At 49.1% G+C, this 58,249-nt stretch overlaps 1 protein-coding gene across 1 annotated transcript; it reads left to right on the forward strand.

The window, feature by feature from the left end:
• Positions 1 to 15,647: 15,647 nt before the first annotated feature.
• Positions 15,648 to 57,267, forward strand: ST14 (ST14 transmembrane serine protease matriptase). Its single transcript, XM_039240270.1, is given in 19 exon segments — positions 15,648 to 15,965; positions 38,014 to 38,173; positions 38,565 to 38,692; positions 38,899 to 38,969; positions 40,288 to 40,445; positions 40,663 to 40,698; positions 40,926 to 41,166; positions 43,248 to 43,387; positions 43,715 to 43,812; positions 44,864 to 44,973; positions 45,063 to 45,193; positions 46,388 to 46,492; positions 46,820 to 46,930; positions 47,046 to 47,159; positions 47,461 to 47,583; positions 48,384 to 48,570; positions 55,261 to 55,535; positions 56,352 to 56,488; positions 56,577 to 57,267. Coding segments are annotated over 19 exon segments (2,568 nt in total). The 5' UTR covers positions 15,648 to 15,884; the 3' UTR covers positions 56,739 to 57,267.
• The last annotated feature ends 982 nt before the right edge of the window (positions 57,268 to 58,249 follow it).

Consider the following 58,249-nt stretch of genomic DNA (forward strand, 5'->3'; position numbering starts at 1 on the left):
CCCCCCCCCCCTTTTTTTTAATTCTGAAGGTTCTGGTAACCTGTGGGGTATTTTTTTCTATTTCCCTGTGGCTTTTTTTCTTCTCTTCCTCTCCTTCACCTGATCCATGTGTCTTTCCACTATGCATAGATAAAGTTCACCCACAAACTCTTTAATCTGATCTCTGGAGAATGTACAGTTTAAACACATCAATAAATACTTTAACTTCCACCACGACTCCTTGTTTCATTGGCCCGGTGTCAGTCTGTTATGACGGCTTTAACCCTTCTGCTTTCCAGACTCAGGACGTCTTCCTTCCCTAGGGGGCTGCCAGGTGCACGCAGGGGCAGGAATTCCTCTGCTCCAGCAAGTTGGGCTCCTAGGCTTCAATTCCAGTTTCATTTAAAAACTCAGGGAGCCCAGCTGGCTCAGTCAGTAGAACATGTGGCTCTTGATCTTGGGGTTGTAACTTCGAGCCCCATATTGGGTGTAGAGATGACTTTAAAAAAATAAAATCTTTTAAAAAAACTAAGGGACAATGCCTTCAATCTGAAGGCAGGTATCTTTGATTTTCTCCACTGTATTTTGTTTTCTCAAATGCTAATTTGGTTAAACCTTGTACTTCTTGATGGCTTCCTGTTTGTTTGTTTATTTTTAAGAGAGAGCAGGAGTCAGGGAGAGGGCCAGAGAGAGTTGTAAGCAGGCCTCAGACAGCATGGAGCCTTTGCGGGGCTGAATCCCAAGACCCTGGCATCGTGACCTGAGCCGAAACCAGAGTCTGACATTCAACCAGCAGAGCCACCCAGGTGCCCCGATTGCTTCCTCTTTTTTAAAAAAATTCTGTTTATGTAGTTTTAGTCTATAATCTGGGTGATTGCTTTATCTTACAGCCTTGTGAATTTTTTAAGTTTAAAATTTCATAGGAGCTGCTTTATTTTATTCTTTGACATCCCTTTTCATGATGCCAAATCGTACATCAGAATTTTAAATTTTCTTTAAGTTACATTTTCCTTTTGAGCTATTCATTTCCTGTAAGTGTGTAGCAATCATTTATTTGATCGTGGTCTGTTAAAAAAAAAAAGTGTGAGGCACCTGTGTGGCTCAGTCAGTTGAGCATCTGACTCTTGATTTTGACTCAGGTCATGATCCCAGATGTGGGATCGAGCCCTGTGTCGTGCTCTGCACTATGGGGCTCCTGCTTGAGATTCTCTCTCTTCTCCCTTTGCTTTCTCTAACCCTCTTACTCATGTACACGTTCTCTTTCTAGTAGTAAAAAAATAATAAGAGGGAAAGTTAGTTGAGAGTTATGTACAGCAAAATTTAATTTGAGCTAATATTTATTAATATGAGGCTTTTCTTTTTGGAATTAGAAAGAATGAGTGGGGCTTGTGTCTGGATTTTCAGAGAAGTATTTCCAGCCCTGATTTCTGTTTCTTTAATGATGTACCACTAGGAGGTGCTGTTTTCTCATTGAAGGAGGTTTGTTTACCTGCTGTCTGCTTATGGCACTTTGTGCCTGGGGGTGGTTTTCACTAGTGATTTAAGTATTTTTAATGTCTAGCTTCATGTATAAGAGTAAATTCAGGGGCTAATCTTAGTGTCCTCACCACAGCTGATTGTAATGCCGGTTTACATACATGGTGCAGTTGAGGTAACATTGCATATGTCTGTATGTAAATGTACATGTATGTACAATGCATGAATCTTGCTTACGGTACTAGAATATAATGAATGTGCACGTTATGAACCTGTGGCCAGGAAACACCACGGAGCAAACCAGTTGAACAGGCTGGTTCTTTGTAACCGTCAGCACTTCCCCATCTGCCTCTTCCTCCTGTGTTGGCCATCATATGGCTACCAGGAAAGCGTGGGGAGGAGAAAGGAAACTTTTAATTTTTAAAGCCAGTTTCTGCTAGAGTGGTCTTGAAAGTGTTGTCACTTGACCTTGTGCCATATCAGCTGGAAAGTGTAGTTTGAGCATTCCTTATCTGGTTCCAAATCGAACAGCCCAGCTCCATTTATTTTAGTGCCTGCCATCTGCTAGCTGCTCTACATGCAGCGTCTCATTTAATTGTCTTAACCTTTACAGCATGGGTGTTCTTATCTTAGAGAAAGCAGAGGTCTTTCGACTGGTAAGTGATGGAGCAGAGATCCAGGCTCAGAGCTGTTCCAGTAGTTCCCTTGTTTGCCATACCTCCGTCCTGGGGGTCACCTCACAGCTGGTACCTGTCAACTAGGACCCATCCAACTGGTCAGCTACTAGGACCTTTATCCATTACCAGCATTCCAGTCAATGGGCCCCAGAGGAGTTTGGGGCTGGTGAAATTGCACTGTTTCCAGTCACCATCCGTGAACCCATACAGGTTCAGTACAGAGGCAGCGAACATGCTGGCAACTGGGCTCACAGGCCTCCCTCACCCTGGATTGGTCTAGATCTGCAGATACGGTAGTTCTAAAGAGTATTTTTTTCATCTTGAGAGGGAACGCCCACAGCGATGAGGTGTGTGTCCGGCAAGGACTTCCCAGCAGGCCTCACCCTAGACCAGCTCCACTCTGCTCCCTGGTGGCACCGTCCCCTCTTTGGAGACTGAGAGAAACTTACTCATCTCCTGGTATCTGCCTTGGTGACTCAGCTTTGCCTTCTGGGGAATGTGGCCCTGCCCACCTTGCCGTCAGCATTAGGTGCCAGGGCTCTGAGCTGACTGGCGCAAGGCCCTCCTACTTCCCTGTCTGCTCTCAGTTACAAATCGGAGCCCAGCAGCTGAGGTCGGAGCCAGCCCAGGTGACCTGACAATCTCTTTTGGTTTCACTTGCTGTCACACTGATACTCTTTGCTAGGAGACGTGAATTGGGAGGTCACGAGTCCCTCAGATTTGCATGAAGCCCAGGGGTTCACTCTAAAGGAACGTACTGTCTTACCCTTACTCCTTAGAAGTGATGGACATGGAGAAAATGAAGAGAAGGAAGTAGAAGGGCCCTCATGGCTTCTCTCCTTTCACGGTTGAAACATGGCCACAAGGTCACATGCCAATCAGCGTAGAGCCAAAGTCTGTGGTATGTGCAACAGGTTCTTTATTCTGGGACAAAAGGTAGAGTGGTTCTTCTAAAACAAGATTATCTTGCCTTTATTACTGACGAAAATGGGGTACTTCCAGCTGGGGGTACTTCTGTCTAGCACTCCTTAACTGCAGGCTGTTAGTATGAAACCGCCATGGAGAAACGCAGGTGTCCAGAGGGGACAGGACAAGAGACAGAATTCACAGGTATTTATTTCAGTATCCTTGAAATGGATGGGACATCACTTGAGAAGTCTTCAATAGTTGCATGGCCAAGCTTGCCTAGCTCCAACAACTTCAGATACGGAAGTCAGTGGCTCTTTCTGACCTCCATCAATAAAACATTTTTAGAGGTGCCTGGGTGGCTCAGTCAGTTGGGCATCGTGATCTCATGATCCATAGGTTTGAGTCCCACGTCGGGTTCTGTGCTGACAGCTCAGAGCCTGGAGCCTACTTTGGACTCTGTGTCTGTCTCTCTGCCCCTCCCCGCCTCATGCTCGCTCTCTCTCAAAAATAAACATTAAAAAAAAATAAAACATCTTTAGTATGTGCCCTGTAAGTATAATTATTTGAAAATTATATATATATATATATATATATATATATAAAATAGAAACCTGGAAAGTATAAACAAGATGAAATTACTTTTTTGAATGTTATTTAATAAAGCCTTTGGGTCCAGTAAAACATTACTAGCTTTAGTGCGAGCAAAGTGATTGCTTTCATTCTCTCAACCAAATTCCAGAGTTGATTCAGGTTTCCTTAGTTTTTATCTGATGTCCTTTTTCTGTCTGAGGGTACCACCTTATATTTAGTTGTCTTGTTTTTTTAACATTTATTTATTTTTGAATGACCGAGAAAGGCAGAGGACGAGCAGGGGAGGGGGAGAGTGAGGGAGACACAGAATCCGAAGCAGTCTCCAGGCTCTGAGCTGTTTGTTAGCACAGATCCCAACCCAGGGCTTGAATCCATGAACTACAAAACCATGACCTGAGCTGAAGTCGCACGCTCAGCCAGCTGAGCCACCCAGGTGCCCCATAGTTGTGTCTTTTTAAGCTCCTCCTTAACAGGACAGTTTCTCTGACTTCCCTTGTTTTTGAGGGTTTTGACAATTTCAGGGAGTACTGCTCAGGTATTTTGTAGGATGCTCCTCTATTGGGATTTGTCTGATGTTTTTCTCCTAAGGCCCTGGGGTTACATGTTACTAGGGAGGAAGACCACAGTGCCATGCCCATCACACCATACCAAGGGTGTGTTCTGTCGCTGTGACTTAATCACTGTTGCTGGCATTGCTCACCTGGCTGAGGCGGGGTCTGGCAGTGTCGGTCCTATGAGGATACTCTCACCAACTCCCCCTTCTGTTCTAACCAAGGCAGCCAGTCTGATGACATTACATTTTCTGAGATTTTTCACAATACATTCTTTTTCATAAAATACAGATTAAATGTAAGAGGGAGCTATAATGTTACAAGTGGGAATTTGAAGCCAAACTGGCTAGTCCCTTTTCCGAATTTGGCCACCTACAAGGTAGGAGACCTTGAGAAAGTTATCTAACTGCTCTGTGCCTTGGTTTCCCCATCTGAAAAAATGGGATTATTGACAGTACTTAACAGCATTGGGTTAGGAGTGAGTGACTGCAGGTAAGTCTCCAAAACTTGGACCAGTGCCCAGTGTAAAGCAAGTAAATGCTCAATGTTAGGTTTTTTTTTTTTTTTAAGTATAAGAGCTGTTCTTTTTAAGTTTATTTTTCTTAGTAATCTCTATACCCAACATGAGGCTCAAATTCATGACCCCGAAATCAAGAGTCACATGCACTTCCAACTGAGCCAGCCAGGTGCCCCAGGTGTTATTATTTTATTTATTTTTTTTAATGTTTTATTATTTCTGAGAAAGAGAGAGACAGCATGAACAGGGGAGGGGCAGAGAGAGAGGGAGATACAGAATCTGAAACAGGCTCCAGGCTCTGAGCTAGTTGTCAGCACAGAGCCTGACACGGGGCTCGAATCCACAACCATGAGATCATGACCTGTGCTGAAGTCGGATGCCTAACCGACTGAGCCACCCAGGCGCCCCGGTATTCTTATTTTAAACTGTTGAAAACATATCTTCTCTGGTACATAGGACTCAATAAAGAAACAGTACTTGGTCTTGATGATTTATAACTTTTTTTTTTTTTTAAAGTAGGCTCCATGTTCAACATGGAGCCCAATGCAGGGCTCAAACTCATGACCCTGAGATCAAGAGTTGGACGTTTAACCAACTGAGCCACCCAGGCACTCCAATGATTTAGAACTTTTTAACCAACTTCTTAATCAGATAATAATTACTGTAACCTCATATTGTGGCCATTGAAGTTTGTACTAGGAGTAGCAATGTCATTGTCGAGGCACCTGGGTGGCTCAGTAGGTTAAGCATCGACTTTGGCTCAGGTCATGATCTCACAGATCATGAGTTTGAGCCCCGCGTTGGGGCTGTCAGCACAGAGCCTGCTTTATCCTCTGTCTCCCTCTCTCCCTGCCCCTCCCCTGCTTTCTCTCTCTCTCTCTTTCAAAAATAAACATTAAAAAAAATGGGGGCGGGCGCCTGGGTGGCTCAGTCGCTTAAGCGTCCTACTTCGGCTCAGGTCATGATCTCACAGTTCATGGGTTTGAGTCACGCGTTGGGCTCTGGGCTGACAGCTAGCTCAGAGCCTGGAGACTGTTGCAGATTCTGTGTCTCCCTCTCTCTCTGACCCTCCCCTGCTCCTGCTGCCTCTATCTCTCTCTCAGAAATAAATAAACCATTAAAAAAGAATTTTAAAGTGGGGGGGATCTGGGTGGCTGAGTTGGTTGAGCGGCCAACTTTGGCTTAGGTCATGATCTAATTGTTTGTGGGATTGAACCCTGCATCGGGCTCTGTGCTGACAGCTCAGAGCCTGAAGCCTGCCTTGGGTTCTGTGTCTTCCTCTCTGCCCCTCCCCTGCTCACACTATGTCTCTGTCTCTCAAAAAAAATGAATAAACATTAAAATTTTTTTTAAAAATACAAAGTTTTGAAGCAAACCTGAGTTTGAATTCTGGGTCTATACTCAACAAAAATAAATAAACATCATTGTGGACATATTCTTGTTCTGTGCTTGAAGTACTGGTAATATCTACTTAATTGCAATGAAGATAATATTTTGCAAAAAATCTTGTAAAACCATATACACATGTTATTTGATTGAAACTTAAGTTCCTTTAACTAGGTACATGAGCACTGAACTCAGAATGTAAGCAAATGAGTCAGGGTACTTTGACTTTTTTAAGTTTATTTACTTATTTAGAGAGAGGGGAAGAGGAGCAGAGAGGGAGAGAGAGAAAGAAAATCCCTAATAGTGCAGAGCTTAATGTGGGGCTCAAACTCACAAGCCACGAGATCATGGCCTGATCTGAAGTCAGATGCTTAACTGACTAAGCCACCCAGGGGCCCCAAGTTACTCTGATTTTTTAGAAAGCACATGTAGGCCCCATGCAGCACTTTGGGGCTGGGAGTAGGCTGGGGCATACACAAATCAGATGGAAAAAAGGGGTGATCTTGGACGTGTGGGTGATACGGTTAGGGGAGGGGAAGTCAGACAAAAGGAAGTGCTCAGTGATGCTGTCTAGACAGAGCATCAAATAAGGAGTAGCTTGGGGTAAATAAAATGCCTTTTAGGGGTGCCTGGTGGCTCAGTCAGCTCAGGTCATGATCTCATGGTTCACGAGTTTGAGCCCTGTGTTAGGCTCTGTGCTGACAGCTCAGAGCCCGGAGCCTGCTTCAGATTCTGTGTTTCTGTCTCTCTCTGCCCCTCCCCTGCTCATGCTCTGTCTCCCTTTCTCACTCAAAAATAAACAAACATTAAAAAAATGCCTGAGAAAGGCTCTAAGAACACACTCTAGAGTACTAGCTCAGAGCACCTGTAGTTGCCTAGTTTACAGAAGCCAGGGTACCTTTTGAGCAGCCCTCTTCAATCTGGAAGATTTCCATGTTAGGAGTCCTGCCTACCCAAGGCAGGAAACAGAACTCGACTTCTCAACTGGCTCATAGGTAGGGCACAGACCTAACTCAGGATCAGCAATGAGATGCACTCACAGGAGACTTATTCAGGAGGGAACAAAGAAAGGACACAGGTCAGTCTCTGGCTAGAGTAACAGTAGAGGCAGGCAGCTGTGGGGAACAGGGTCAGTCTCACAGGGATGAGCGGGACAGGAGCCGCGGGGCGCTTCCCAAGCAGCCCTGAGCTGTGGCTGGCTGTGCTCCTGGCTGTGTTTCCTCCTCCTCTTGCCTCTCTGGCCTTCCCAGAGACTATGAACTTCCTAAGAATCTTTTAGTAATTTCTTTTAAATGTTCTCTTTTCCCCCCTCAAATTAACTAGAGCATTCTGTTTTTTTGTAAACTGGCAAGTTGATAAAAACTCCATTAAAATCAAAGCCACTGAACTCCAATGGGAAAACTGTACCTGTGACCTTCATTTAACAAGAAGAAAACAAAACAAAACAAAAAAAGTGAAATGAGAACAAGGACTCTCAGCGTCGGGGAAAAATACAAATAAAGTTCTGTCAGTTCCCTGTGGTACTAAATTTGAATTGGAAACATCAATATAAATTCCTTAGCTATTTTATGTCTTTAAAAAATTCCTGGCTTTGTCCACCAGCTGGCCCGGAAGCAATGATCAACTCAGTAGTAATAAATATCCCTTGTATCCAGGAGATTGTCTTGAAATATCATTTCTTACTAAAAAAGACACAGGATGGGGCGCCTGGGTGGCTTAGTCGGTTGAGCGTCCGACTTTCGCTTAGGTCATGATCTCGCGGTTCGTGGGTTCGAGCCCCGCGTCGGGCTCTGTGCTGACTGCCAGCTCAGAGCCTGGAGCCTGTTTCAGTCTGTGACTCCCTCTCTCTCTGACCCTCCCCTGCTCACGCTGTCTCTCTCTCTCTCTCCTAGAAATAAAACATTTAAAAAAATTTTTTAAAAATAAATAAATAAAAAAAATAAAAAAGACGCAGGATGTCTTCAAGAAATGGCTGATTGCATGTCTGGGGAGGGAACGAATGAATGTATAAGAAGAATCTGGAACATCTTACCAGAAAGCAAATAAATGATCAAAGATGATTAGAACTGGGCCAAAAGTTAGAGCCAATTAGAAGAGGCTCCCCCTTGTCAAAGAGGGGACAATTTCAGCATCACTAAGCATAAAAATGACAAGGAGCCAAAACACAGCGAATATGTTTAAAAATCCAAGAATTCATAATAACACAAAAGCAAGCAAACATATTCCAATTGGTCCTTTTGGAGGATGTTAGAGATTTAACTATTTTGAAAACTGGTAAAAAAAAAAAAAAAAAAAAAAAGGAGGGGCGCCTGGGTGGCTTAGTCGGTTAAGCGTCCGACTTTCACTTAGGTCATGATCTCGCGGTTCGTGGGTTCGAGCCCCGCGTTGGGCTCTGTGCTGACTGCCGGCTCAGAGCCTGGAGCCTGTTTCAGTCTGTGTCTCCCTCTCTCTCTGACCCTCCCCTGCTCACACGGTCTCTCTCTCTCTCTCCTAGAAATAAATAAAACATTAAAAAAAATAAGGAATACTAGGCCTTTATCCTTCCTTTCTAATACAAACATTATCAGTGGTTGATTGTATAGATGGGAAGTTTTGCTTTATAGAGGTATTTCAGCCAATAAATAAGGAATGATGAACTGAAAAGTTACTGTTCACATTTCTTGAATTTGGAATCTAAACATGAAGCTGGAAATATAAGAGTGGCCGACAGTGCCCCATAGTGAAGAACATACCACCACATATAAAGTAACCTTCCCTTCCCTTCCCCCCACAAAATTTCATACTTAAAGAAAAAAAAAAGATAATGGTTAGGGCTGCCTGACTGGCTCATTCTGTAGAGCATTCTTTGACTCTTGACTCTTGATTTTGAGGCCATGAGTTCAAGCCTCTAAGTTGGGTGTGGAGCCTACTTAACAACAACAAAAAAAATCAAACCCTTATCTGATTAAGCCTCTAGCTACTACAATTCCCAGGAAATACAAAGGGCAAGGGAACTCACTAAATAGACGACACTTTGAGACTACAATCAGCAAAATCCCGGGTGTGGGAAGTCTGCAGAACAAATGACCTGATTTCTTCAGTAAACAAATTGTAAAGGGAGAAAACAACAAGAAGTGGGAAGCTCTAGATTAAGGGACCTCAAAAACACATTTAAAATGAGAGAGACAGGGTGCCTGGGTGGCTCAGTACATTATGTGACACTTGAGTTTGGCACAAGTCATGATCTCACGGTTCTTGGGATTGAGCCCCGAGTTGGGCTCTACAATGATAGTGTAGAGCCTGCTTGGATTCTGTCTCCCTCTCGCTCTGCTCCTTCCCCACTCCTGCACATGTGCACTCTCTCTCTCCCTCTCTCCCTCAAAAAAAATAAACTTTAAAAAAATAATAAAACAAAAGAGACAAGGAACAGGCCAAAGCTAAACTATAGTGTGTAGTGATTCAGGCCTGGATGATAGAGCCATAGAAAGAAAAATCAGAAAATAATCACCTCGGATGTTAACAGAGTGGCCGCCCCTAGTGGGAGACCCAGGGGTTGTTTCCGGGACAGGCACATGGAGGGCCTGGGGGCGGGTTGTGTTGACAGCTTCCGATTCCTCTCACAGGTGGTGATGACTAGGGTGTTGCTGTAGAATAATCCAGTAAGCTGTGTATTTGATTTATGCCATTTAAGTGCTAACAGAAAACCAGAAATATTTACTTACATTTTCACTGATTCATTTAGGCTTTAAATATTTTAACAAACACTTTTGTGAAATGGGGAAGTCAATAGACACCACTCCTTGCCTTCAGGAGCTTTGTGTCCTGAGAGCGGAGTGATGTGGCTGATGTGGCGCCGGGATCTCACACTGTAATCACAGGGCATTGGATCAGAGAGGAGCAGAGCCGGAGAAGGCAGGGCTTCAGGAGGCGGCGGTTCGGGTGTGGTACAGGGAGGAAGTGATGGTGGCTTGGAAGAAGGTCACAGCACTGAAAAAGAAGGTAGATAGATTTCAAATATACTTTGGAGGTAGGGCTGTCCAAGGACACGAGAGCCGGGCACAAAGCCAGCGGGAGCAGATCGTACTGGACTGGATTTGTTTGTTCCTTGCTGTTTGTGAGTGGGATAAGGGAAAAGAAGTCAGTGATGTTTTTCGAATTGTTTTGACCAAGCGGATGATGAAGCCATTGACTAAGATGGCTGGATCCACAGTAACATAAGTGAGATAGGACTCAGGGAATTAAAGCCTGCTGGAGGTAGACCATGCGACTCTTGATCTCAGGGTCGTGAGCTCAAGTCCCATGCTGGGCCTAGGGCTTACCTACAAAAATAAACAAAATACAACCTGCTGTCCTGCTGGGAAAGAAGGGCTCCTAGAGCATTGACTTTTATCTTAGGGAGCTAAGAAATGCCTTGCACCCGGGAGGCACTCAGTGCTAATCTCTGAATGCAACACACCTGGAGTGCATTTAACGCGATTCCAGATCAAGAGGAAGCAATGTAGGCCAAGACCGTTGTCTATGATCAATCACCGTGTCAGGTCAACATCTGAGTGTGCGCTGTACATAACGGAGGAAGAAATGTAACTATACATCGTTACATTAAACCCATTTGGTTTAATTCTTATAAAATTAGGATGCATAAGCTAAATACTTTCATTCCTAAACTATAAATGGAGAAACCCAAGAGCAGAAGCCTGAGCAGGGGATTGATATACTGATATTCTCATCAGCTTCATAGGCTGTCCTTACTCGTTCTTTCTTGCAACAATATTTTTTTCTTTTTTTTTTTAAAGTGTTTTCTTGGGGCGCCTGGGTGGCTTAGTCGGTTAAGCGTCCGACTTTCGCTTGGGTCATGATCTCGCGGTTCGTGGGTTCGAGCCCCGCGTTGGGCTCTGTGCTGACTGCCGGCTCAGAGCCTGGAGCCTGTTTCAGTCTGTGACTCCCTCTCTCTCTGACCCTCCCCTGCTCACGCTCTCTCTCTCCTAGAAATAAATAAAAACATTAAAAAAACAAATAAAAAATATAAGTGTTTTAATGTTTTATTTATTTCTGAGAGAGAGAAAGAGAGCGTGAGCAGGGAAGGGTCAGAGAGAGAGGGAGATACAGAATCTGAAGCAGGCTCCAGGCTCTGAGCTAGCTGTCAGCACACAGCCTGACGCGGGGCTCGAACCCATGAACCGTGAGATCATGACTTGAGCCGAAGTTGGACACTCAACCGACTGAGCCACCCGGGCGCCCCATTTTTTCTTTTTTTTTAAAGCATATTTGTTTGTTTTGAGAGGGAGAGAGTGAGCGAGCAGGGGAAGGGGGAGGGAGAGAGAGAGAGAGAGAGAGAGAGAGAGAGAGGGAGGGAGGGAGAGAATCCCAAGCAGACTTCATGCTGCCTTGCAGACCCTGACGTGGGGCTCAGTCGCGTGGATGGTGAGATGATGACGTGAGCCAGAATCAAGAGTCAAATGCTTACCCAGCTGAGCCACACAGGTGCCCCTCTTGCAACAACATTTAAAGGGCGCTTATGTGGATCAGGAAAGTCAAATGCCCTGTAATGTGAGCTCTGATTGAGGAGCATACCAATTTCTGGGAGCACCGAGGAAGAAGAGATTAATATGGCTGGAGAAAGTTCCACTAAGTGATATTTTAGTTGAATTTGGATTTCTGCAGGACAAGGAGAAAACGTGGGGTAGGGTGAAGTAATCATCAGAAGGCTGAATCACTTGGGGCTACCAAACAACTGGTTTATACCTTGCATTTTTACCTTGACCGGGAAGTGCTAGATAGAGCAGCAGCAGCACAAAAGCAAAAGTGCAGCTACTGCCAACACCATAAACCCCTTTGTTCCAGAAGGTGTGGATACATTCACAGATGTATTCGTCTGTATCCGTAACTGGTTCACTCTGCTCCACCCCGTTCATTCCAATCCTTCCCCCCACCCCCCCCCCCCCCCCCCCCCGTTCTCACCATCTTACACAGCGACAGAGCTCTGGGATTTTTTTTTTTAAATATTTTTATTTATTTCTAGGAGAGAGAGAGAGACAGTGTGAGCAGGGGAGGGTCAAAGAGAGAGGGAGACACAGACTCTGAAATAGGCTCCAGGCTCTGAGCTGGCAGGCAGCACAGAGCCCGACGCGGGGCTCGAACCCACGAACCGCGAGATCATGACCTAAGCGCAAGTTGGACGCTTAACCGACTAAGCCACCCAGGTGCCCCAGAGCCCTGGGATTTTAAACTGGGGCTAGGTCTACCCGAAGTGGTTCCCCCCCCCCCCCCATTATCACCAGCTGAAGTCTGCTTTTTGGCCTATGGTCAGGTCCACACCTGTGCAAGCTCTAAGCGGCTCTGGCCCCAAGGACATTGGGCTAACTGGGGAGGCCTTCGGAGGGCATCCCAGGAACATAGATCTGCCCTCCCCAGTAGAGTTCTGCAGTCAGGGTGAGAAAGGCTTACCCAGGAGATGGCTCACAGCTTTGGAGTGGAAGCGTTTGGGTCAAGCAGGGGACGACGGAGCCTGTGTGAGTGGGTCTTTGCAGCCAAGAAATGACTCAGGCCTCATACTGAAATTTGGGTTTGAGTCTGGGCTTTACCCCTTAAGACTGTGAGAACCTGGCTACATCCTTCAGGGTGCCTGCCCTTGGCTTTCTTCACTTATAATTTAGGAATAAAAGCACTTAATACAATTTTGAGAATTAAACCAAATTGGTTTAACGTAAATGGGCCTGACCCAGTGATCGTAGAGAAGGGTCTCATCTGCATTGCATCCTCTTAATCTGGAATCACGGTAAATGCCCTGCGTATGAATTGTGTCCAATAGCACCCAGTGCCTTCTGCATGCAAGGCAGTTATTAGCTCCGTGAGATCAGAGATGATGCTCTCGGAACATGGAGGATGATAGGAGACTCTCCTTTTGCAGCAGAATCAGCAGGTTTTCGTGCCCCGAGTCCCATTCATCGATGTTACCTTGGGTTTGGCTCACTTTCAATCACCCACACTAACTGAAGGGTATCATGTCATTGGTAACCACACTGTCTACAATGTACCGTCAGTGACTTTGTCCTACGGTGCAGAAAATTATTTTTGGTAGCTTCTCTTTAGCTTTGGAATGCTTTCTATAGGCAGTGGCAGACTTATTTTCCTTTATTAAATTGACACGAGTTATTGTGCCAGTGTTCTAGGCTCTGAGGACTCAAAGTCGAGTGAGGCCCTGGCAGAAATGCAAAGAAAAGGTGACAAATTTCATGATAAAGGCATAAGCAGACCTGGTTCTGGTTTAGAGGGAAAGAAAATCTCCCGGAGGAGGTAATGTATCAGGAGGGGCCAGGTTTGCCGCAATGTGGAATGACCGTCGACTCTCTGGCTTCACATCCCCAGAGCTGGCTTCTCACTCATGCTCCATAGCCAGGGCACGTTGGCTGCAGCCACTTAGGACCCCCGGGGGATGGAGGTTTCATCCCTGCAAGAGGGCATGGGAGTGCAATCCTTGCCTGTGCCTAGAAGGCAGGATGCTAAAAACACTCAGTGAACAATGACCACACACTCATGACTACCGTGGGGACTTTGTCCCAATGTGCGGAGACGAGTGTGAAGGAGAAGGGCTTTTCAGTGCACGAGGGGCTTGAGGAAAGGTGTTCATGTCAGAAAGTCTGGTTACAGGGACAGGGTCCAAACAGGAATGCTGGGGAGCAAGTTTGCGGAGGCAGACAGGTCATATTGTGAAAGCCGTGGTAAGAGACTGGATTTGATCCAGAAGACACGGAAGGTTTTGTGGAAGCTGTGGCTTAGGAAGAGTAACTTCAGGGGCACCTGGGTGGTTCAGCTGGTTAAGCGTCTGACTCTAGATTTTGGCTCATGTCATGATCTCACGGTACATGAGTTCAAGTGCTATGCTTGGCACTATGCTGGCGGTGCGGAGCCTGCTTGGGGTTCTCTCTCTTTCTTTCTCTCTCTCCCCCCGCCCCTCCCCAGCTCTCTCTGTCTCAAAGTAAAGAAATTAGACTTAAAAAAAAAAAGGAAGAGTAACTTGATTACTGTGACAGGAGGGATCAGAGAATGGCAAACTGGAGACAGGAGATCCAGAAAAAGGATGATAAGGGTGTGTATTCAAGGGGCGGGGGGGGAGGGGGGGCAGGGAGAAAAGAGCTATACATATCAGCTACTTGAGAGAAAGGCTTGACCAGATTTGGAACTAATTACATACAAGGCATAAGAGGGTGGAGAGTCAGATAATTCCACGATTTTGAGCCTAAGAGACTACTGTTCTAGCTAGAAAAAAAGAGTGGAAGATGGTCAAGTCTGGGAAGCAAGTTTGGGGCTTGTTAGTTGCAAAGCAGGAATTTTTATTTTATTTTTGTCTCCCAGCACCTACAACAGTGTTAAGCATATAATATGTGCTCAGTTATATTTGACTATGTAATACCAGTAGAACACAAATGAAGGTTTCCAAGCAATTATTATTTTTAAAGTCTTTTAAGAAAGTTTATTCATTTATTATTTCTGAGAGAGAGACAGAGAGAGGGAGCACAAGCAGGGAAGGGGCAGAGAGAGGGGTGGGGGGGAGACACAGAATCTGAAGCAGCCTCCAGGCTCTGAGCTGTCAGCACAGAGTCTGCTGCAGGGCTCGAACTCACGGAGATCATGACCTGAGCTGAAGTCAGAGGCTTAACTGACCGAGCCACCCAAGTGCCCCCACCACCAGCAATTATTAATGCAGAACCCGGACTCCTTCATGATGTCAATACAAGGAAGGCAGATTTACCTATTTGAAGCCATAAGATGAAATGCGTTGTCAAAAAAAAAAAACCAAAAAAACAGTGAACAGAAAAAAAGGGGTGAGGCTGAAGAGATTACTTTGGGAACCTTGACATTTAGGGGCCAGAAAGTAGGACCGGAATCCAGGGAAGGCAAGGATTTGAGGATGGGATCAATCAGCACTGGCTGCTGCAAACAGGTGCACGATGCTGGGAACAGGTAAGATGGCGTTCGGTGAAGCCGTTGGAGTCTCTGGTCACCCACCCAGGGAAAGCTGGACACGGGCCGCAGCAGGGGCCTCCTAGCAGCGGGGAACGGGTAGCAACAAGCCACAGGGAGGGAGGCCAGTGTTGCAGGGGGAGGCTGGGTCAAGGGGCGGTTCTGGTTTTTGTCTGGGTTTGGAGGGGGGGTTATAATTGAGACCTGGTCGTGTAGCAAGGTGGAGAGAGATTGAAGACACAAGAGGAAGGGAAAGAAACAAGGGTTGGCATCTAGGAGGCGGATGGAAGGTTTGTCTCCGAGCGCAAAGGGCCCCCTCTAGGAGAGGAAGAGAGCGGGGTGGATTCACTTCTGTTGCTGTTCGGTACTCACAGAGGGCCCATTACGTGCGGGGCACACAGTTCATGCTCATGGCCACCACCCGCAGGTCGCCGGGTTTTACTTGTCCCTCACCTTCCCGCCCGTAGCCTTGTGTTTCCCTTCGCCCCGAGGGGAGGGGGCAGCGCGGAGCTCTGCGCAGGGCGGGAGCCGGCGAGGGGGCGGCGGGGCCTGGGAAAGGTGCGCCGACGAGGCGGCGGGGCGGGCCCCGGGGAGGCCACACCCTGAAACTACCTGGCCGGGACAGGAAGAGTGAGGGCGAGAGCGACCGCCGGCGGCCAGCGCGCCGGGCTGCGACCGGAACTCGGAGCGCCCCGCGCCCCCCGCGCCCCCCGCGCCCCCCGCGCCGCCCTCGCCCCTGGCGCCTCCGTGCGCTCCCGCGCGCCCCGCGCCCTTCGCGCCCCTCGCGGCCCGGCGGCGATGGGAGCCAGCCGCCCGTGGGGACCACGCCTCTGAGACCCGCGACCGACCGCCGGGACCATGAAGAGCAATCGGGCCCGCAAGGGCGAAAGGGGTTCCAAGGACCTCGGCGCAGGACTCAAGTACAACACGCGGCCTCAGGTTGGCGAGGGGCGCGGCGGGCTTTGAGGGCGCCGTCGGGAAGCCACCCGTGTGGCCGGGAGCTGGGCGACCGAGCGGGCGCCGCGGGCCCCGGCGCTGCAACGCCGCGCTTTGTCTTGGCAAAGGGAACCGCTCCATTGCCCATTTGTGGCCCGGGCGCTGGCCGGCCCGACAGGTGGAATTTCCTGTTTGACGAGTGCCTGGAGGACCTTTGGTACCGGACGAGCCGAGCGCCAGCCAGCCCAGGTGGAGGCGGCGACCCTCGGGTCCTTGGAGACGCCCAATCGCTCCTCCAGCTTTCCTGCCCACTCGGTCCTTTCCCTGACCCGAAGAAAGGGCTCCATCTCGGTCCCTCCATTAACTCCGCACTCTTCGTGCACATCAGGAAAGAACCAGGGGCGGAGGCTCGGAGTGGGGTGATCTGGGCTGATCCAGGGGAGGTTTCCAGGGGGCTTTGAAGTCATTAGCCATCCTTGGGCTCTGCGGGAGTTTGTTGTTTTCCTTCCTGGTCAGAGGGCACTTTGCGACCTTTGCCGAGGGCAACTGGGAGACCAGAGCTCTGGTTGCCATAGAGCCTGGCGCTGAGGACCCCAGGGTTGGACTTGCCTGGCCTTCTCTAAGAGGGGATGGGGCCCTTTGGGAGGGCGATTTTGTGGGAAGGGATGTAAGAACATGTGTCTTGAGCCTTTCGGAAGATGCCCAACCAGGAAGCTCTTGTTTGGCAGACAAAATCATGAGAGACCTTAAACCTTGTTGTAAAGAGTTGGGGATGGGTTGCCGCTTTATTGATGGGCACACCTAGTGGCAGTGACCAGGCAGGACTAGCAGCCAGGCCTCTGCCTCTGTCTAGATGGGACCCCGGGTTTCCTTGAAATGCCAGCGAAGCCCAGCTTGGGACAGGAGCTGGATGGGTGCCGAGAGGCAGGGGCCGTTTTGTGAGGGAGTTTTCCCTGCAGACGAGCGGTAGCTTTGCGCGGCAGGCGCTCACTTTTTCTCCTCTCCTGGTCCAGTAACATCTGCCGCCCCACGTTGCACCATTGCTCCACGTCAGGCCAGGTTTTGTTGCTCTCTGAAATAAATTCCTTTTCTCCAAGTGGCATCTTAGGGAGTTTGCGGACGACGGGATTTGGGGGCTGCTGTGGCTAACTGGACAGCAGATAGCAGCTGGGCCTGGGCACTCTTGTTTTCTCCGCTTTTCACTTCCTGTGTGGAAGGAAGCATGGACAGGGACAGCCAGCCTGGAGGCCCGGGCCTGTGTTCCTACGGAGCCTCCGGGCTTGAGGCAGGTTCGCCCAGGTGTATGCCTTCTATTTTCCTTTCTGTAACTGCCGTGCTTACGAATCCTTGATAATTGCCTGTTGGGGCTCTAGACTTCTGTCTCCTCAGCAGAGGGCCTGCTGTTTGATATCTGTTATTTCATAAGGGCTGGATTCCCCCCTCCCCTCAACTTCCCTTTGTTGGATTCTGCAGTCTTCTTCCGCCCACACCCTCTCCCCACACTGGCCTTAGGCCCATCCCCACTCTCCTATCTGAGCCACCACAGCCAGCTTTCTCTTGTCCCCAGCAAGCCCTTGCTCATTTTCTCATCTTCTGTGAAGCTCACGCATTCTCTGTTCCATTGGGTTCGTCCTTCCGCCTCTGATTCTGTGATTTGCCTTCACAAGGATCACTGCCGAGCTCCATTGAACCACCTCTGTACCTACTTCCGGGCCGGGCACTAGGAGGGAGGGAGGGTTCTCAAAGACAAATAAGATATGATTCTTCCCCTAAGGAAATTACAGTCTTGAGAGCCATTGCTAAGAGATTTGTGCAAAACTTAGATGTGGTGCAGGGTGTCCTGAAGAAAGCAGCCTGCAGTGCCCAATGCTCATTTCCCTTTCTCCAGGAAGTCTTCAAATATTCCTTCCCAATCCAGGCCTTAGCAGAAATCTCACTCCCTGGATCACCCTGCGGTGTTTGCAGTCAGGGTCTGCAGACTGTGCCTTGACCTGGTCCCTGACCAGGAGGTGCAGCTGCTGCCCCGCCCCACCCGGGGGTTTGCCGGTGTGTTGGTGGAGCCTGGCTGGGTCATGCTGGAGCCCAACGGGGGTGGGGGTGGGGGTGGGGTTCTGTTTCTGGGTCCTATGTTCTGGCATTCTCATTCCTGAGTGGATGGAGAAAGGGTCTGTCTTAAAGTTCTTGTAAATGGCTTCATCCTTCCCAGGGCTGAGGCCTCTGGCCCCTGCCCTACCCCAGCCTGTTCCCAGTAAGCAGGGAGTGGCCACCTCAGTGTTCCCTACTGGGGCCCTGATGTGCACATAGTGTTTGGGGATCGTGTGAACCCTCCCTCCATGAGAGCAGGTGTACAGATGTGGATTATTATGGCCACCAGTGAGAGAACTGGGAAGCCTGCCTCACTGAGTGGGCCCTTGTTGAATATTTGATGGGCCTATAAAAGTGCTTTGAGCTCTATTGGTTCCTTCTCAAGTCAAGATTGCCCTGCGTAGGATTCCGTATTCCCCCGGCTTATGGAGACCAGGATGGGGAAATCAGGTGTGGGGGCTATTCTGAGTCATCTCTTTGGTAACTGGTCAAACATTCACTCATCCATGTACCAGATATTTATTAGATACCCACCTACTGAACATGTGCCAGGGACTGGACCGTGACACTTGAGAAAGACCCCAGTCCTATAGTCCCTGCCTTTAAGGAGTACCCAGTATAGTGTGGAATATGGGAATTAAGTTCTATGTTGTATGATAAGTCTAGATTCCAGAGAAGCCCAGGGTGGGCAATTAGGAGGCAGCTAACCCAGGCTTGAAGGGTCAGGGTGGGGGACCTGGAGGCTGAGGCCACCTGTGAGTTCTGGACTGTCCACTGTGGAGCTAAGACCCGGTTCCTCCCCTTTCCTGACAGGTGATCTCAGAGGTGTTACCTAACCAGAGCCTCAGTTTCTGCAGCTATAAAATGGGGATGACATATGTGTTCCAGGTTTGTTGCAAGGATTAAAAGCGATACTTTTCATGAAAGCCCTTTGTAAGTTGCAGCCTGGTGTACAGATCACACAGTTTGGATTTCTGAGTTGGAAATGGCCTGGAGACAAACAGGAAGGTGATGCAGTGGTAGGAGGCGAGTGCAGAGGCCAAGAACCCAGGTGTCAGCGGGGCTCTGGCCTCCCAGAAGTGCTGGCTTGTCCTGCTGAACACAGGGAATCTCTTTGAGGAGAGTTGGGAAATGAGACTGCCCTTTATACAGCTTCTAGGAGAAAGAAAGCTTTTCTACGGAAGAGAAAGGTGGGCCTATGACCTGTGACTGACGGACTCCTCATCCCCATCTCCCTTCCTCCCTCCCATACAGAATGAAACTTTAAAAAACTTCCTTCTTTCTCGGTTCTCTTGAGCAGGCTGTCTGGGGTGTCTGGGGTCCCCACGTGCCATGACAGTGTGTGTAGTCGGTGAGGGCAGAGCAGGGGAGGTGGGCTGTTCTTCAGGTGGGGATTCACCTCCCAGGTGCTGTGAGTGAGCTACTCCAGGGCGCCTCCCTGCACCTCAGTCCTGGGAAGACCTGGACCTTCATGGCCTCATTTAGGGGGTAAGACAACTCTAGCTCGATAGCTGTCCTGTCTGAAGCCCAAGTTGTGTAAACCTGTGGGGACCGTCCATGGGTGCATCTGCCCAGAGCCGGCTGTTGGTGGTGACGCCGCCATGTCATCAGAGCCTCCCCAACCTGGGCCTGTCATGCTGCGCCCCAGGGGGTGTGGCTGCCTGCACTGTGGCCGGTGGCCACTGTGGCGCTGGAGTTCCCTTGGTGTCACTTCCTTCTTGGGCCTCTGATTCTGATCAGACAGTTGCCTCATTTCTCTCCTAAGAGAGAAAGTCTGTTCTTCGAAGAAGATAGTGTGAAGAGCCCCTCGGCCCAGAGCCTAAAGATGTTGCTTCTGACATTGTGCCTATGCTACTGGAGTGTTGAGATCATTGTAGCATTTGTTGAGCATATACCGTGTATTCTGTCTCTCAGTATTATTATTACCCTTTTTTATAGGTGAGGAAAATGAAGCACAGAGAGGCTAAGCAACTTGCCTAAGGTCACAGAGTGAAACAGTAGTGGGACTGGAATTTGAAGCCAGGTAGCCTGGCTCTGCTATACTCTACTTGGACCATCAGAGTGTCAGACAGCTGTCAGTCTAGTGTGCTCAGGGTGGGATGGATTACTAAGAGTGAGAAGGAGTTTGGTTTGGATTAGAAACTGGATTTCTCTTCTTAGGATGTTTCTGAAGTGCTGGGGGCTTACCAAAATTATAGTGGCTGATTAGTAGATGGGAATGGGAACTTCTGGGCTTCTCCAAGAATTCTCTCTGGCTGGCAGTGGGGAGAAGGTACTTGGGGTTTGTTCAGAGTTCATGGACAGCAATTGCCTCTTTTTCTTTGTTAAGAAGTGTTCTAGACACAGGTCTCTACTAAAGTCACCACTTGGAATCTCATGTTTTCTGAGTTTGCTTATTCTGTCCAGGCTTGGCAACAGAATCTTTAGAATTCTTGTGATAGGTGGGCAAACTAGTCTAAATCTTAGATCCCTGGTTTCTCTGAGATAATGAGGGTCGTGAAAAGGTAAAGAATAGGATCACAACCATTCCTACCCATCACTAAATATGTGTATTTCAGTTCATTATCTTTCTCTATCCACACAGCAACTCTGTGAAAAAAAAAATGCCCGGTGTAAAGCCAAGAATACTGAGGCTCAAAAGGTTTGCATAATAACCCAAAGGCAATTAGAGATAGAACAAGGGTTCAAACCTAGATCTGTGTGACTTCAAAGCCTAGATCTTAACCGCAAAGCCATTATGCGGTTGTATTCCAAAGATGATGGTGATTGATGCATATCCCCAGCAAAATACTGGGACACGTCATTAAACAGAATGGTGAGCATCAGGCGCCAGCACAGATCCACGGAAACCTCTCACACCAAACTTGTCTGGTTTCCCCTTTTGATGAGGTTACTCATCTGGTAGACCAGGAGACTGGCTGGAGATGTGATTTCAATAAGGCTTGGAACAAAATGTAGCTTTATTTGTTACACACATGATTAAAAATCATAAAGGTGATTTTGGAATGAAAAAAGGACAGATTCACCTACCCAAGCCCACAAATGGGGTTGTTTACATTTTTCACGCTTCTTTCCATGCCTTACCTTACGCATATGTTTTATCTAGTTCCTTGTGTACATACAGTTTGTGTCCTCCTGAGGAATTGCTTTTATCTGCTTGGCGTGGCGGAGGCCTGAGGGCTGGTGGACAGTGGGGTCCGGTAGCTTGGTCGACTGTGCCTAAGAGGGTTCATTCATGGATCTGTGTCACTCCCTGCAGCGGTCTGGGGGTTCCTCCTAACTCCCTCCTTGGTTCTGTGCTATTTCTTGTTTACTAACAACTCTGTTGAGGTCTGGAAGCATTTGCTTATCAGTTTTGTAAATGACACTCTCCTGGGAGGGGAAGGCCGATACCTCAGATGACTTAATTCTGAGTCAGAGGGACCTGGACAGTCTGCATGATGGGGTGCCAGGAACAGAATTATGTCCATCTGTGTTAGGAGCAAGTGCTGTACTTAGTGACAACCCTAACAATGGAAACAGAAACTACCTCCCTCCCACAGTTCAGACGTGAGGAGACTGAGGAGGAACAAGCAGGGCACCAAAATAGAACCAATCTTTTGAGTCAGTGGGAAGCTCAGTAAAACCCAGCGTGTTCTGTGGCTCCCTAAAATATAAATTCCTCCTTCCCCATATTTTTATTTGGTTATACCTTTAAAAATTACTTTCTTAAATGGTTTTCTCAACGTTTGTTTATTTTTGAGAGAAAGAGACAGAGTGTCAGTGGGAAAGAGGCTGAGAGAAAGGGAGACACAGAATCCGAAGCAGGCTCCAGGCTCTGAGCTGTTAGCGCAGATCCCTACGCGGGACTCGAACTCACGAGCTATTAGGTCATGACCTGAGCTGAAGTCGGACACTCAACCGACTGAGCCACCCAGGTGCCCCATACCTTTTTAAATTATTATTTAAAAAGCTAATATATACATATTTCAAGAATTGAAAAATGAGGGAAAGTACCTTAGAGAGGTATTTTAATACTTTGGTATTGCCTATGCATCTTTCTAAAAAAAAAGTTGCTTTTTTCCTAAATACAAAAGTTGGGAAGGTTTTTTTTTTTTAATTTTTGTTTTTGTTTTAATCAAGCAATACCAAAATATGCAAAGTAGAAAATGAAAATCCTCTGAAATTCTTTCCCCTGGGTTTTATAACCCCTGTAAATAGTTTGGCTTATATTCTCTTACAGTCTTTTATGCATAGATTAATACTAATGTGGCTGTTAATAAATATCTGACACATATTCTCCCCAGAGTGGAATCATAATGTAATTCCAGTTCTTTAGCTAAAGCCATGGTTGTAATCAGTTAATGCACCGAACATCTATTAACCCATGTTGGGATTGTGGAGCAAGGCAGCCCCATTCCCCCATCCTTAAAGAGCAGGCGGTTGACCTTGAGATGGTGCAAGGCCAGGCCTGGAGGCTGCATGGGGTGCTGGCAAGCCTTGGGACTGGGTTTAGTCACCTGACTAAAACCAACCGAGGGGGAGAGGGGGAGAACCTCTCCTTGGGAGTCTCTCAGAGAGATACCTGAGTTGAATTTACAGGGATGGGAAGTACCTATGTACGTTTTGACTTTTTTTTTTTCATATAACATTGTATCTTAGAGGTTTTTCATGGTACTACCTACTCTTTGAAAATCCATTTTTCATTGCTGCATAAGCTTTCATTAAGTGAATGTATCATGTGTTTATTATTATTTGTATGTACGAATTGAACACATTAATGGAAATAGAGCCGTCAGGATAAGGGAGGTCGCTGACAAACAGCCCCTGTGGAGACCATGCTGGTCCGCATTTGGATTACGCCGTTGCATTCTGGGCACCGCTGTCTTAATGGGGATATTGCGAAGTGTGAGGTTGAATGAGATAGCCAGAGGTTTAGAAGACACATTGTTCGAATAATTGAGTGGAACACGGTTCCCCAGATTAGGAGCAGACTCCAAGAACACCATTGCTGATTGGCGATTTGGATTATTTCTAGTATTTTTGAGTATTTTGGGAGCTGCCCTGAGCCCAGCTCTAGTGCAATGCTAAAGTGTAGGGGTTATTGTGATGCTGATCACACCGGTGTGGTGGGAGCACTTCCTAAGGCTGGCACTAAAGGGTGGGAGATGGATTGACGTCTACAGTTTGGCCCAGCTCTAGGAATGTGATTCCAAGGACTCCGTTTCCCAAGTTTTCACCTCTTTCCTATCCTTCTGCTTATACCCCTGGAATTCTGGTTCCTGAGTGTGGATTAGGGCCTCCAGGTGCCTTCCCCTCGGGCTGTGCTTTCCTGTTTGCTTATCCAGGCCTTTCATCCACACTGATCCTTAGGTTTATGGCTCTGTTAACATGACTGAGCAGAGGCTTTGGGGGATCTAGTCAGTTCCAGGAAGCGGGTGAGCTTGGGCTTTCCCACTAACTCCTGAAGATCCTCGCAGGGGTAATGGAAAAGCAGTCAAACAGACTGTTGTGCCTGCGTGCCATGGAATACTACTCAGCAATAAAAAGCACACGCTCTCGATGCATGCAGTGACTCAAATGCTTCTCCAGGGAAGGTTGCTGAGTGAAAGAAGCCAGCAGTCTTAAAAGATTATATACTGGGTGATTCATTTATATAACATTTTTGAAAGGGCAATTTTAGAACAGGGATAGATCGGTGGGGAGGGGGCAGGGAGGAGGTGGGGATGGTTACAAAAGAGCAGCGGGAGGGATCTTTGTGTTGGAAACCGAACTGGCCATCATGTTGACTGTGCAGGTTGATATAGGTCCCTACGCCGCGCCGCAGGTGATCAGTTATGTGGAACTTAATATGCACACGAATGAGTAGTGAAATGAGAAATCTAGATCAGTTGTGGCATTATAATGGAATTTCACAAGATGTTACCATTGGGGGAAACTGAGCGAAGCGTACCCGGGATCTCTCCACGTTACTTACAACTGCATGTGAGCCCAGTTATCTCCATAAAAAAATGCAGTCAATGAAAAAGCACCAGCCTGTGAAATCAGCCTTGAAATCAGCTTGTTTCTCTTGTTTAGTTTCGGGTGTAATCTCGGGTTGTGCTGTTGCCATCGGCAGATGCATCTGCTCCCTGAATCCCGTGACTGGGGCCGGAAGAGGATCTCAGGAGAATAAGGATGGAGCCCCGGGGAAAATTCTGGAGGAACGAAGAGCCCAGGGAGGGGTGGGGGCTGCTGTTGGAGATCTTTCCCACGGTGATCTGGAAGCAGAGTTGGTATTTTCAGGTTGGAATTACAAAGATGTTGAGTCCTGGGGGGAATATGTACTTGAAAGCTAGGAGACAAAGAGCCTGGGAGAGTCGAAACTTAGGTGGGGCTGCCTGTAGCAGGTGGCCAGGCCAGGGCTGACCCCAGGGTGCTTGCGGGGCAGGGGGATTGTGTGTGGCTGGAGGTAGTGCTGTCGGCAGAGCCCTGGGATGTGGACTGGGAGCATTCGCATGTGGATTCTCGTGTGGATGGAGGTACTTTGGGGATACAAGTCTGGAAACTGTACTGGGCCCCGATACCTGGGATATTAGCCCGACTTGCCCTGGGTAGGCTACCCAAGTGTGGCTATGGAAAGAGAAGTTTCTCAGTCAACCTACCAATCAAGTGCTACCTCTGGGCAGGTTCACAGTGAGGGTTGGAAAGAGAAGCAGAGTGAAGGAGACACTGGGTTACCCTGTTGCCCTAGGACTGCCTGGTCTGCTTAGCGTGGCAGTAGGGTATCATTGATGCCAAGTGGGTGGTGCAGGTCTTAAGGGCGGTGCTGTGAATTAAGGTGGTCCATGAAAGTTTCCTGGAGGGGCACAGCCTTGAGCTGCGTTCTGAAGGGCGGGTGGGTTTGGTAAGCGGTAAAGGAGAGCAGAGCAGTAAAGGTGACCTGAGTGTGCAGGATGAAAGTTGGAGGCCTCCTGGCTGGGGGCAAGGTCGGGACGGGGGAGGCAGCACCCCTAGATCAGTGTTGGAGGGGTAGGAATCCGTAGGCCGTGTCTGTCAAGCCCTCCTGCCTCTCGGGGCCCGGAAGCACATTGTGTCATAGGTAGAGTTTTATAGAATGTTCTTTAAGGCAGTTACTCTCTCAACTTCAGTGTGCTTGTCCGCCACTCTGTGCGAGAAGGGGTGATAGCTGATCCCCTGAGAGGCAGCAGATGTTCCTGAGAACACTGGCTTTGGAGCCTGGAATTCTGCCTGCCACTTTATAGCTATCTGGGGTTTTGATGTGACCCTCCTTTATGCATGTCCTCATCTGGAAATGAAACCTAGTTATAGGCATCAGAGATAATCTGTATTAAAAATGCACAACGGTGGGGCACCTGGGTGGCTTGGTCAGTTTAGCGTCTGACTTCAGCTCAGGTCATGATCTCACGGTTCGTGGGTTCGAGCCCCGCATCGGGCCCTGTGCTGACAGCTCAGAGCCTGGAGCCTGCTTCAGATTCTGTATCTCCCTCTCTCTGACCCTCCCCTGTTCATGCTGTCTCTCTCTTTCTCTCTCAGAAATAAATAAAACATAAAAAAAATTTTTTTTAAATGCACAAAGGTGCACAGAAATCACGAATATGTTTCTGGTGGCCTCTCTGTCCCTCCCTGAGCTGTGAGGCAGGGAGACGATGAGGGTGAGAGCCCTGGGAACAGTCGGGGCATCCCCAGAGCCTCTGTGGGCTTTGGCCCCTTTCCGACAGCCACCCAGGAAGACTGTGGTTTGGAAACCTGTCACAGTCCTTGAGAGCAGTGTTTCAAGGATAGTCTGGACACCCTCTGGGTCCTGAGGCTACTTCAGCCAGTCTGTTTATTGTTTCGTTATTTTGAGGTTCTGCAAAACATTGTATTTGAAATGGATTTTAACATTTTAAAACATGTTTTGGAAATGACCAGAAACATGGAGTATAGACGAGGCCTAGAATGTAAGAAGAAGGCGGACTCCATGGCTTTGGTAGGTGAGTTGCCTCTGGGCTGTGAGCAGGTGCAGAGGTCCCTGGGAGGGATTTCTTCTCTCCCCCAGGCCAGTCCCTGCCTTCCCCAGAAGAGGGGAAGGGAAGGGAAGGGAAGGGAAGGGAAGGGAAGGGAAGGGAAGGGAAGGGAGGGACAGGGCCCCAGTCAGGAGCAGGAGGCCCTCCTAGTGCTGTTGGTTAGGGGAGAGTGTCGAGAGGGCAGGGCACCTGGGCTACCTTTGAGGCTACACAGTAGACTTGTACTGTCCAGGCGTTTTGGATTCATTTTAACGCTTGAACTTGAACTCAGCTGTTCCACCATCTCAGAGGGAAGAATGGGCCTTGATCGCTTTAAGCAGGTAGCTGGACGGTGGGTGGAGAAATGAAAATTGTAGGTAGGCCTCTGTCATTAGCAGGGATCAGCTAATTATATTTTGTAACACCTCTACTTAGAAGGCTGTAAAGGGGAACTTTCTAGAGGGGGAAACTGAGGCACAGTGAGAAAAATTTGCCCCAGTAGTCCAGGGTTCTCAGGCCTGACCCCTAACCTAGATGATACTCACCCAACCCCTCAGAAAGGAAAGAAGGAATTCGTATGTGGTGGTCCTGTCCCCAGTCTGTTTTCTGTGCCCTCACTGGATCCTGTCGTAGACGTGTGTACTCCCAGGCCCACGGCTGTTGTCGGGGCAGGGTCCGGGGGTTGCAGGGAGCTGGGAAAGGGACGTGGCGTGGAATTGCAGTAGCTCGATACTGGCTGTTAGAGACCTACTGAGTTTCTGTGCTGACAGAGTGCCCACGGTGGCTGAGTCAGCCCCCTGGGGACTTTCCTTTCTGCTCTGACCAGGTGTGCAGAGTTGTGATTTACTTCCTTCAGTACAAATTGTTGGTGCGTGTCAGCTGTCTGCTCCTCTAGTTGGCTTGGGGGTCACAGACCCACAGGTTATTCTGGACCCACCTTAGGGCCCCGAAGCCCCACCCATTTCCCAGCAGCTGCTTCTGGTGGGGCAGCTGAAGACAGGGACAGGGTCAAAGGGCAAGGGAGTGAGGGTTGGGCACCAAAACAGTGGAAGGGTTTAGGGGGTCCACTGCCAGCTGGCCAGGCCTCGGCTGGGAGTGTGTGTCTTTGAGGAGCTCTGGTGGCAGTCTCGGGGACTTTGGGGCGATGCTTATATCCTATCATGCGAGGGTCCCAGGGCGAGAAGCAAAGTGCAACCCCGCACAGCAGGCTCCTTGCATCCAGGTGGTTGCTTAAAATAGGATGGGTGGAACTAAACCTAGCTGGTTCCTCTCCCAGCAATGGGAAGTGGGCGAGCCAGGCAGGCAGCCTCTGGGAAATGGTAGTGGCGGTTCTCCGGCAGGCAGGTTAGTGAGATTAACTGGAGGGTCCCGTTAAACTTCCAGGTCCCAGGGCCCTGCCCCTGACATACAGTATCAGAATCTCCAGGGTGAGAAGCTTGGGAATCTAGATGCTGAGCAAGCATTGTGTTTGTTTTATCTTATTCTTTTATACTTTTTCACGACCTGACAAATCTGGGAAATACTGGGGTGGTATGATCACGGGAACTGTAGCTTCTTGTGGGTTTCTTGAGACTCTGGCTTCCGTGGGATCCATTACCCCAGGTTGGTGAGTGGGTGGAGGATTCCGATGTGGGCTTTCTTTCCCTTCTCATTGTCCCTTTAGTCATCCTGTGATAAACAAATCAGGTGGCTTCTCTGTGCTGGTCACTGTGCGTGGCACATGAAGCCAGCCACCCTTGTTCTTATCTCGGGTTTAAGTCAAACGCCTGTGTCTCCAGCTGGTGAGGTCACCTCTGCCCCTTGATCTGGATCTTCAAGGGCAGAAGCAGGTTACCAGTTGTTGTGCGATGCCATCCCAAGGTTCTGAGTGCCTTCTTCAGTGTTCAGTTTCATCCCCTGCTTTCTCATCAGGTCACACCCGGCCATAGCCAGATGAGGAACAATCTTAAAAAAAAAAAAAAAAAAAAAAAAGTCTGGCATGAAGATTGACTTTTTTCTCATCTGCTCTGATTAAAATCTTGTGTAGTCGTTTGCATAGTCAATAATATTTTTGCTGTTTATAAATGTAAACACTTACCAGTTGCTTTTCTCTAGTGAAGACCACATTCTGAGCTACCAATGACAAATTCTGGCTTTGGGTTTGCTGGTCCTTGGAGTCAACGGAAGGGGTCCCTGGAGATTTGGAGTTGGTGACAAGCGACCCAGGAGAGGGTTTCTTTCAAGTGGAAGGAGTATTTTGGTTGACTTGGACACCAAGTTTTGCTTGCTTACCAATTTCGCTTTCAGTTCTGGTGAGTTTTTTACTTGATGGTAACCCGGTGACTGCAAGAGTCTTTCAAATATCATTAAATAGTGTCTAGAAGTCATTGTTTTTGGACAGTCACTGGCCTTGGGGAGAATATGTATCACTGGACTTGTGTGCTTAAAACAACAGAAAGTAGATAGTCTCCAGGGCTTATACCGGAGATGTATGTAAGATCCTCCTGGATCTCTGGATTGTACTCCCTATCTCCCTCCAGGAAGTGGATAGGAGTGGTGATAATCTGATTTGTCCCTGCAACCTGTCCCCTGGGGTCTCTCCCTTCAGCCTTTCAGGGTTTTCATTGTGTGTGTGCCCCTTTATGTGCATCTGTCCTTGGAGAAGCCATCCTTGCGCCCTTGTCTGAGCTGGCTTTGAGCCATGCTGTGTTTCTAGGGACTCTGGTCACGGTCTAACTTGAGCTGGCTGGTGGGAATTGGCTTCAGGAGTTACACAGCCTCTATCTCTGTTCATGATAAGCAAGCACCTGGCTTCACAGCCTTGAGTTTTTATGTGCACCTGCTCATGTGTTTACTTTTATGAAAGAGGAAGGAGAGGCAGAAGCAGGCACTGGCATATTTTGTCTTCCATTGGCTTTATGGTCCTGCAGAGAGAGATTGTTATGTGCAGAGATGGTTGTGTAAGCAGTTAGGACCTGGTGGGTGGGAGCACCTCCTCCTCTGGAGGCTCATGGAGCACGTGCTTGTCTGAAACCCCAGGTAGGCTTGGAAGGGTGTGGTTCTCCTCTTGGCTTTGCTGCTTTACTGACTTCACTGCCTTTGTGACTTTGGACAGGTCACTCCCTCTCTGTCAGCCTCAGTTTCCTTATCAGTAAAGTGACTGGGTTAGGCAAGTATGATCTTTAATATGCCTAAAAATGGAGCTGAGGGTAGGGTTATAAAAAGAAGCAGTCTAGTTACTGATTACACAGCATTTCTGGGCTGAAGGGAGCCCCAGAATTCCCATGCAGGGATAACCTGCCATTGAGCCCATTCCCATGCTGACATCCTTGTTCCGCAGCAAGGCTGGGGAGGGCCCCTGGAGTCCACTGTCAATGACGTCAGCCACTTTCCCCTTCCCAAGGAGCTTGCTTTCCAGTTCCTGTACTACCTGCTCCCTGAGTTCCTGGAGCTGATCACATTAGGATGCAGAGAACCAGGATCAAATCTGGGTCTGCCACCAAGTAGCTTTGTGACCTTGCAGTCATCACCTCTCCCTGCCTTATCTATAAAATGCGAGTGATGGCACCAGTCATGAATGATTGCTCGAGGCTCAATCCTACAATCCTGAGATCATGACCTGAGCCAAAATCGAGAGTCAGACGCTCAACGGACTGAGCCACCCTGTGCCCTGAAAATAAACTAAATAAGCGATATTTTGTTACATTTCATCTAACACATGTAAACATACACATACTCTATCCCGAGAATCTAGCTAAAACCTTACTACTTTTTCATTTTTAAACATGATTATTAGACAACCAAGGACCATGGGACATTTAATCTACATCTTGAAAGAGAAAGGCAAAGACAAAGTTCTGAATGTAAAAAAATCTAGTTAGTATCCTAAGAAAGAGCAAGAAGGTAGTGAATTCATAAAATAAGAAAAGCCTGCTCTAAAAAGTAACCATCATGAGTCTCCTAAGTGGCTCAGTTTGTTGAGTGTCTGACTCTTGATTTCGACTCTGGTCTTGATCCCACGGTCGTGGGATTGAGCCTTGCTTTGGATTCTTCACTGGGTGTGGAGCCTGCTTGGAATTCTCTATCTCTTTCTCTCTCCCTCCCTCCCTCCCTCCCTCTCTCTCTCTCTCTCTCTCTCTCTCTCTGCTTGCACTCACTCTCTTAAAAAAAATAAAAAAGTAACCATCAAAGAACAAAACATCACTCTTGGAAGTGAAATACTGTATATGATTTTTGAAATAAAAGATTCACTGCCTTTATAATAAGGCTTGAGATCCAGTGACATTGGCCCTCTAGTTTTGTTCTTTTTATTCAGAGTCTTTTGCATTTCTGTATGATTTTCAGAAGCAATTCATGAGTTTCTCCAAAAAGCCTACTGACATGTTGATCAAGATTATATTGAATCTCTAGACAAATTTGATGAATAGACAACTATATTAAGTCTTCCAATCCATGAACATGGGGTCTTGCTTGATTTAATTAAGTCTTTTAAAATTTCTCTCAGCAGTGTTTTGTATTTGTTACCATACAGGATTCTGTGTATCTCTTGTCAGATTCGCCCCCTAAGGATTTCATATTGTTGATGTTATTGTAAATGGCATGTAAGTTATTTTTTAAATTTCCAATTGGTAATTGATAATATATAGAAATCAATTGTATTTCTATATATTAATCTTGTATCCTGCAACCTGGCTAAACTCACTTAGTATTTCAATAGCTTTTTTGACTTACAAAGCTACAGTAATGAAGACAGTATGATATTAGCATAAAGATAGACAGAGAGACCAATGGAACAGAATGGAGTCTGGAAATAGGCCCATAGATATGTGGACAACTGATTGAAAAAAAAAAATTTTTTTTTTAACGTAAGCTCCATCCCCAGCATGGGGCTTGAACTCACGAACCTGAGATCAAGAGTTGTATGTTGCACCAAATGAGCCAACCAGGCACTTCTTGGACAACTGGTTTGGAAAAAGGTGAAAAGCCGGTTCAGTAGAAAAAGGATGGTCTGTGCCACAAATATAATTCCAATAGTGGAACAATTAAACAAAGAAAGAAAAAGAAAAAGAAAGAAAAAACTTTCATCTATACCTTGCACCATATAAAAGCATTTTTAAAAAATGTTTATTTATTTATTTTTGAGAGAAAGAGAGAGAAGCAGAGAAACAGGGAGACAGAGAATCCCAAACAGGCTCTGCACTAACAGAACTCACAAAACATGAGGTTATGATGTGTGCCAAAATCAAGAGTTGGAGGCTTACCTGACTGAGCCACTCAGGTGCCCCCGTCTAAAAAAAACTGTTTTAGTTCAAAATGGGTCATAGGCCCAAATGTAAACTGTAAAACTCTTGGAAGAAACCATAGCAAAAACATAGGAGATCTTTGTTGTTTTGGGTCAGGCCAAGATTTCTTCCATACAACACCAAAGTCACAATCCATAAAAGAAAAGCGTGACAAATTGAACTTCACCAAAATGAAAAACTTCTGTTCTTCAAAACACCCTGTTAAGAGAGTGAAAATACAAGCCACAGATTAGGAAAAAATCTTTGCAAATTCTGTATTTGTTAAAAGACTTGTATCTAGAGTATAAAGAACACTCAAAACTCAGTAATATGAAGATAAGGAAACCAATGTAAAAAAACTAGGGAAAAGATTTGAAAAGACACTTCACCATAGAAGATAAACAGATGGCAATTAAGCACATGAAAAGATTCAACATCATTGGTCATTAGGGAAAAGCAACTTAAGACCATATGAGACGCCACTATACATCTGTTAGAATGGCTAAACTGAAAAAGATTAACCATACCAAATGTTGGGTAGGTCACGGACAATGAAAGTCCTCATATATTGCTGATGGGAATGTAAAATAATACAGTCCCTTTGGGAAACAGTTTGGCAGCTTCTTAAAAAGTTAAAAATACACCTGTCATACAAACCTGCTATTCCATTCATAGGTATCTATTGAAGGGAAATGAAAGCATATGCCAATACAAGGATTTGTACAGGAATGGGTATAGCTGCTTTATTTGTAATAGTCTCAAATCAGAAACAACCGAAATGTTCATCAACAGGTGAATAAGTAAGCAAATTGTTATGTATTCATATAACGGGATATTTCTCAAGAATAGAAAAGAATGTACTATTAACATTAAAAACTTAATATCATGGATGAATCTCAAAATATTGTGTTGAGTAAAAGAAGCCAGACAATAAAGAGTACATGCTCTGTAATTCCATTTATATAAAGTTTTAGAAACAGCATACTAGTCTTTACTGATAGGAAGCAGGTAAGTGGTTGCTTTGGGACTGGAAAGGCAATCACGGAGGAATGGGAGGGAGGGAAGAGCCAAGAGGAAACTTTTGAAGGTGACAGATGTGTTCATTTTCTTGATTGTTGTGATGGTTTCATAGGTGTTTATATATGCCAAAAATTGTACACTTTAAATACATTTATTTTATGTCAATTATATGCAAGTGAAGTTATTTTTAAAATTCCATAAAAGGTTCACAAGAGTAAGTTTTAAAAAATCCCAGAATAGAACCAAATAACAAAGAAATGTAAAATATGAGAGAGGGGGGATATGCCATGTAGAGATGTAAAGGATCTCCTTTATCCTGTATTCTATCATGATATATTTAGTTGACTATGCTTTTTCATTTCTCTTTCTTACCATTCAGTGAGCCCTTTGAATGTAAAGATATGTGCCTCTCTTTAGCTCTTGGAAATATTTTTGCAGTCTTTGATAATGTCCTCTACCAAGTGCAAGAATTTGGCTCAGGCCAAATTAGAAATCCCCAGATCCCCGCTTCAGTCCCAAACAAAGATACCCCTGTCTCACGAGTCCTCCATAAGGGGTGGGAAATTGATTTCTTTAGACTTGAGAACACTAGGTGCAGAGGAAGGCTGTAGTGAGGAATGAAAAATAGCCAAAGATTTATTCTCTCACATGTTCCAGAATGCTAGTGGCTGGGTTTAAATCAGTGTATCCAAGAGATTAGAAAATTATTCCTTGGAGCAACTAAACCATCCCATAGAAAAGATAAACACAGGGGTGCCTGGGTGGCTTAGTCGCTTAAGTGTCCGACTTTGGCTCAGGTCATGATCTCATGGTTCATGGGTTTGAGCCACGCGTCGGGCTCTGTGCTGACAGCTAGCTCAGAGTCTAGAGCCTGCTTCAGATTCTGTGTCTCTCTCTCTCTCCAACCCTCCCCTGCTCACGCTGTCTCTCTCTCTCAGAAATAAATAAAACATTAAAAAAAAATTTTTTTTAAAAAGGAAAGATAAACATAGCCTAACAGTTGGGAGTGGCAGTAAAAAAAAAATCTCGCTAGCCATTTAATTGAATTGTAGCCCACAGTGAAGCCACTTGTGGCAAACCATGCTTCCAAACTGCATTTAGGACCTCATTCCTAAATATGAATGAACAACCAATCATCTTGAAGCATTTGAGGAAAACCTTCAACATGAAAGAGAGAGTCAAAAAACAGGGAAAAGATGGAAAGATTTTGCATCCAAAATTCAGGGATCAAAAAAAAGAATTTTTGGAAATTAGTTAACAGCAGAAATGAAAAATTCAGTTAGAGAAGTTGCAAAACAATGAGATGTGGGTATCTGGCTGGCATAATTGGTAGAGCATATGACTCTTGATCTCAGGGTCATGAGTTTGAGCCCCATGTTGGGTGTAGAGATTACTTTAAAAAAAAAAAAAACCCAATGAGATGGATAATAGCAGAGAAACTGTAAGTAGAAAATCAGTGTAATAGGAATTGCAGAAAGACCAGCGAAAAAGAAGGGGAAGACAGAGTTTAAGAAATAATACCTTGGAGATACTGTGGGTTCAGTTCCAGATCACTGCAAAAAAACAGATATCACAATAAAGCAGGTTAAATGAATTTTTTGGTTTCTCTGTGCATATAAAAGTTATGTTTACACTGTATTGTAGTCTATTAAGTGTAAAATAGCATTATGTCTAAAAAACAATGTATAGGGTCATCTGGGTGGCTCAGTCAGTTAAGCATCTGACTGTTGATCTTGGCTCAGGTCATGATCTCACCGTTTCGTGGGTTTGAGCCCCACATATGGCTCTGTACTGACAAGCCTGGAGCCTACCTGAGATATTCTCTCTCCTCTCTCTCTGTTCCTCCCCAACTCATGCTGTGTCTTTTTCTCTCTCAAAAAATGAACAAACATTAAAAAAGTTAAAAACAATATAAGTACTTTAATTTAAAAATACTTTATTACTGGGGTGCATGAGTGACTTGATTAAGCATCTGACTCTTGATTCAGCTCAATTCATGGTCCTACAATTCATGGGTTTGAGCCCTGTGTCAGGCTCTGCACTGACAGTGTGGAGCCTGATTGAATTCTCTCTCTCTCTCTCTCTCTCTCTCTCTCTCTGCCCCACCTTGCTTATGCATGTGGCTCTCTCTCTCACAGAATAAATAAATAAACCTAAAAAAATACTTTATTACTAAAAAATGTCAAACATCATCTGAGATTTCAGTCATAATCACTGGTCACAGATCATCATAACAGATATAATAATAATGAAAAAGTTTGAAATATTTTGAGAATTAGCAAAATGTAGTACAGAGACGTGAAGTTAGCAAATGCTTTCGGAAAAATGGCACCGATAAATGTTGCTCAACACAGGGTTGCCACAAACCTTCAATTTGTAAAAGATGCATTATCTGTTAAGTGAAGTAAAGAAAGCACAACAAGGTATGCCTGTAACAAGAAAGTTTCCCAGACTGAAAGATACGAATTTCCAAATTCAAAGAGCAGGTGGAAAGCTCAGCATACTGAAATCTAAAGACCCAATTCAAAGTAATCCTCAAAGCTTTCAGAGAAAGATAACAAATTGTGAATAAGAAATAATAGACATGCACTGTTACCTTATTTCTCTAAAGCAAAATTAGAAGCTGAAAGACAATGGAGCTTTCAGAATTTTAAGTGAAAATTATTTGAAACCTATAGTTCTGTATCCAGCTGAACTATCAACAAATATGAGTACAGAGTGAATATACTTCCAGAAAATGCAAAGTCTTAAAAAATTTTTCCCTCTTTGGAAGCTACTAAGTATGTGTCCCACCAAAATGAAGTAAGCCAGGAAAGATGAAGATATGGAATCCAGGAAATAGGGGTTATAAGACAAGAGCGAGAGGAAGGAAATTCCCAGAGTATTAAGATATTAAGGAAGGAAGTTCCAGACAGCAGCTATGGGAAAGGACAGAGGGCTCTAAAAAGGAAGCTTCCAGGAAAAAAATGAAGTAAGAGGGTATTTGTTAGACTCTCTATATATAAAAGATTGGAAGAGTATTACAGAGCATTTAGATTATAAAGAAAGATTTCTTTCAGCTGAAAAGAAACCCAGGTAAATGAATTTGGCAGCAGGAAAAACAAATTAGTTGTATTGAGAAGAAAACAATAGTGAATAATATTTAAAAAAAATTTTTTTTAATGTTTATTTTTGAAGGAGAGAGAGACAAAGCATGATTTGGGGAGGGGCAGAGGATGAGGGAGACACAGAATCCGAAACAGGCTCCAGACTCCGAGCTGTCAGCACAGAACCCGACGCGGAGCTCGAATTCATGAGTCTTGAGATCATGACCTGAGTTGAAGTAAGAGGCACAACCGACTGAGCCACCCAGGTGCCCCAGTCTGTTTCTGTACAGACTACAGAAAAGTCTGTATTTTCAAAGACTAATACAGTTGACCTCTGAATAACGCCAAGTTTGAATTGTGTGGTTCCACTTATATGTGGGTTTTTTTTTGATAAATACAGTATAGTACTGTAAATGTATTTTATCCTATGATTTTCTTAACAGTCAATGTCTTCTAGCTTACTCTATTGTAAGAATACAGTATATAATGCATATAATACACAGAATGTGTGCTGAACAGCAAGTCTTCTGGTCAGCAGTAGGCTGTAATTTAGTTTTGGGGGAGTCAAAAGTTACATGTGGGGGGGGGGCGCCTGGGTGGCTTAGTCGGTTAAGCGTCCGACTTTCGCTTAGGTCATGATCTTGCGGTTCGTGGGTTCGAGCCCTGTGTCGGGCTCTGTGCTGCCAGCTCAGAGCCTGGAGCCTGTTTCAGTCTGTGACTCCCTCTCTCTCTGACCCTCCCCTGCTCACGCTGTCTCTCTCTCTCTCCTAGAAATAAATAAAACATTAAAAAAAAAAGTTACATGTGGGATTTTGACTTTGTGGTGGGTGGGTACCCCTAGCCTTCCATGTTGTTTAAGGGTCAAGTGTCATGAAAATATAGAGTATGTTAGATATAGAATATGGATATAATTAAAAAAAAAAAACTTTAGCCCAATAGCTTTTGGGAAGATGGGTGAGACAAAAAGAGGGAAGTATATTAAAATTCACATTATCATAATGGGAAGTCAGATGATTGTATTTTAAAGAGATGAATCAAGAGATAGTGGTATTTGCATATTATTTAGAAATATGTAGATAAATCCCAGAATAAGCAGCGTATGAAAGCATTTTAAGCAGTTGTCTCTGGAATGTGTTTCTTTCCTTTTTAAAAATTTATTTTATTGAGATATAGCTGATATAGAACATTGTGTAAGTTTAAGGTATAGAACAGGTTGATTTGATTCATTTATTTATTGCAATATGATTACCAAGGCAGGGTTAGCTATGGGGTGTTTCTGTATGCAGTATTAAAGTTGCAAAAATAACCAAGTAAGGGTCTAAAGTAGAAATATAAGCATCCAAACATGTCAGGAGTGGGGAGACTCTTTTATTTTTTTATTTTTTTTTAATTTTTTTACAAATAGTTTATTGTCAAATTAATTTCCACATAACACCCAGTGCTCATCCCCACAAGTGCCCTCCTCCATGCCCATCCCCCCTCCCCCCCACATCCATCAGTCCTCAGTTTTTGTCAGCATTCAAGAGTCTCTCATGGTTTGCCTCGGGAGACTCTTTTATAATTGTGAGGTTAACAGGTGATGTTCAAATGTAACAAATCAAGAAATGTCAGTTCAAGTACATCAGGAGTATGAAGTAAACACCAGAAGAACCACATCTGGAAACTGTTAAAATGGCCACATCTATGGAATTTGGGGGCTATTGCTTTTATTACAAACCCTTTTTGGCGTGGGTCTGAAAGGGCAGAGCTCCTCTCTGGGATTTAGGGCAGACAAAGTGTATGTTACAGGGCAGAAGAGTTTGCCTCTCTGTCATTAGGCGCCCGTAGACGCTCCGCCTGTCATGGACACCCCACCTGGGACACCCCGCCTGTCGTATTATTCATGCCCCTCTCTTCCTGGATAGCCCCTGACTGGGAGGAACAGGGGTAGCTGCCATCCTGTTTGTTGGGAGTTTTGTTTGCTTTTCCGGCTCTGGGGCGCGCTTGGGCGTGGATTCCAGTAGAGACCTGGCCTCATGTCACCTTGAGATTCCGCCTGGGACACCAACGCGAGAAACAGAGTGGCTTGTTCCACAGTGGCACAGCAGGGCTGCCCAGGTTTACTGCCTTTTTACTTTGGGCTGGTTAAACATTGGCAGAGCAAGGACACTGGGTAGAATGTACGGGTTCCGTGCTGCCCATAGGCTCCTGGCCCCCTGTGCTCAGTGGGGAGTGAATCTGGCAGGGTCCCCCTGGGCCCCAGCCCCAGGGCTGTGTCAGCCGGAGGAGGGGCTGCTTCTAGAAGCTCACACAGAGACCCTGTGATGGCCAGTCATGGCCCTGGGCTTGGCCCGTGCTCCCCACACGTGGGCATCTACCTGCATCAGAGATGATTCATTTAAGTGGAGAGTCTCAATGACTGGCTTTAGACAGCCTGTTTGTTTCATTTTCATTTAAACTATCAATTCTTGAGCAATACGTGCGTGGCGCTGCCCGGACACTGGGATGCATGGATGGGAAGGCCACTTCTCATTTCTCCTCACTTTTTGCCCCAAGCTGGATCTTACAAGGTGTAAATATTCTTCCCGGAGAAGGGCTGGGGAGGCGGTTAAGGTGAGAGAGTTTCTGAGCTGCATCTCACTTCTCTGTTCAGAGCATGAATGGCATTGAGGAAGGCGTGGAGTTCCTGCCAGTCAACAACACCAAGAAGGTTGAGAAGCGTGGCCCGAAGCGTTGGGTGGTGCTGGTGGCCGTGCTGGTCGGCATCTTCTTGCTTTCTCTCATGACTTGTTTCCTGGTGTGGCACTTCCAGTGTGAGTATAGCCAGGGGTTGGCTCCGGGGAGGGTGATGGTGGCGGGGGGGGGGGGGGGGGGGGGGGGGGGGGGGGGGGGGGGGGGGGGGGGGGGGGGGGTGGTGGCTGCACCTCTTCTTTCAGTGGACAGACACCGGGGCCGCCTATTGTGGGCATGAGGGAGAGACTGGAGGTGCAGCTGGGGGTAGGTCAGGAAGGGTCCAGGGCTCTGGCCCCCCTGGCTCTTCTAAGCTGTAAGGGAGGAGTGTTGGCCTGCAGGCTCATGCCTCCATTGGCTCCTCCTGGCATTCACTCTCCCAGGGTTGCTGAGGGCAACTTGAAGACATGGGGGGCAGGGGTAGCATAATGGTGTCTTTTCCTCTGACCACCTTCCTTCTCTGTTCTCCCATAGACCGGAACGTGCGGGTTCAGAAGGTCTTCAATGGCTACCTGAGGATCACAAACGAGAACTTTCTGGATGCCTATGAGAACTCCAACTCCACAGAGTTTGCAAACCTGGCCAGCAAGGTGAAGGAAGCGGTGAGTCTAGTCCCTGGGCAGGAAGCCCTGTCCCCGCAGTCTGCCCCAGCACTCCCCCCCTCTCCCAGGCTGAAAGGACACTGCTCCCTTCACTCCCGGGTCCCTGGGCTGGCCTGCGGGTCCCAGGAGGGAGGGAGAGGCACGGGCTTGGGCAGGGGGCTGTTGCTGTTCTCTGGCCTGCCGTGAGCATTCCCTCCTTCCCTCAGCTGAAGCTGTTGTACAGTGGGGTGCCGGCCCTGGGCCCCTACCACAAGGAGTCGTCTGTGACTGCCTTCAGGTGGGTGCTGGGGAGAAGGCTGGGTGGGACCGGTGCCGTGTGGTATGTGGACAGAGAGCTCGCAGCCTGCAGGGTGATGAGGTAGCCCGCTGAGTTCTGCTGGCTCCAGGGCAGGGGTAGCCTCCATAGGAGTGTCTCCGGGATGCCACAGGTGAATGCAGGTGCGGTGTGTCCGCCATGTAAGCCTCTCAGTGATGGTGATGATCGTTTGTTACGTTTCCAAATTTGGGTTTGGAAGGCTTCAGTGAGTCTCCATATTTTCCTTGCTTGGGCAGCCTTCAACATACTGTTCTAAAAATAGACTTTATCGGGGCGCCTGGGTGGCTCAGTCTGACTTTGGTTCAGGTCGTGATCTCACGGTTCATGGGTTCGAGCCCTGCATCGGGCTCTATGCTGACAGCTAGGTCAGAGCCTGGAGTCTCTTTTGGATTCTGTGTCTCCCTCTCTCTCTGACCCTCTCCTACTCTCTTTCTCTCTCTCTCTTTCAGAAATAAATTAAAACAAAAATTTTTTAAATAGACTTTATCTCAAATGTACTTTTGATTTTGTTAGTTTAATCTAATCTTTACTTATTTATTTAAAACCTGATTTATTTACTTAAGTAATCTCTGTGTCCAGTGTGGGGCTCGAACTCACGACCCTGAGATCAAGAGTCATGTGCGCTTTTTAAAATGTTTTCTAAATGTTTATTTTTTTTGAGAGAGAGTGAGCAAGTGAGTGGGAGCGGGGAGGGGCAGAAAGAGAGGCTGAGGGAGAGAATCCCAAGCAGGCTCCGTGCTGTTAGCACAGAGCCCGGTGCTGATTCAGGGCTTGTTTTTCGAACTATAAGATCATGACCTGAGCTGAAATGAAGAGTTGGACACTTTAAACAACCGGGCCACCCAGGTGCCCCACTGATGTGCTCTTCTGACTGAGCCAGCCAGGTGCCCCCGATTTAATCTTTATGAATGTTATGTGGTGGGTGGCATTCGTGCCCTCTTTCAGAGATGAGGACACAGACTCTAGAGTTTGATACTAAATGCGCCCAAGCTAGTGTAGAATTGACGGTCCACAATCCAGGCTGCTTTCTGACTCCCAAACTTGAGCTGGCCCCAGAACACGTCTGATTGGTGTGAGGCTGTGAGAGTAGGGGGTACAAAGGCAAGATCTCTTGCTTAGAACATCAAAAGGTGGGCAAGCATAGAAGAATCTGGGATAGGCCCTGCCTGGAGGAAGGTCTCTTGGGGAGCCTGAGCCATCTCATCTATACCTAGCATCTGGGAGAGTGTGGGGGGTGCTCAGCGTCCACCTGTGCCTCAGGCTCACCCCCTCCCCACAGCGAGGGCAGCGTCATCGCCTACTACTGGTCTGAGTTCAGCTTCCCCAAGGATCTGGTGGAGGAGGCTGAGAGCGCCATGGCAAAGGAGCGTGTGGTCACGGTGCCGCCCCGTGCCCGCGCCCTTAACTCCTTCGTGCTGACCTCGGTGATTGCCTTCCGTGAGTACAGGGATGCGGCGGGTGGGCATTTGTGGGACCAGGCTTCTGTGGAGCAGGGCCAGGCCCTGGATGGTTGTGGGAGGGCAGCACGCCAGAGCCAGTGCATGGAAGAGAAGACTGCCTGCCGGCTGGGCACCTCCCTTTAGGGGAATAAGGAAGCAGGAGGAAGGAAATTGACCACAGTAGTAAGTACTTTGTTTTCCCTCTTGTTCTTCAGCCACTGACCCCAGAACGATGCAGACCACCCAGGACAGTAAGTATGCCCTCCTCCCAGAGAAGGTAGATGTGGCCAGATGCCCTTTCAGTCAGGGGAGTCCCCAAAAGGCATACATATCCCCCCACCTGTCCCAAGCCATGGGAAGCCCCCTCTTCTGTCTCTTCTGGGTCGAGGGCAGCCTGGCACATATCCGTGGGTGCACCCCCAGGCGGGCTCTGGGTTGCTCACCCCTACCGGCTCTGCCCTCTCCGTCTCCCACACAGACAGCTGCAATTTCGCCCTGCATGCCCGCGGTGGGGAGGTAACCCGCTTCACCACGCCTGGCTTCCCTGACAGCCCGTACCCGGCTCGGGCCCGCTGCCAGTGGACCCTGCGGGGGGACGCCGAGTTCGTGCTGAGCCTCACCTTCCGCAGCTTTGATGTCGCACCCTGTGATGACCGTGGCAGTGACCTGGTCGTGGTGTATGACACCCTGAGCCCCGTGGAGCCCCGCGCCGTGGTGCAGTGAGTGTCCCGGTGGAGCAGAGGCGGGCTGTGGGAGCTCGGCGGCTGCCTCCAGAGGGAGGTGCGATGTGGGTTGGAGACATAGCCTGTGACTCTAGGCCAGCGCAGACTTCCAGGCAACTGAGAGCAGGTGTGTGTGATCCTCAGCGTAAGCTCCCAGAGCACCTCAGGGGTGATTTCAGCCTTGGCGAGGGTGAGGAGGACTCACTGGTCCCTAGATGCCTCCTTTCCTTACCAGAGTGGAGGTGCAGACTGCTGTTGTAAAATGCCCACTTTATCATGACTCGCTTATGTTGAGGCCAGTGGACCAGGGAATGGCTGCCATTGAAAAGATAGTTTGTTACTTATAGTTCCCGAGAGGAGGGGCCATGCAGGGCCACATGGGGAAGCCCCAGGGTCAGTCGGGAAGCAGAGGGGGCCGGAGGAGAACGTGGTTTCTGCCGGAAAGGCCAGGCAGGGCAGTGTATGCAGGTCTAGGAGTGGCTAGTTTGAGTAAGTCCAGTGGGTTCTGGGGCACAGGGTCATCACTGGTTGTCTGGTGTCTGGTCGTGGGGTGATTAGGACAGGTGGATGGTGGCCTGGAGAGAAGAGCCCGATGAAGGAGGTGGTTGGGGTGTGGGCTCTGGATTGACTGGCTTGCCCGAGAGTGAGTCTTGACTATTGGCTAGTCCTGGGAAGGGCTAGTCCTCTCCAGAAGCACCAAGGCCCCAGCTGTCCAGAGCATCAGGATTACAGGAAATAAAAAGGCATCATACACCCGCTGAGGAGGTGGGGGGGGCGGTGCCGAGATGATTGCCCTCCCACCCCCAAGCGCTGTCGGGATGGCGTGTGCCTCTCAGAGGGCTTGGGTGGGCGTGAGCTGCCCTCTCCCAAGCTCTCCCTGACTCTGTGGGCCAGAACTTTCTCTTGCTGTCTGTGGAATTGAGCTGGGCAGACATTTCGTGATAAATAATGGGCTAGAATTCAGGCTCCAAAACAAGATAGAACCATCTGCTGCCATAGCTCAGCAGCCAGGACTCCAGTCTGAACACCCTTTTTGTGCAAGGTTTCTTCCCTCCCCTGTAGTTCATGAATCGTAGAATGAAATAAACATGCCGCTCTGAAAGGACAAAGTGGGAAACAGACATGCACAGAGAGCACAGACCTCAATCATAATCAGGAAGTGATCACTGTTAAATTTGTGAGGTGTGTTCTTCCACGATTTTTGCAATGTATGTGTATGTTTGTGGATAGATTTAAAAATAGGATTTTATGGCAGACTTGGTTTTGCTATCTGCTTTTGAAAACTGAAGTATATCATGGTGATCTTTCCAAATCAGTAAGCTTGCTTCTGTCGTTTTAATGGTTGCATAATGTGACATTGTGTAATGTACAATGAGCACAAGAGGCAGCGTGACACAGTCATCAGCTGCGTGGGCTCCGGAGCCTGAATGTCCAGCCACTTATTAACTGTGGGACCTTGGGCGAGTTATTTCAGTGCCTGAGTATTCTTATCTGTAAAATGAGGATAATAGTATTTCCTTGGTAGAGTTGTTATGAAGAACAGCTGAGTTAATAGATGCCCAGCACTAAAAGCAGTGCCTGGCGTGTTCTTAAGTGTTGTTGGTGCTGTTACTGTTACTACTATTATTATTATTTAGCCCATAGTTTAATGAATCTTCTGTGGTCAGGCATTCAAGGCTTCTGAGTTTTTGCTGTTTTTTGTTTTTTTTTTTAATGTTTTTGAGAGAGAGAGAGAATGAGAGAGAGAGAGAGTATGAGCCAGGGAGGGGAAGAGAGAGGGGGACAGAGGATCCAAAGTGGGCTCAGTGGTGATAGCAGTGAGCTTGATGTGGGGTTTGAACTCACGAACCTCAAGATCATGACCTGAGCCAAAGTCAGAAGCTCAGCTGACTGAGCTTCCCAGACGGCCCTAAGTTTCCTGCTGTTTTAAAACAAGGACAGTCTTCTAACTAAATCCTGTCTCATGTCGTTTGTATGGGGAGGGGCTTTCAAATGGGCCTTTTGTGGATGGGACCAGGGTTAGAGAGACCTGGGTTCTTTCTGCTCTCTGTAACATGCGCACCTTCTGACCCCTACAGGCTGTGTGGCACCTACCCTCCCTCCTACAACCTGACCTTCCTCTCCTCCCAGAATGTCTTGCTCGTCACGCTGATAACCAACACTGAGCGGCGACACCCTGGCTTTGAGGCCACGTTCTTCCAGCTGCCTCGGCTGAGCAGTAAGGAAGGGCCTGGCGGGGCAGAGGAGGGACAGGTCTGAGGGGCTGGCCTGAGCCCACGAGGCCCAGGCCAATCCCTTGGGCTGGTGAACTGGCCTGGGTCGGTGGCAGAGTTTGAAGCTTAAGCCTCAGGGCCTTTTGCCCCTTGTGTGGGTGAGGAGCCCTCCCTAAAGTGGTCAGCCTCCTAGCACTCGAACTTTCCGGCCGCTGGCTGTGGCGTGTGCGGGGCCCTGGCTGGCAGCTTGGGAGAATCGCGGCCTGGCTCTCTGCCTGCCTGGCCAAGCAGGTCCTGGGGTCTCAGGCTCTTCCTCCTGCCTTTCCTCTCAGGCTGTGGAGGCTACTTGCGTGGAACCCAAGGGACATTTAGCAGCCCCTACTATCCTGGCCACTACCCGCCCAACATGAACTGCACGTGGGACATTGAGGTAGGAGCTGTGGGTGCCTGTGAGGGCAGAAAGGTGGAGAGAGGGAGACGAGAGAGAGAGAGAGAAGGGGGAGCGGGAGAGGGAAGGGAGGTGGGGAGGAGGAAGAGGGATGCTCCAGGATGGCAAGCAAGGACAAGGAGCGGGAGAAAGCTCCCTTAGCAGCACCCAAGATACCAAACATCGAAAGCCTTGCAGAGTGGGGCAAGGTGGAGTGCGCTAATCCTGTAACGTCCAGCAGACCCAGACTCAAACTGACTCAAATCCTCGCTCTTTTCTTTCTTTCTTTTTTTTTTAATCCTAGCTCTTTTCTAAAAATGTTTATTTTTGAGAGAGTGCGTGTGTGTGCGTGTGGTTGTTCACACGCACACACACACACACACACACACACACACACACACGAGTGAGGGAGGGGCAGGCACAGAGAGGGTGAGAAAGAGAGAATCACAAGCAGGCTCCGCACCATCAGCGCAGAGCCTGATGCGAGACTCGAACTCGCAAACTGTAAGATCATGACCTGCGCTGAAACCAAGAGTTGGATGCTCAACCAGCTGAGCCACCCGGGCGCCTAGCTCTCGGTCAGTGGCCGCCTGAGGGATCTTGGGCCAATCACTCCACCCGTCAGAGCCTCAGCTTGCTCCTAGGGAAGAGGGCAGTAGTGGTGTCTGCCTCTCAGAGGTAGCGTTGCAGACTGTATGCGCAGCACAGAGAAAGCACTTGCTAAATGACTTTGAGACAAGAGTTTTGGCTCCAGGGCCGCCCCGCAGGCCATTCGAGTCAGAGACCGAGCTCTCCTTTCTCTCTTGGAAGATGCCAGCAGGACCTCCCACTTTCCTTAGGGATAAGAGTCTCTCTTGCCTCTGAGTCTAGAAGTTGTTCCAGCCGCCCTCCTCAAATCCCGCTTGCTGTGTGTTCCATATTGCCCCCGTGGGTCAGGGAGATAAAAATGCAGCAGCCACTGTCCCCCAGCTGCCCTGGCCAGCAGCACGTGGCATCCTTGGGTTTAGGAGGAGGGAAGGAAGCAGCGGAGGCCCAGCAGCATCGCTCTCCTTAGGTGCCCAACAACCAAAACGTGAAAGTGCTCTTCAAGCTCTTCTACTTGTTGGAGCCCAACGTGCCCCCGGGCACCTGCCTCAAGGACTATGTGGAGGTCAACGGAGAGAAGTGAGTGGCCCGGAGCGCCCGGGGCTGGAGTGGAAGGGGCCGCCCCGAACGCCTCTGGATCCCCTTCCTACGGTGACCGCCCCCTCCAGGTACTGCGGGGAGAGGAGCCAGTTTGTGGTGACCAGCAGGAGCAGCAAGATCACTGTCCGCTTCCATTCCGACCAGTCCTACACTGACACGGGGTTCCTGGCCGAGTACCAGTCCTATGATTCCAGTGACCGTGAGTACAAGCCTCCCGCAGGAGGAGCCTGGCTAGAGGGAGTGGCCCGCGAGGAACCGTCTGTTCTCAATCTTCCCAGCATCACGCTTTCCTAGTTCTGAGATACCAGAGAACGCCAGGTGCATATCTGGTAGTTTTTTGAGAGAAAAATGCAAGGCTACCGGAAGTGCACGTATTGATAAAAGCGGGCAGGGAACCCTGGCACACACCGTGCCCGAGGCCCCCTGAGTTCCTTCGGGCCGTCTGTCCCTCCGGTTCAGCATTACCACGACTTGGCGCATCCGTGCTTACCTTGTGGCCTTATACCAACTTCGGGGATCGAGAGAGGGAAAGACCTGGGAGACAATACTTGTCACGCCCCTGCTCCCAGCTCTGACAGTTCAGTGATCTGCACCTAAGAGATCTGGCAGTTTCTGCTGCCTTGAGTCTCACTGTCTGCCATGTGAGTTGCAGTTCTAACCTATTCACAGTGATTTCTTGTTTCAGCCCCTACATCACACAGTAACCTTCGGCAGACATTTTAACTATATGCAAGAACCCAAGTTTCAGTTAAAATGCAACCGCACGGCTCACCACCCAAAATGTGATTGGATGAGCAACCCCTCTAATAAGTGACTGAGCTGCCTGTGCAGAGCAAAGAACAGCCTCCTCTCAGTTGTTCCGCTGCCTGATGACATCAGTTGTGGGACATTCCAGTTTCAGAGACTGAATGTGGGGCGTGTCTTAGAATTGAGGAAGTCCAGGGGTGCCATTTGTCACTTGGATGGGATGCACACATCATCCATCTGCTGGCCTGCTGTTGCTCCTTGTTGGGCATGGGGAGCCCGGCACCTGGTGGGGGGGAGTGGCCGGCCAAGGACATGGGGCGGTAGAGCCGAGAGCACACCCAGCCAGCCTCTCTCCACTTTGTCTGGACCTTCGTGGGGTTTGGTCCTTGGCGGTCAGGGGGACCCCTCTATAGGTCTGTGGCTAGCTCTCCGGTGCCGGCTGCAGGAACTGCACTTGCTGCAGCCCGGTGGGGCTGGGAGACCGCAGCCCTGGGGTGCCGGCTGCGGCCTGCTTCTCTCTCCACGGAAGTCTGGACGCGGAAGAGTTTTCTCTTTGGTCCTTGGTGTGGCTGTGAGGCTGGCCCCGAGGGAGGGCGGGAGGCAGGGCTGGTGGCCGTGGACTTGAGGCCTGCCATCTCCCCTGCAGCGTGCCCGGGGATGTTCATGTGCAACACTGGCAGGTGTATCCGGAATGAGCTGCGCTGTGACGGCTGGGCTGACTGAACGGACTACAGCGATGAGCTCAACTGCCGTGAGTCCTCTCTGCCCTTGTGGTGTCTCGCTGCTGGGGAGCCATCCCCATCCCCCACTCCCTGTGTAGACATCAAGCCCCTTCCCTCCCTGTGCTGTTTGCATGGCCTGCCTTCTGTTGGAGCAGGCACTGGAGCGTTTCTGAGGTACTGGGGTCCTTTTCCATAGCCGGGAACACAGAAGCACCCCAGAGCTGCCTCCCAAGCAGGGCAAGTGGTCCCTAGGAGGCTGTCTGGTCGCCCCCGCTTCCCTGGGAAGCAGTGAGCAATGACTGATGTCAGAGAGAGGGCACGGAGCCCAGCTGATCACTGCCCCGTGCCCCCTTTAGAGTGCAATGCTACTTACCAGTTCACGTGCAAGAACAAGCTCTGCAAGCCCCTCTTCTGGGTGTGTGACAGCGTGAATGACTGCGGGGACAAAAGTGACGAGATACAGTGCAGTGAGTGCTTGGCGGCCCGGGGGGGTGGGGTGGGGGTGAGCAGGGTGTTGGTTGGGCCTCCCTGCAGCCTCAGCAGGGGGCAGTGAACCAGTGCTGAGTGTGGGGCTGTCCCCAGGCTGCCCATCTCAGACCTTCCAGTGCGACAATGGGAAATGCATCCCACAGAACCAGAAGTGTGACGGAACGGACAGCTGTGGAGATGGGTCCGATGAGGCCACATGTGACAAAGGTGAGGCGTTGCCCAGCCCACCTTGCTTTAGGGGCTTTTCTCCTGGTGGGAGCTGCCACGAGCCCACTCACATTCCAAGTTTCCAATGACTAATAAACACAAACCAGCCTCCATGTGAAGTGTGACAAGAACGTGTATCAGTGGGGAGGCAGTCTTCTGGAAGGTGGAGAACCTTTGTGGGGTGGGAAGGATGTGGGCATGGGTGTGGATGGGTAAGGCAGGCTTGATAAGGGGCATCAGGCTTCTGGTTGGGTGCTGCCAAGGAACTGATTCCCTGCCCTTTGTACTCCTCTTTGAGCAGTAAAAACCGTCCCCTGCACCAAACACACCTATCGCTGTCACAACGGTCTCTGTGTGAGCAAGAGCAACCCTGAGTGTGATGGGAAGAAGGACTGTAGCGACGGCTCAGACGAGAAGGGTTGTGGTGAGCAGGGCCGCCGCATGCAGGTTGTTCACTGTGCAAGGCACACACAGTGGTAGAAATCACGCCGGTGCCTCGGTCACCCATCTCTGACCCTGTCTACGTGGGGGAAAGGATGAGTTTGCTGGCTGGCACAGAGGCACTGTCCCCTGGGCCAGTTCTGGTCCTGGAGGCAGGGCCCAGGGCAGCCAGTATGTCAGTGCCTCTGTGGCAGAGCTGGCATCCTGGCTGAGATGTCAGGCTGGTCCCTGCTCTGTAGACCTGGCCACAGGGCAGTGGCAAGTCCTGGCTTCCCCATCTTGCCTGGAGGAGGGGGGGCGCAGCTTCCCAGAGCAGTCGGCAGGGTTTAGTCCCCGCCCCACCCATGCTTCAGTTTGCAGCCTCATGTGTATTTCAGAAGCACTGGCCATAGGTTAAATCTGAGCACAGCTCTAGCTGTTCTGTGACTCCGCATCGCCCTTCTGCCCTTCTCTCTGAGAGCTGTGTCCTTCAGCATTCAACAAGGACATCTAGGCAAATGACACCCAAATTAAATCTAAGCAAACCACCAGGTCTCTCTGAAGGCTTTTAAATGCATTTGGGCAGGACTAAGCAGGGGGGAGCATGAGGGTTTGGAATTTGGGAGTGAGGAGGGGGGCTGGGAGGAAGTCAGTGGGTCTCTGAGGCTTGAAGATATTTGTAGAGGGTCCCACCAAAAGGCCACCGCTCCACATGATCTCCCGTTGAGCCTGGCATGGGGCCCTGGGGCTGGTGCCCCACCGTGACTTTGACTTTCTGACCTTTGGGTTTTCTGCCCCTCCCAGACTGTGGGCAGCGGTCGTTCACCAGGCAGTCTAGGGTCGTCGGGGGCAAGAATGCAGATGAAGGGGAGTGGCCCTGGCAGGTGAGCCTCCACGCCCTGGGCCAGGGCCACGTGTGCGGGGCTTCGATCATCTCTCCCAAATGGATGGTGTCGGCAGCTCACTGCTTCATCGACGACAGAGGATTCAGGTGGGCCACTGGGTGGTAGCAGGGAGGCCGCCTTGTAGAGCCTGAGGTTCTCCTCTGTTTTGGGGGCTTGGAAAGCCCCCTGTGTGTGTAAGTCATGGCAGAGGGCATGGCACTGGGGCAGGGCCAGGCCTGGAGGGGGTCGGGAGACACCCCGGGATGGGGCTTAATAATGGTAAGCAACACTTGCTGGGTGCTCCCTTTCCATCAAGCAGTATCTAAGTGCCTCTCCTAACAACCCAGTTAGGCAGGTCTGATTATGTCCCCATCTTACAGAAACAGGTTCAGAGAGGTAAGGACATTTGCTGGAGCTTGTGCAGTTGTTCAGTGGCAGAGTCAGACCAGAGCCCGACTGTGTGGATTCCGAGGCTTGTGCGGTTAGTCCGCACACGGGGACTCCTTGGGACGGGCTAGGGCAAGCAAGCCTCACATTCACATCCCAGCTGTTTGCCCGGTGACCTGGGCCAGTTCCCCACACTGCCAGGGCCTCAGGTGCCTTGGCATCAGTGGTGCCAGCATGAGCTCTGATCCTTGGAGTCCCGAGAATAACGTGCCCGTGCTCCTGAAACCTGGCACACGCTGTGCTCCGCACGCTGGAGCCTCAGGACCCTGGGGGGCCCCCAGCCTGGCCCGGGGAAAGCCGCTAAGGGAAGGGCCGCGCTGGCCTCTCAGAACGGGGTGGGCAGGGCCACAGTCCGGGAGGCCAGAGGGTCAGCAGGAACACGTGGCCTGCCCAGACTTTCTGGCCATTAGCCGTGAGGGGAGTCGAGTGGCATGGCTTCCTCCTGGAGAAGCGGGCACAGGGAGGGACCTTGCAGGGGATCCCCGCCCTCAGGGCCTTCCTGCTGGGTGCATGCCCTTCGGCCAGAGGCACGTGAGTGAGAGGGTGACCAGACCGCGCTGGTAACCCTTCTGCGGGGGACAGAGAAGAACCACTGTGCGCTTTCCAGAGAGACTGTGCTAGGGCACCAAGTCAGCCCAAGGCACAGATGTTGAGCACAGCCAGGCAGGGGCACGTAGGCATGGGCGATGACATGATCCGGAGGGGACAGGGGCAGTGCGGTTGTCCACAGGGCCGCGCTGGGCTGTCCAAGGGCAGCCTTGTTCCACCTGACTGTCCTCTCTGTTATTTTACCACACTTTACTCCACTCTGGGAAGGAAAGATTTTGTTTCTTGTGGGGGTGATGGAAGCTTACTTCAGAATATTGTAAAATAAGCTTTTTATCCTGGGATGCATACAGACAGGTTGCAGAGATAGACTGGAGCTCCCGCACACCCTAACGCAGTCACCCTCGTTAACGTGGTGTGTGTCAGCGCTCAGAAACCCACACTGGTCCCTTCTAACACCTGGTATCCTGGGGGTTTTATTTCCTTTCAGGTGCAGGAGGCAGTCCAACTTCCCACTTTGCATTCTGTGGCCCCATGTCCCCAATCTCTGGTCTAGGACAGTGGCTCAATCTGTCTTTGTTTTTGTGATTTTGACAATCTGGAGGCCAGGTATCCTATGGAGAGGCCCCCGTCTGGGTTTGTGTAGTGTTGTCATGATTACACTGGGCTTCTGAGCGTTTGGAAAGAATATCACATCATGTTGGCAGGCACATGATATCAACATGACTTACCGACAGTAATGTTGATCTTTCTCATTTGGTTGAGATAGCTTTGCTGGGGTTCCTCACCGTGAAGTATTTACCCCTTTATTCTTAGCAAGTGAGCCAGTTTGGAAGTCTTCTGTAAGGAAGATTTGTCTCTTCTTTTTATTTATTCATCTATTTATATTCGTATGGATGCATGTGTATTTACATTTTGGGTTGTAATCCAGTGACATTACTTTGTTGCTTAATTGTTCCACATGCGACTATTGTGCTCTCTCTGAGGTTGGCTCCGCGTCCCTTTGATCTGCCCTCGTTCTTTTGAGACACTTCCTTGCTTTCTGGCTTAGCTTGTATTTTCCCTGGTCCAGCCCCAGAATTAGCCATCCCCCCAAGAAACGTTAGCAGGGAATAGTATTTACTGAGACTGGGGCGCTTGGTGTCTTCAGTGTTACCACACTGTTTCTAGACCCACAGCGGGCAAGCCAGGATAGCCATGTACGGTCTTCGCTGAAGAGCTCACCCCAGGCCCTCTGTTACTTCTTCCTCTTTCTCTTGCTTCATCACTGAATTTCTCATTTCCTCTTCCTTCATCTTCTCTTGATTGTCAGTCTGCCAATTAATAGTGCACTTAGTGCATTCGACATCCATTGCTCTTACTAACCCTGGGGGACAAAGATGAATAAGGCTTCCTCCCTGCACTTCCCAGGCTGGGAAGGGGATGACATACATCATACATGCCTGTGTACATCTGCATGTACATGCACGCGCACGCAGTAAGTGCAGTGCGGGAACTGTGCACAGCTTACCTAGGTCACGCGTGTGGGAGTTGAGAATTCTGCCCGGGGCTGGGGAGGGAGACTTCGGAGTGCCTTTATCAGCAGGGACATCTGATGTGAGTGCTGAAACATGAGGGTGTTTGCAACTGGACAAGATGATGGAGACCTTCCAGACAACGGAAGGCTGTGAGCAGAGACAAGCAGGTGTGAAGAGTGCAAGGCTCTGGAGTGCAGTTACTCTAGATGCATTTCTGAGTTGGCAGGTGTTTGCTGGGCCTTACCATGGTTGAGAGTAGGCTACCTGGGTTCATTCTGGTCTGTGACTTCTTAGCTGTGTGATCTTGGGCAAGTTACTTAATCTCTCTGTGCCTGAGTCTTCATCTTAAAATGGGCAGCCCTATGTTGAAGGGCTGTCTGGGGGATGAAATGATTTGATGTGTCGGCACTGAGAAGAGTACTTGGCTTGGCTACCACCAGTGCCTTCCCAACCACACGGCAGTCGCTGGGGCAGCTCAGTGGCCGGGCCTTCATGCCTGTCTGGACCTTCAACAGCTGGAGAGTGAGTCTGCTCGTAAAATCAAAGGTTGTCCCAGATGGACGAATGTAGTCAGGGCTTCTCATGGACACGGAAGCGACAAAGGAATGTCTGCATCAAGTGATGGAATCACAGAGAGAGTGCGCCAGAGGGGAGGAGGATGACCCTCCCACCTTGTCCTCCTCACTCCCTCAACCCATCCCATCCATTCAACCGCTGGCCCTTGCTTGCTAAACATCTCGGGCCTTCTCTGCTCTTCTTCCCCCTCACATGGCTGCTGCCTTGGCTCCCTGGCCTCAGGCTGCAGCCCCCTCTACCTGGTCACCTTCTTCCTTCTCCGCACCCCTGTCTGTCTCCACAGTGTGAGAGTGGTCTTTCCAAAGAACTGATCTGATTGCATCACCGCCTTGCTTACGTGCTTGTAACTCACGGGGTAAGGCGGAAATGGCATAGCATGATAACCATGGCCACATTCTCTGGCCCCCATCATCTCTCTAACCTCAGTCCCTGTCCTGCCCTTATACTTTCCATATATTCAATCTGGGGGGCTCCTACTCATTGTAAACATTGGCTCTTAGTGATCATGCTGCTTCCCCCCTCCCCACCCCGCCCGCAGGCTTTCACTAGCCAAGTTCTGGACTGTCTCCAGGGCCTTCTTCGTGACCTGCTTCCTCTCCTGACTCACCTCTCCCCACCCCATGCTCTTCCATAGCCTGCTCTCCGTTCCTCTGGAGGTCGCCTGTGCTCTGCTGTCATGGGTGGTCTGCATGGCTTCCTCCCCAGGTACACAGTGCGCTTGAAGGCTGGGTCTTGTGCAGTTCCTGGAACACCACAGACGGTTGGGAGAAAAAGTTAGAAAGGCAGAATTAATGCTGATACAGAATGCCTGGTCGGGGAGGTGAGGGCTGATCGGGCAGGTCTTGGAATCATCTTTGGCTGTTGGAAAGGATCTCACAAAAGCGGTTTTCAGGAAGTTCTCATCTGACAGCTACAGAGAGACCAGAAGCAAAAAGACTGCTTTGGAGGCCGGTGGCTCAGTCCGGGTGTGAGCTTCTGTAGGGAGGTGGTGGCAGGAATGCAGAAAGAGAGGATGTCCTGGTCGCCAGAGGGCAGGTGAGCTGGGCTTCAGGCCGGCATGGGGGAGAGAGACGGTCAAGGAGGAGTGTAAGGTTCGGTGCCGGCCGGAGAGAAGGTGCCTTGTCTGGACGTTTTAGCACTGACTGCTTCTTGACTTCCCTGAGATGCTAGAGACATGAGGCAGGTCTTAGGACTTCTTCCCCCTCACGCAGATTTTCTATTTTAAGGATATGTTTTTCTGGGGCGCCTGGATGGCTCAGTCAGTGAAACGTCTGACTCTTGACTTCGGCTCAGGTCATGATCTCACGGTTTGTGAGTTCAAGCTCTGTGTCGGGCTCTGCGCTGATGGTGTGGAGCCTGCTTGGGATTCTTTCTCTCTCCCTCTCTCTCTGCTCCTCCCCTTCATTCTCTCGAGTGCTGCCTCTTTCTTTCTCAAAATGAATAAACTTAAAAAAAAAAGATACAGGGGGTGCCTGGGTGGCTTAGTCGGTTAGGTGTCCGACTTTCGCTTAGGTCATGATTTCGCGGTTCGTGGGTTCGAGCCCCGCATCGGGCTCTGTGCTGACTGCCAGCTCAGAGCCTGGAGACTGTTTCAGAATCTGTATCTCCCTCTCTCTCTCTGACCCTCCCCTGCTCATGCTGTCTCTCTCACTCTGTCTCCTAGAAATAAAAAAATAAAAATATTTTTTAATAAAAGATATAGTTTCCCAATTTTTTATTTTGAAAAATTTTCAAACCTACAAAAAAGTCGCGAATACAAAAATGACAACGAACACCTTCGTGTGCTTTATCTACAATTCACTACCTGTTGAGTTTTACCGCATTTGTTTTTTTTTTTTTTTTAATGTTTTATTTATTTCTAGGAGAGAGAGAGAGACAGCGTGAGCAGGGGAGGGTCAGAGGGAGAGGGAGTCACAGACTCCGAAACAGGCTCTAGGCTCTGAGCTGGCAGTCAGCACAGAGCCCGACGCGGGGCTCGAACCCACGAACTGCGAGATCATGACCCAAGCGAAAGTCGGACGCTCAACCGACTAAGCCACCCAGGCGCCCCTTACCGCATCTGTTTTATTTCTCTCTCTTCACACACGCGCATGCTATCCTGAACTCTCTCCGAGTTCGGTGCACCCTAACCGTGATGACTCCTTTCCCCTAAGCACCTCAGCTCGTGTGTCCCAAGAACAGGGAGAGCCCCCCATGTACCCACAACACAGGGATCAGCTCCAGAAGTGGCAGTGTTGACACAGCACAAGCGGTCAGCATGTCCTCTATGCTCGAGGTGTCAGTACCCAGTGTCCCCCAATACAGTCTTTTGTAGTTTTTTTGTTTTTTAAATCTAGGATCCAGTCTAGGGTCATGGTTTGTATTAGTCCTTAGTTTTCTTTAGTCTCTCCAATCTAGAACAGTTCCCCCAACCCTTTAATTTTTAATTATTTTTTATGGCATTTTAAATTTGAAAAGTCCGGGTCAGTTATTTTGTAGAATGTCTCTTAATTTGGATTTTTTTAAATCATTTTTTCATGGTGAGAATTAGGTTATACTTCCTTTTTCTTTTTTGTCCGAAAACATTACCGAGGCGATGTCGTGTCCTAGCCCACTGGTGGGAGTGGCAGGGAGAACAGTCTGGTCACTTGGTTAAGGTGGTGTTCATGGCTTTCTCCATTATAAGTGTGCCTCCCCCGCTTGGTAGTGAGTCGTCCTGGACGACACTTTGAGTCCGTGTGACTGTCTTGTTCTGCGACAAGCTCTTACTGTCTGCTCTTATCATGCGTCGATGTTTCTTGCCAGGGTTGGTTGTTGCTATGGTAGGTGCAAAACGTGATTTCTTACTGTATCACTTCTTCTGTATTTATTAGCTGGGGTTTTCCTATAAAGAGTAGCTTTCCTCTGTCCTTATAAGATTCCAGGGATTCTTCTTGGATTCCCCTCCCCCTTTTATATTATTCAGCATGTACAGTACTTGAACCCTGTGGTTTACTTTGATGTTTATTTAGATGATCCTAACACTGGCTCCGTGATTGTGTGAGCACTTACTTGCTTCTGTGAAACAAAATGTTCCAAGGTCTCTTGATGCCTTACTTGCTTCAGACCTGAAATCAACAATTTCTCCAAGGAGACTTGGTTCCTTTTAATGGAGAAGGATATTTAGAAACCAAGTCCTGGGTGCTGTTGGGAATGTCACTGCTTTAGAGCCACTTTTACGAAAAATCCTGAGCTCTTATTGCTACTTCTGATTGCGCTCCCTCCTCCCCGACTCCTTTTGTGTCTCCCTTGTCCCACACTGGAAGCTGAGGCTCCCCGCAACGTCAGCGTGTGATCCTGAATCGTTCAGCCGTCCAGTGTGCATGATAGAGCTCAGAACTGCTGTACCTGTCCCATGACCGACAGCAAACATAGTAGATAAAGTTCAGCCTGCTGCACAGTCTACTGAACCACTGTGTTAAGGAAGTATTTCTGTTGAGCTCTGTGTTATTCCTTCTGTGAAAGATCAGATTGATAAAAAATATATTTTTTGGTAATCAGATTAAAATTGTATTAAAAGAGGGAAACAAGGAGGTGAAGGGGGCTGAGTGCCGTGGCAGGAGACGCCAGTGGTTTTGGTTGAGGGCAGCGGCCTTGGCTTTGCCTAGGTCAGCGCTCGGCTCAGGGTCACTGTGCTCGGGGCCGCTGTGCTCAGGGCCACTGTGCTCAGGGTCGCTGTGCGGGCCCCCCCAGGTACTCCGACCACACGCTATGGACCGCCTTCCTGGGCCTGCACGACCAGAGCAAGCGCAGCGCCACGGGGGTGCAGGAGCTGGGGCTCAAGCGCATCATCACCCACCCTTACTTCAATGACTTCACCTTCGACTATGACATCGCGCTGTTGGAGCTGGAGCAGCCGGCCCAGTACAGCAGCACCGTGAGGCCCATCTGCCTGCCTGAAGCCTCGCACACCTTCCCCACCGGCAAGGCCATCTGGGTCACCGGCTGGGGCCACACGCAGGAGGGAGGTGAGCTGGCTGGGCCGGCGGCTGGTGGGCTGCCCCACCTCCCTCTGTCTGGCAGGGGGAGGTTGTCCCAAGGTGAAGTGGATGCTCAGCTCTGGGTCAGAGGCCTGGAGGTGCTACTAACCTGTCTGAGTGACCTTGGCAGTAGCTTAAACTCTGAGCCTGTTTCTTCACCTGTTAAATGAAAATAAAACACCTTCCAAGATGGTGCTCAGTGAACGTAAGAGCACTGTCCTGGGAGTCCTGTGTGCTGTAAAGGCAAGCTAACTGTGCCCGTGTCAGGGCCTGTTGTGGGGGCCCAGCCTCCTCTGTCCTGCCTCCATCTGAAAGCCCTTAGTTGGTAATTGTTATATCGAAAAACAATCAGTTACAATAGCACTAGAGCGTACTGCCGACAGCCTGGGCCTCAGCTCGCTGCTGAGAACCTGTAGCACACAGAGTCCTAGGAAAAAGAAAACCCACTTGTGGCTCGACTGCCGCAACACCCCGGGGCCTCTCTGGTGCTTTCCGTGGGTCTCCCTGTTTCTCGTTTTCCACACCTGTTCCCACAGCGAACATCCAATCTCTCGGCACCTGTCGCCCTGTGGATTTTCCGCGTGTTGCCCAGTTACCCACAGGGCTGCACGATGTCCCCTCGCATCGGCTCAGCATTAGTTCCTCGAGCATTTGTCAGCCATGGGCATTGGGGCCGTGTTCAGAGATTTGCTAGTGAGGTCACTGTGGTGGGAGCGTCTAGAATGGGGACCTGCCCGTGGCCCTGCAGGTGGGCACGGTGGCCCCGGATCAGCACCCCATTCTCCGCCTCCCCCCCCGCCCCAGGCTCCGGGGCGCTGATCCTGCAGAAAGGCGAGATCCGTGTCATCAACCAGACGACCTGTGAGAGTCTGCTCCCGCAGCAGATCACCCCGCGTATGATGTGAGTGGGCTACCTCAGCGGTGGTGTGGACGCCTGCCAGGTGCGTGCGTGGTGGTGGTGGGGGGAGTCAGGGGCGGCCGGGGGCGGGGACGGGCTGGGCATTCATGCAGCTGCTGGTCTGCCTGCAGGGTGATTCTGGGGGCCCCCTGTCCAGCGTGGAGGCCGACGGGCGGATCTTCCAGGCCGGCGTGGTGAGCTGGGGTGAAGGCTGCGCTCAGAGGGACAAGCCCGGCGTGTACACAAGGCTCCCTGTATTTCGGGACTGGATTAAAGAGCAGACTGGGGTGTAGACGCAGGGGCCATCCGCCGGCCACCCCAACGTGCACACTTGCGGGCCAAGGACACGATCGCTAACTGCACCCCTGACTTGGGCCCCGCAGAAGCCAGACTGTGAACTGGATCCCCAGGACTCTGGAGAGGGTGAATCGGCCTGGAGAGCCCCTCTTTTCCCTCAGCCTCCAAAGCAGGGATGAGAGGTGGGGAGGGAGGACACTTGGTGGTGCCAAAGGGCAGATACTTGAAGACACAGCCTCTCTCCTCCAGCCTGGAGCTGGGCGGGGGGCTCATTCCCGAAGATCTGCGACTTCTGCCTTCCCTACCCCCGCCTCTCTGGTACAGGAGCAGTTGTGGTGTCGTCGCTCCCGGACCCCTAAGATGGGGCTGCTGGGGCGCTGTGGACTTCCAGATCCCCATTCTAAGGAAACCCAGGCCAGAGGACCCTGGAAGACATAGCGGCCTAAGATTTGAATTGTTTTTTTATCAGCTCCTCAGGCAGGGTTCAGTGTGTGAATTTGTGTGTATGAGTAAACTTTGTTTTTAGGTAAATCTTTTTCTTCCTGGTGTTGATGGGCTCTCCATCCTTCCTCCTAGTCCCGGTTGCAATTTAAACTGGGTTTAAATTCCCTTTGGCAGAGACCATGGAGTCGGCCAAGAGCAGAGGCCACAGTGCCCTGTGGCCTTGTCCAGGCCAGCAAGGGGCTGTGTTTTGCTCTCGAGACCAGGACCTGGTGCCCTGAAAGGAGGTGCATAGGACAGAGAGTGGGCTGGGGTGAGACATGAGGTGGGAAGGGTGTGTGGCAGCTGCCCAGCCTGGGCGCCCTAGGAGACGGAGGGGCTGTGTCCCAGGAAGAAAGAAGGAAGTAGGGCTTTCCCTTAGGTGGGGAGGTGGTCAGATGAGCTCTGTGTATGCGCGTGTGTGTGCGTACTCGTACGTACCTATATGAGGGTGTGCTGAGGCTGTCCGGTGTGTGGGCCGAGCTTAGCAGGAAGGTTGATGCCTTGCTTAAGGGTTCTCACATCTCCAGTGCACTTTCTTTGACTTTCGCCTACTTATTAATTTAAAATATTCTTTCTTCTTGCTTGGAGTGACACAGAGGGACAGCATCAATGATCTATGAAGGGCTTAGGGAGTTCCCGAAGGGACATTGGAGGGCCTTCTGTATGCCAAGGCACTATACAGACTGGGGCTGGGGGGAAAGGAGGGGCCTAGGAAGAGAAATCAGGTAGCCAGTGTCATGAACAAAGATGGGGTGATGTTTGCTCATCACCTTCTGCCTGACTTAGGCCTGGCTCCTAGAAGATGCTAACAAATATTTGTTAATGTTGTCAATACCTATTTGTCTTTGCCCTCCGTGAGTTTTGGGAACCAAAAGGAGGAAGATACAGTCTGAAGCAATCTGGACAGACTTCATGGAGATGGGCTGCCTCTTTGATTTTAGCCTGAGTGTTTTACCCTCTGGGAGGAGGAGGAGTTTTGTCTTGACACCCGTGCAGGCATGCCTGTTGGATTTTCCTTCCAGGG

Source organism: Hyaena hyaena, unplaced genomic scaffold (assembly GCF_003009895.1).
Source record: "Hyaena hyaena isolate Hyena2069 unplaced genomic scaffold, ASM300989v1 scaffold_171, whole genome shotgun sequence".
In the NCBI taxonomy this organism is placed as follows: Eukaryota; Metazoa; Chordata; class Mammalia; order Carnivora; family Hyaenidae; genus Hyaena; species Hyaena hyaena.